This window comes from Gobio gobio, assembly GCF_949357685.1.
Source record: "Gobio gobio genome assembly, chromosome: 4".
Classification (NCBI taxonomy): domain Eukaryota; kingdom Metazoa; phylum Chordata; class Actinopteri; order Cypriniformes; family Gobionidae; genus Gobio; species Gobio gobio.
Genome location: NC_137100.1, coordinates 49,925,732 through 49,986,679, shown reverse-complemented (window position 1 = coordinate 49,986,679; position 60,948 = coordinate 49,925,732). Strand labels below are relative to the sequence as shown.

At 39.7% G+C, this 60,948-nt stretch overlaps 2 protein-coding genes across 13 annotated transcripts; both read left to right on the top strand.

Moving 5' to 3' along the window:
- Positions 1-14,404: 14,404 nt before the first annotated feature.
- LOC307124918 (uncharacterized protein) lies at positions 14,405-20,252 on the top strand. 5 transcript variants are annotated; one of them, XM_079814415.1, is made up of 8 exons: positions 14,405-14,506; positions 14,604-14,652; positions 15,401-15,428; positions 15,521-15,853; positions 16,109-16,188; positions 17,475-17,535; positions 18,879-19,295; positions 19,424-20,252. In XM_079814415.1, exons 3-8 carry the CDS (start codon positions 15,410-15,412, stop codon positions 19,759-19,761), a joined length of 1,248 nt encoding a protein of 415 aa, XP_079670541.1. In that variant the 5' UTR covers positions 14,405-14,506; positions 14,604-14,652; positions 15,401-15,409; the 3' UTR covers positions 19,762-20,252. The 5 variants fall into 5 exon arrangements, with proteins under 5 accessions (XP_079670541.1, XP_079670540.1, XP_079670542.1 ...); XM_079814414.1 differs by having other exon boundaries at positions 14,406-14,506; positions 14,598-14,652; XM_079814416.1 differs by having other exon boundaries at positions 14,406-14,506; positions 14,598-14,652; positions 15,381-15,428.
- A 107-nt stretch (positions 20,253-20,359) lies between these two features.
- LOC307124520 (uncharacterized protein) lies at positions 20,360-51,188 on the top strand. 8 transcript variants are annotated; one of them, XR_013816272.1, is made up of 12 exons: positions 20,360-20,491; positions 35,493-35,509; positions 35,767-35,990; positions 37,226-37,278; positions 37,871-37,931; positions 38,132-38,233; positions 38,526-38,729; positions 38,860-39,050; positions 39,150-39,180; positions 43,547-43,609; positions 44,113-44,242; positions 50,970-51,188. XR_013816272.1 is itself a non-coding variant. In XM_079813761.1 (11 exons), exons 2-11 carry the CDS (start codon positions 35,503-35,505, stop codon positions 44,154-44,156), a joined length of 1,104 nt encoding a protein of 367 aa, XP_079669887.1. In that variant the 5' UTR covers positions 20,360-20,491; positions 35,493-35,502; the 3' UTR covers positions 44,157-44,557. The 8 variants fall into 8 exon arrangements, 6 of the variants coding, with proteins under 6 accessions (XP_079669887.1, XP_079669889.1, XP_079669888.1 ...); XR_013816273.1 differs by having other exon boundaries at positions 35,493-35,521; positions 35,655-35,990; XM_079813761.1 differs by lacking the exon at positions 50,970-51,188 and having other exon boundaries at positions 35,493-35,521; positions 35,655-35,990; positions 44,113-44,557.
- Positions 51,189-60,948: the final 9,760 nt, after the last annotated feature.

Below are 60,948 nucleotides of genomic sequence, written 5' to 3'. Positions count from 1 at the left end.
ATACCAAATGAAGGTTTGATAGGTGTAGTCTGTTCAAGATGTACAACAACATTCTTGTCTATCCAGGTCCATTCTTTCTTGTAACTGAATTCTACCAATGGCAACATGTGAATAACAATATTAGTGAATAGTAAGTTGGTGCTGAATACACTCTGTCAGCCCTTAACACAAAGAACCTATCTGGAAAATATTTAAAGTACCTCAGTACTTCAATTTACAGTCGTTATCTGAATGGATAAGCTGTCAATCTATTCATCAAGGGCATTTAAGGACATCTTACATTGTGAGTATCTGTCATGGAAAGGAAGAATGCAAACACATATCATATCATAACACATCGGGAGACCTCCTGGGCCGTATTGAGCCACCAGTACCCGTTGGTGATTAGCGAGAGGATCTGCTGCTGCCTGGGTGTCCAGAGCCCGGAGATGTGTGGACTGAGTCCATGAGGGACAGACGAAGGCGGGTAGGAATATAAGTCTGTCCCTTAGGACCTCCCAGCAGAGCAGGTTCCAACCACTTGGCTTTAGTGTTCTGTTTGTCGAGGGCACATTGGATGGGACTGACAATGATGTCTGGAGGGAGAATGGGTTCACGCGGTGAGGTGACGACTTCGGGATTTTGAAGACGTGACATCAGCTCTGTGATTCTTGTTGCCAGGACGATAGGTGACTTTAAACTGGAATCTCGTGAAGAAGAGGGCCCATCGAGCTTGACAGGTGTTGAGTCTTTTAGTGTCATGAAGAAACTCAAGGTTCCTGTATTCCGTATTGACTGTGAATGGGTGTTTGGCTCCCTCCAGGCAGTGTCGCTATTCCTCTAAAGCCAGTTTGATAGCCAGCAGCTCGCGGTTACCTATGTCGTAGTTTCGCTCTGCCAGGGACCGTTTCTTTGAGTAGAAGGCGCATGGATGGAGGCTCACCCCGCAGCTGGGAAAGTACAGCTCCTACCCCAGTGATGGAGGCATCAACCTCAACGATGAACAGGAGTTCAGGATCCCGATCCGGGTGGGCTAGGATATGAGCTGTACAGAAGGTGTTCTTCAGATGGTTTAAGGCTAAAGTGGCTTCGGAAGTCCAGGACAGAGACTTGGGCCCATTGCGCAGCAAGGAGGTAACTACAGCACTGATCTTACTAAAGTTCTGGATAAACCTCCTGTAAAAGTTTGCAAAGCCCAGGAAGCGCTGGAGTTCCTTTATGGATGATGGTTGTGGCCAGTTCTTGACAGCTGTTACCTTCCTCTGGTCCATCTGGATGCATACTTTACCCTTGGGTGGAGTAGCCCCAGGCAGCAGGTCAATCGCACAGTCCCATGGCCGATGAGGTGGAAGTGTGGTTGCCAGCTGCTTGCGGAATACATCCTGGAATTCCCTGTACTCATGAGGAATCTCCTGCTTTGTAGAGGTGGCATGACTCTCAATGGTGGTTGAACCAACTGGAACAGTCTTAGATGAGGAAGAAGGTTTCTGTTCTGAAGATCTGTGAGAGGGTTTCTTTATGGATTGTAGACAATGATTACAACAATGTTAATTTCCACTGTTTCACCTCACCGGTCCTCCAGCGGATGAAAGGTGAATGTTGAAGTATCCATGGGAGTCTCAGGATGATGTCAGCTGTATCCAGCACCATGAATGGAATCTCCTCTTGGTGGAGACATCCAACGCGGAGCGTCACAGACAAGAACAGTGGTTTCATTCCACCCGCTAACAGCAGCCAGCTGCAGGGTGCGGAACTGAAGAGCATAGTCATTTACTAAAGATCGACTTTGACAGAGATGATATAGTCAATTGGGAATGGATATGGAACTGGCAGTTTGGCCGAAGACTTCCTTGAAGTGTATTGCGAATGCCGTTAGCGAGTTAATGATAGCAGTGTTGGAATCCCAGATAGAGCGTACCCATTGCAACACTAGACCATTGAGCAGAGATATTATATAAGTGATCTTAGCAGGTCATTAGGGAACAAGTACGGCTGCATTTCAAAAAACAATGTGCACTGAAGCATAAACCTGCTGCATTCCTCCGCCTCACAGGAATATGTTGCTGGTCGGATCACGGGACTGGCAGAGGCAGAAACAGATGTTGAAGGATTGGTGATGGGTGGTTGAAAGGCATGATGGGAAGCGTGGACTAGCTTGCCAAATGGATCCAGTGGTGAATGCCAGTATCACAAGGATCTGTTTCGTGTTGCATGTTGGTCTGGTCTTCTGTCATGGAACAGAAAAATGCTAACACAGGTAATCGTTTGAATGGTATTTATTGAACAACACTCAGACAGAGAGCAGGTGAGTTTCTGGTTAGCAGATCATAATGGTGATACTGGTTTGAATGACAGTCTTATCTGTATTGCAGGTTTCAGAGAGAGGTGGCTGAATAGACAGGCTGATAAAGAGAACGGATCTCGTAAGAGGAAGAGGATGTGACAGTTTGATGCAAAGGTAAGTAATCCACAGGTAGTCAGGTAAGCATTCAGGGTAGAACAAACAAAACCAGACGAAGGTGAACCGGATAGTGTGAGCTTTATGGTGCTAGTGAAGGTGACCATGATTGGGTGCAGGTGGTGTTGATCAGTAATCAGGTGATTGGGATGTGTAGGAATCTGGTGCTGAGGGCGTGGCTGATGGTGAGGCTGATCCTGTGACAGTATCTTAGGCCCCGTCCACACGGAGACGCATTTAGCTGTAGGCCTATATGTACAAATTTTGTATCGGATCAGCGTTTCGTCCAGTGTTGGGGTAGTTACTCAAAAAAAGTAATTAGTTACTAGTTACTAGTTACATCTGTAAATTGTAATGAGATTACTTTACTAGTTACTGTATTTGAAAAGTAACTACACTACTTATTACTTTACTTTCCCATTTCTTAATTTACCGTGTAGATATATGGACAAACATCATGGTTCTATGGCAGTTTCCCCAAACAAACAAAAAGGACTACTGTCAAATAAAGATAAAGAAAATAATAAGAACAAATAATTTAAATACAAGCAGCAGCACAAATAAATACTATTGAGCAAAGACACTAATAAAATAAACAATGCTTTTCAGGTTTTTCAGGTACGTCTAACATTAGTTTTCAGGTACAGAAATCAAATGTAAAATAACATTGCATATTTGACTGTATAAATTAAACATTAATCCTATTAAATTTACAAAATCTATTCAATCAAGAGCAGTGAGTAATGCCCTTGTCTTTTGTTGTTTGACATTAAACAGACAGCAGTAAAGGCTACTGCCCCTTTAAGACCTAATAAAACTGCCCCTTTTAGACCTAATAATACTGCCCCTTTAAGACCTAATCTTGGACCTAATGCTCGGATATGCGTCGTTTTTAAGGCATATACAGACTATGTCTGCTAGGATACTCATCAAGATGGGCATGTTGACATAGTTTTTGTGTGAGTTTGTCCGTTCAAGAGCAAAACTTGAAAGAGAACTCAATATTTGCGCACTGTGAGACGTGTGCGCGCTTTCGGATGAGTGCACATAGACAAAATATTCTCACAGCGTGCGCAACTTCTCATTTGTGATGACGGCGAAAATGACTGGTATTCGAACATACTGCAGCACTATATGCATTGAACAAAGTTTACAAAGAGAGAATTTGAAGGACTTTTACACGGCACTCCTGCTCTTGTCAGACGGCACCTCGGTTGGGAAACACTGCTCTATGGCAACGGTGCACGCAGCACTTAAACATATCAGATCTTTACACACAGGCAAACACGGCTTGAGTAACGCAGGAAAGCGCGTTCCTATAGTCTAGTAAAGTAGTGTAGTTACCAATATTTTTAGTGTAATGCGTTACTTTACTTCGTTACCCAAAAAAGTAATATCGTTACTGTAATCCGTTATTTAGTAACTCGTTACCCCCAACACTGGTTTCGTCCACATGGATCCGCCATTTTGGGAGCCTGAAACCGATATTTTTTTAAACCCAGAGTGGATAAATCTGAAATCTGACACAGCCAATCCGTATATTTTGTGAAACGGTGATGTCATCACACCATGTCCCACACGGTAAAGACTAGAAGGGATACAGCTAAGGCCACTGGGCATCCGCACATCAATATTGCGTCATTTAATTACTGTATTTGCATTATTTGCATTTAGGGTTGGGGTAGGTGTAGGCGTTAATAAAACACAATCTGGTAAGTAGCAAATTTATTTATTGTTATTTTATCGTGAGATTTTGCCTCACTTCCTACCATTGCTGTACCCCTTTTAGCCACAACTCTTCTTTTCCGTTTTTAGTGTATTTCTGTGGCAGAATTACAGCGCCACATACTGGTCTGGCATGTATACAACATCTTTTTGAGTCAGTTTCAGTGGTTTCGTGTGTACGCGGATATTTCATGAGACGAGGGAAAAAAAGATTGGATAGGGAAAGCTTTGGCTTCGTGTGGATGTGGCCTTAGATTTCATCAAATAGATCTTCATTTGTGTTCCGAAGATGAAAAAAAGTCTAAAGGGTTTGGGTAATTAATGAAAGAATTTTCAACCCATAGACTTTTTTGGGTGTAAACTAACCCTTGAAGACTATTTATGAATCTTTTGGAAATATTTAATAAATAAGTGTATGATGGAGTTTGTTTCCCAAGTCATAGATTCACTCTCTCCAGGTTGTTGGCACAGTGTGATGGTTGTGTGCTTTCTGTGAAAGGGATGTATTTGAACTTTTATTCTTGATATTATTTGATGGTAATACTACAATTCTTTAAAGGGTTTTTAGTTGTTGGCAATGCATTGCCTATTTTAAGGTCAAGTGCTGATGTTTACTAGCCTGGTCTTACCAGACTCTCATACATTCATTTCATTTGTACAAGTCTAGAAATGCATCCAAATTACAGCGCACGCAACCACACGGTGCTCTGCAGTGGTCAAAAAGGTTATATTCTGGTCAAAGATATAGATAAGATATAAGATATATTCTTGAAAACTCAGAGATGTGGATTCGGAGAGCAATTCAATTACCACACGACCTTGGTGTTTGTCTAAAACAGTAGGTAATTCGGCCGGGGGCTTTAACGTGGGTGGTGGGAGACGGATGGCTTCAGCCAACTCCTTCACCACTAACGGAGCGAACTGGAAAATCAAACTTTTCCCGGGCCACAACATCATGGCCCCCAATAAAAATCAGCAAAGATTGTTCTTGCTCTGGCTTTAACTTCTGGATATTCGGCAGCGGTGCCAGGAATGAATGGCTTCACTCGCTTCTTTTCTGCGCCGCCATTACTGAACTACAACTCAAACTAGCGCACAACATCAACGTCATCGTTCTCAGCCACTCCCTCTGTTTGCTGATTGGACCAGTAAAAAATTGTTCGGAGAAAACCAAAGCATATACAGCAGTCCCAGACGGAGTACTGAAGGAAAATTAAAATTGAGCGGAAGTACGTAGGAGGGTGGAGCCAGGCTAGATGTTTACTGCATGTTGAGACACCCATGTGTTACATTTACTGCTTTTGAACCCCTTAAGCTGTATGAGGACGTACCCGGGTTGAAGCGCTATTTTTAGCACAAGTGTAATGTTTGTTAATAGATTTAACGTAAAAAAACATCATTAATCTTGACAAACTATATATCATTCTAAAGGTATAAACCTCAAGCATCGAGGACAGACCACTGTTTTTCAATGAAAAGCTTATAACGGCTGTATTTTTGCATTAATGTAAGCAATACACATCAAAGCAAGTATAAAGAAAAACAGAGCACATACCAGTAGTGTCCTAATTACGAGCCACACACGCATCCACTGCTAAAAGTTCCAGAATGAATGGAAAGGTGAGGGTCCACTGAATAACATCCCATAGAGCATTTTTAATCCAACGAAACAATAACGGTGTAATATTGATGGTTAATCCTTTGTTTACATCGCATTTCTGCGGAGCGAAGTATCATACTAGACTGTTATGCAATAAAATAATGCACAAAAAACAGTCTCCCGGTAGCATAAAGTGGCATGGGTTTATAGCTTAGAATGTTACGAACATAATAAAACCACCCACACACAAAAACATGCAAAGATAGCCGGGATCTAGTCCAAAATGTCCAACCATAGCACTCGGTTTAGCTGATGTCATGATGTGCTCATCCAATGATAATGTCTGTTTATCTGGAGCCAATAAAAGCATTGAATCGTCATGACTGACAGAAAATGTAGCCAATGAACACACGATTCCAACGATACCTGGCATGTTTATATTCGTCACATGGGCGTGATTATTCATTTGAATCTGGCGCTCTCTACCACGAGAAGCTGCGACTGTCTGTGACACACCTCCCCTGTCATTTGACAGCTAACAGCTAACGGGCTAGTAAAGAGACGGTCTCTTTGTAGCAACTGTTTGCTAATCTTACTAACTGGACGGAATTTATTATCCAATGGATCGTCAAAAGAAGTTTTTATTGTGCTGAGGATGTTTTATTTGAGCTCACTCGAAGCAGCGATGTGGAAAACATTGAGGAGAGTGAAGACAGCGATGACGGTGATATGCTTGTTAACGGAGCTGATCCAATAATATACCGGTGAGTTGCTATGTGTAGTTGTTTATGTATATTGAGAATGTATTTATTTAATTTTTTCTGTGTGCTAGAAAAAATGCAATATACCAGTATGCATTATACATATGCTGATAATTTGCATTTTTCCTAGCACACATGGGGAAAAATTATATATATTTTTTCCCCGTGTGTAAATATATATATATATATATATATATATATATATATATATATATATATATATATATATATATATATATATATATATATATATATATATATATATACATATTGAGACTGTATTTATTTTATGCTTTTCTGTGTGCTAGAAAAATTGCAATATACCAGTATAGATTATACATATACTGATATTTAGCATTTTTTCTAGCACACACAGGAAAAAATTATATATATATATATATAAAATGCATTTTTTCCCCCTGTGCTACAAAAAACAAATTGACGAAAAAAGAAAAGTTCTGGACGGCCGACCATCTGTGTGATTGTTGATTTTATGTCTGGCCATCAATATGAATGCTCACTGTATAGCCGGCCGTTAGATTGATGCTTGGGCTGTGTGAGAATGTATAGGTGGCCGTCAATATAAATGCTGTCTAACCGACTGCCCATCAGTTTCATTGTTCATGGGATGGCCTGTAATTAGAGTGAATGATGACAGTGTGATTGTTGATTTAATGGGCAAACTATACAGAAATATTACATGCAGTGCTAATTCTCTTTCCTTTCCTTGCCATTTTACAGGCATCAGGTTGAGTCTTCAGATGAGCTATGGCATCCAAGCACCAGACAACCAGCAGAAAAGAGAAGAAAGCTTTCAGATTCTTCAAGATCTGCACTTGCTGTTGTAGACCTGAATCGGCCAGTAAAAGGCCAGTAAATGTTTTTTTTTACATTTGCAAATTGTGTGTGTTTTTATAGCTATATATTTATATTATATTGTTATTCATATTTATATTACTAGTTCTATTTATAGTTATTATACTTATATTACTTGTTGTTTTTCAGTTGCAAAGAAGTTTAGCTCTTTTTTTATTAATATTTCATTTTTTTATTATATTTTTATAAGTTCTGTTGTACAAATAAATCACTTATACAAAGTCTTATGGTTCTGCCTATTATTTTATAGTTGAAAAAGCATTCAAGCATCATATATGATGGCTAAAACAGCTTGCAGTACACTTCATAACATTAGGTTATCAAGTCTCCTGTAGGTTTCTTGGCACCTGGACATATTCTTATAGAAAAAAGCATGCAGGAACCCCATTTTTCATGATATCTTCGTCAAAATTTAAATATAAACTGATGAGACTTGTGCCTTTCAATTCATTAACTAACTGGATTCCTCCAGGCTTATTTTCATATATTTTTACATCAAATAATAAAGTGTTCATTGTAGCACAAATCATCTTCAAGACACTTCAACTTCTATAACTGTTTGTCTTTCTAAGTTTTTTTCTACTTTAATGTTTGGGTAATAAACTCTAAAGTGTCTTCTTTTTAAAGATGTCTAAATTGTGCATGTAGTGCAAATTGTTCAGCAACTGCAATTGTTTTAGTTGGGAGATGTCATTTCTGGGGATGTGCCTCAAGCAGGGGGGGGGGGGTGGAACAGACATAGGCTGTTTCCGAAATCGCCCCCTATACCCTCATTCACTATTCCCTACATTAGTCCACTGATATAGTCCACTTCGAAAACGAGTGAGTGATTTCGGACACTAAGTCGCCGGAAAGGCTGCCGATTTTGCAGTTTGTGCTTGCTGTTTGGCAGCTCCAGTAATAATGAAAAGATTTATCCTGAACTATGCTACGGAAACTAGCATGTAACCTTAATCAAACAATATAATAATCATCTTAAAAAGGATAATTTATACCTGTATGCATGATATTGGGCTGGACCAGTGCGGTTTCGGAAGATGGATGGATGATTGATTCAGCTGTGGGCACTATTTGAGGGAACAGCCATTTAGTGGTGTCCGAAACCATAGTGGACGTTATTAAGTGCACTCATACAATCCCACAATGCACCACAATAACGAGTTTGCAACCGATGTATGCTCGACGGCTAGAGAATACCCATAATGCACGGTGAAAGTCGCGCCGTGCATTGAATGAATTCCCGCGTTTCGCCAGGAGATGGCATCGACTCACACACTTTTTAAGACCAATGATATTGGGCCCACTCACTTGTATCATCTCCAATTGAGCACGTCTGTTTACATACCCTGATAAACACTGATTAAATCGGTTAGTAGCTTTATTTTCACTTCTCTAATATTTTCTTCATATTCATAGAAAATAAATTCCTTTCCGATCTGATATATGATGGAAAAAAGGATCAGTGCGAGTTTGGTAAAAGGCGGATTCGAACCTCTGATCAATTTGCGTCAAATCTTATCGTCAAGCGTCTTACCCCTACACTATTGCTGCTGATGAAGATTGTGTTTTCCGTAGGTGTGTCTTCCTCAACCAGACGTTTAAACAAGCCGATATATTTAAATATATTTTTTGTAAATTGCATCTACTCCAGTAAAATGTTTCTGTTAAAGGACCCACCGACATTTTTTTTGCTTCTGACGCCCATAATATTAATAGTAGCCTACTATAAAGTATGAAATATATAGGCCTACTACAAATATTATTATTATTTTTTTTAATTAAATGCTTATTAGTTACTTTATTATTCCCCTTTCCAAGTAAGTTCAGTGCCACACAAGTAAAGAGTTATGGTTAACTTTAAGCTTGTTGGCTCGTTTTTGGAGTAGTGGAGTAATGGAGAATGAGGGTACATAGGGCGAATCGGACAGCGGTAAGTTCATTCATTCAGTGCGCGACTCTCAGTGCGTTGAGAGTACACCGTCTGGTTGAGTGAGAGAACGTTTCAAACGCATAAGGAGTTGTTTCTCGTTTGCTCTCGAAATGCTCTCGCGGGACTTTGCTGTCATACGCCGATCGGGCATCGAACAAGCATATTCTCCAGCGCGTATCTAATGTACACTCGTTATTGCGGTGCATGGTGGGATTGAATAAGTGCACTCAAAGACGTCCACTATTGTTTCGGACACCATTAAAAATGGATGTTCACTCAAATAGTGCCCTATTTAAGGGTATAGGGGGCGATTTCGAACACTCTTGGAAAAAAGCTTGCAGGAACCACATTTTTCAAACTTCCTCAAACTTAAACTATTAACTGATAAGTCGTGTGGCTTTCAATCCATAACTGAACTGGATTCCTCCAGGTCTATTTTCATATATTTTTACATGAAATAATAAAGCATTCTATGTAGTGCAAATAATTTGAGGCATTTCAACTATTATAATTTTTTATCTGTTTGAGAATTATCAACTCTGATTGCTTTTTAGTAGAGTCCCAAGTGTCTTCTTTCCAAAGATACCTTAATTGTGCCTGTAGCACACTGTTCTCAGGAGCTATAATTGTTTTAATTGAGGTAGGTCGTTTTCAGCTGTGAGCCCCAAAGTGGGGGTGCAGCTTAACAGGAAAAACGCATCTCTCTTTGTGTCCTGTTAAATTGCTGCTTTATGTACAGTATGTAGATGTTGCCATCTCAAGTATAGTTTTAGCCTTGACCGATGTGCTTTGCTTTTAACTGTTGTAACTAAAACCTTACTTAATAAACATATACTTTGCGTAACCATGGAAACGGTACTTAAATTCCTTTTAGCGGGTGGTGTAATGTTTAAAATACAAAATTTACTGCATTATTTTATAATCAAAACTTTTTTAATCTAGACAAAACATATCGTTGGAAAGTTTATTAATTTATTGCCTTGTGACAGGAGAAAGCATAAAAAAAGTCTCAAGCAAAGAGGGGCATGCTGAACATGTAAGTTGTAAGCGTCATCACATTTAGTTTGTGTTTGTGATTGAAGTATGTTGCAATTGTCCCCAGTCTCCTCTGCTTAGGACCCTCAACACATAATTTAGTTAAATTTTATTCTCATACAACATGCTCTTAGGGTTTAGAGACCTTAGTGTTATCTTTTAACCTTTTTTTCTCAACAAGAATGAAAAGCTAGAATGAGTAAAAAGCATTCGCAGAAGAGAAGGAACTTTTCTTAGTAGGTTACCCAGTTTTTCATGTTGAAAAGTGTGGGAATATGCATGTACCAACATTGTGGCAGTTGAATCTCACAATTTAGAAGTGCAATAAAGCAACATCATGAACCTACCAAGCACCAAAACACTTATCATATTCACAAAACCTGTAAGCACTCGGAATACGTTAATTTGACATCTGCACCGGTTGTAGTTCACATTTAGTCCCACACACATATAACAAGGGGCTATGAATTATACAAGTGTTCAAAATGGTTCTATTTGTGGTGTCAGCAAGAGTAACAATACACTGGTTATACTTTAAAACATACACTGTGTAAATAATGTATAAAGTAATGTAGATTATGTGGGTTTCCAGTGGAGTGTCAGTAATGTAAAACAATGACAGTAGGCTCAATGTGCAATAGTGGAAAACAAGCAGATAGCAGGCACTTGAGTATGCTGAGTTCATTATATGACTGCATGTAAGTGTGCACTGAGAGATAGTTGTGCATGCTATTTGTTCTTTCTGCATTCTGTGCAAAGAAATAAATATAATAAATATTTTTATGTCATTCAAAACATATTTGTTGTTGATACTTGATACTAACTGACTGCAAAAAATGGGACAGTTCAGCTTACCAACATTGAAAACAAACTAGGCGTTCTCAAGTTTTAAAATACATTTTGTGTCTCAAAACAATTCATTTTAGAGAGCAATAACAGATTTATTTATTAGTCTGTGAGTTAAAGAAATATATATTACATTTTGCCAAGATGCATGTTTTTCTATTCAGGACCATCTGGACACTGTTGGCAACATAATATGATGACTTTGTATGCACTACAGTGAATAGTGCAAACTAGTTAATTAGGCATTATTGTAATTATAAATGGGCATGACTGAAGAAGAAATGCAGTTCATTCAAAATCTTGGACTGAGCACTGGGATTCATTTATTGATAGCTAGATAAATAAATGCATCTGCATAAGGCTAATATTCATATTGATAACACTGCTGTCAGTGTTAAATGTGATGGCTCACAAAATTATCTGGTGTTTTTAAATTCATCACTTTGAAATGCATGACCCAGGCCTTCTCGTCCAACATCAGTGCCTGACCTCACAAATGCGCTTCTAGAAGAATGGTCAAAAATTCCCATAAACACACTAATAAACCTTGTGGAAAGCCTTCCCAGAAGAGTTGAAGTTTTTATAGCAGCAAAGGGTGGGCCAATTCCATATCAAACCCTACGGATTAAGAATGGGATGTCATTAAAGTTCATGTGCATGTAAAGGCAGGCTTCCCAAAACTTTTGGCAATATAGTGTAAGTTGCCCAGTACAGAATGGGAAACTCTCAAAACATAAATTGCACCTGTTGTGGGAGATAATGACTCGAAGGCTCTTTGTAAATTATATTTGTAACTCTGAAATCAGAATACAATTAAATGATTTAATCAAAATAAAAACTGAATATTGGACTATACTGCTCCTGTTCAGCACATGACATCTTTTAAACTGTCCAGGTGTGCGTTTCCCGAAGACAGCTATGGTTGCAAATTCCATCATTACCAACACAATTCAATGGAACCTGCAACCAGTTGTCTAGCGATGCTTTTGGGAAACTCACTCCAGACTAGTCGGCTACTTGAAAGCTGGCGGATTTTTGATTTTGCAAAGGTCTGTATTGTGTTCTAGGTACTTCACGAAAGACGTAGACCTAATGTAGTTCTGTCCAAAGTTAAAGTGCAACACAAAGGTAAGCGCATTATTGTTGTTGTTCTTTTTTTTTTGTCGAATTATCATACATGTGTAACGCGTGTGTCCGGGTGAAAAATACGGATAGCTCACTTAACGTAACTGGAGTTGAAGCAAACACGGAGGCGATTGACATCAAACAGCTCGCACTTTATTCCCTGCGGAACTCTCTTAAGAGTCCGTCACAAACTCCATTTCCATCCACAGCATTACTTAATAAAACAAAAATAACTGAATGTTAGCAACAGAAGACAGAAAATAATACGCACACATGGGAGTTCGACGCAGTGCGCACACACAGAGAATGCAGGTGATCCAACAGGGAGCGAGCGCTCTTAAAGGGGCCACACTATTTTCCTACTCGTTATATGTATCAAAATAAAAGTCTATAACATTATTTTGGCAGTTAATGTTTTAGGCTGTTTTTATTTTTTGAGTGGGCTGGTTTTGGTGAGCTTTTGGCCTGGAAATCTGTGACCCAATCTGGAAACACTGGCCTCTCCGAAATTGCCTATCCAACCTTTAACTGATTATTTTACTTAGAAAGTTTTTTTTTTCCTTTTAATAGGTAGCTGTTTGGTAGCTTCTATAGAAGCACTTCAGACATAGTCCTGATTATTGAGACGAAAAGGTCAGATTGCCTGTTGCCTTTTTTGTGCAGTGAGTGTTTTTCTATATTCTGTAAGTCCTGCAGAAATGAGATAAGGCAGGTTTGAAACAGCACCTCTGGGGGTTCAGCATGTGTAGCAGTGCTGTCAGGTGTTTTCCGTGGGATGTTAATGGACATGAGTCATGACTGCTCAGGCTGTTTTCTCCCAGTTAGCAGGAAATGACTACCATGATCATTAAGTCCATCTTACATTTTCTAACAGCCACGTAGCCTATAAGCTGAGCGAAAAGAATAATTCATGCCTTAAGTGTTTCTGCAAGAATTTTTTTTTTTCTATTACTAATGACCTGCCATTATTAATTTGGTTTTGACTGTGATTGCAGTTACACTTTATTTTAAGGTGACGTAGTTACATTGTAGGCTAGAAGTATTTATATGTTGATTTCTGGTTATTTGTAATGGCATATTTAATTTCTGCATGCTCTTTAAATGTATAATCAGACTCATACCTGGTCTCTATGTGAACATGACTGGTCTGTACTGCCATCTAGTGGTATGGGAAAGCATAAAGTAAAGCAAATTCTTTGTGAATGATCACCTCTATGGATTGGTATTGCAAAACCACCAGTATGTAATTTTATTTGGTTTATCCACAGCGCCCATCTTTTTGTTTACAGAAATTATTATTATATGCTTAAAACAAAAACTGAACTCTATGTTGGACTGTTTGAGATTGATTAACTAATAAAACTACAATCTAGATAAAGCCTCCAGCATCCACTACGGCTTATCAGGATCATGTTACTGTCATAATAATCAACCTGTATTTTTGTCCATCCACTGTATTTACAACTGAAATTATATTTATATATTATATATATATATATATATATATATATTATATATATTTTATATTAGGAAAATAAATCTTGTTTTTATAATTCATACTTAAGACTATTAATAATATTTTTTAAAAAGTAATTCTTGGTTTCATTATTCACTTAATCTGAATAGGTTAACAAACACAAGATTACCTTTGTCCCTGGTTGTTCAAAAGCAATGACAAGAATGTGCTTTGCTGCATTTTTGGCAATGTTCACATTTTTAGGTTATGACGAATCTCATGGGCTTATTCAGTTGACAGACACTTTATTTTGGGGTTGGGCAGGGTGGAGAGACAGAAAATGGATGTTATATACAGAATTAGGTAAACGTTGAAGTTTTTCAAGTTCAATCCACAAAATCCACAGTTTCTTACACGTAAAACTATCCAACAAGGCAAGCATACAAAAAATGAACCATGTGATATGGCAAACAGGCATCCAAATTAATTTTGAGTTAGCTAACAAAACCCCTTTCATTCTGATGAAGGACATCCAAATAACCTGATAAACATGTAGTAGTGAATCTTATATAATGAATGTGAGGATATAAACAGCAGAAGCTAAGTGATGAGTTATATTCTGAGAGTGCAAGTGAAAGTATGTGTTCGTGCAGTAAAAGTGAAAGAGATTTGAATGCTTATAGTGTGACAGCGTTCACAGACAACAGCAGGAAAGGTGAAAATTACTCTGAACGATTACAACAAATTCACCTACAGATTTGTATATAAACATAACTCCATTTTTCTTGACACAAAACTTGTGACAGCTTCAGGTCCTCTGCACGTTCTTCAACTGAGACTGGAGATTTTTCGACAGAAAAGGTAAAGCAACAAGCCATGGGTCTGTTCACACACACACACACACACACACACACACACACCGTATTCTGTGTTTAAAATGTGAACAAATAGAAAAGTCTTTAAAAGTAGAACTTCTTTTAACATTATGCAACATCTTAAAATGGGGTGTTAAGACACTAAAAAAACAATTCTGTCCAGATGAAACAAACATTCTGTTGTAAAACAATAAAAAATACTTGTTGTGTTATACTGTGACAATGGAGTACATTTCACAATACTTAAAGACATTAATAATAAAGTACAAAACAGGTCATAAACAGACAATCGACAGATTTTCTTACTCTAGTTGTATGATTAATTAAACAAATGTTGGTAACACTTTACAATAAGGTTTCATTAACATAATGCATTAGTTAACATGAACTAACCATGAACAACAGCTCATGGCTGTTCAGCATTAGTTAATAGTTGTTAACGTTAGTTAATAAAAATCCAGCTGTTCATGGTTTGTTCATGTTAGTTCACAGTGCATTAACTAATGTTAACAATATTTTACTAATGCATTAGTAAATGTTGAAATTAACATTAACAAAGATAAATAAATGCTTTATAAGTGCAGTTCATTATTAGTTAATGTTAACTAATGAACCTTATGTAAGGTGTTACCCAAATGTTAAGTATTGTGAAATATTATGAAGTAATTTTGTGATGTTGAGTGGTTAGAAGGAAATTATGTATTTCTTTAACAGTTTTTTGTCCCTGTATTTAGAGGAGATTAATGGCATCTACAAGCAGCAGTAAGGCTTAAAATTCTGTCACATGATATTATTTAATTAACACAAAAATATAGCATGTACAAAAGTCCATGTGTATCTCTCTTCCTTCACAGACGAGTTTAATCTTATTATCCCTATTGAATCTCAGAGTGCTGAGATCAAACTGGGGTCTGATGTCACCATACCGTGTCATCTGTCACCTGAAATCAGTGCTAATGACATGGAGATCAGATGGTTTAAGGAGACAGACTGTGCTTGTCTCTATAAGAACAGAGAGGTGATAGAAGGGAGGAGTTATGAGGGCAGAACAGGTCTCTCCACTCAAGAGCTGAACAGAGGAAATGTGTCTCTGAACTTCAGAGAGTTCAGAGAATCAGACATAGGATTTTACCTGTGTCAGGTCATCAGTGAAGACAGAACAGAGGAAATAACAGTAGGAGTAGAAGGTGAGCATCCCATAATTTCACTCCTCAGACAGCAACATAGAGTCGGCCCAGATTCGACCCCCACCCCAGATCTGGTCTGGTCTTGAATCCACATGTACCGGATCTGGGCCGACACTATGTTGCTGTCTGGGTCTAGCCTACACCAGCTCAATGTCCTCAACCGTCTCCTATCAGAAAGAAATTAATCTAGAGGTGATCAGTCAACAGCTACACCAAACACATGCTCATGCTTTAAATTGTGTCTTGTTCCCCCAGCAAGGGAAGATTCTGATGGCAAACCTGTAAACCAGCCATCAAAGATTCAAGGTAGACAAGTTAATCTGACACTACATGCGGTAAGACAATTTAAAAACTACTCTACATGAACCATTAAAGGATTAGTTCACTTTAAAATGAAAATTACCCCATGATTTACTCACCCTCCTCAAGCCATCCTAGGTGTATATGACTTTCTTCTTTCTGATGCTTTCTGAACACAATCAGAGTTATATTAATAAATATTCTGGCTTGTCCAAGCTTTATAATGGCAGTGAACGGGGCCCACGAGTTTGAAGCTCAGAAAAGTGCATCCATAAATCATAAACATGCTCCACACGGCACACTGCTCCAGGGGGTTAATAAAAGCTTTGTAAAGCAAATTGATGGGTTTTTGTAAGAAAAATATCCATATTTAAAACTTTATAAAGTAAAATTTCTAGCTTCTGCCAGCCTGCCGTCCGTAACTCACGCAGAAAGTGTAACGCCTTTCGCAGTTCAAAACGCTTACGTCCGACATCACCGTCGTGTCAGTTTCACTTTTTCGTAACTTGAATACGGAATATGGAATTTTTTATTGTAAGAAAGTGTAAACCGGGTCGTAAACGTGATCTAATTGTAATATGGATGCAAACGGATGATTGAAGACATGATTTTTATTCAGATGGGCGCATTATAACACTAAGGCCGTGTGTCCACCAAAGCATTTTTTTACGTGGCTGGCTGGCGTATTCAATTATTTTCAATGGGAGCGCCGTGTTTTTAGCAAAACGCAGCACTCATCACTGTCACACTTCACCCAGCTGTCCAATCAGAGTGGAGGAGGGGCGGGACAAATACAACACCGACCAACCACTACATTCTGCATACTGCATTTCGTTGCCTTGTACTTGTACTTGTGTAATGACAATAAAGTTGAATCTAATCTAATTTAATACAACGTCAACAGATGAAAACAAGCAGTATAATAACGGAACAAAATAATTTAAAACAAGAGCCAGAGCAAATACTTTACATTGTATCTGCATTCTTATACAGAATCAATACAGAAACAAACTATCTGTGAAATGAGATACTAGTAACACTTCCGTGGATATCCCGTATCATAACAAGCAGAGTCTCAACTAAAAAAAACAAACAAAAACAAAAACGCTGCTCTGCCAAAACGCATTTTCAGCTAAAAATGCTTTGGTGGACACATGGCCTAACGTACTAAAAAAGCAACACAGAATCAGCTCTAATCAGAAATGTCTTTAAAATCAGTAACATCAGCTCTATATGGTCACTGTTTCATAAGATGAATTTTGTTTATAGTTTCCATCTGTAAATAAACACATAATGGACTCTTAAGGCTATTTTTCCACAGTCAAACAGAACATGGGGGGAGAATCAGAGAATGAAAATGGAGGAATCTGCTTTAATGACAGGTGAGTGTTGCTAAAGTTCACTATGTTTGTGTATTATTACCTGTAACATTATATCATTCCTTAATAAACATATTGTTAAGGTCAATATAGACTAAAAACCTTAATACGCTATTCTATTAATTTCCTGAATCCTCAGCTTCTGGGGCTGTCCCCACCAATTTCAAAATCAAACCTACGCTCTTGGTTAACTGTAACATTATATAGGCCTAATTAATTAATAAACATTGTTAAGGTCAATATACACTCTCCTAAAGGATTATTAGGAACACCTGTTCAATTCCTCATTAATGCAATTATCTAATCAACCAATCACATGGCAGTTGCTTCAATGCATTTAGGAGTGTGGTCCTGGTCAAGACAATCTCCTGAACTCCAAACTGAATGTCAGAATGGGAAAGAAAGGTGATTTAAGCAATTTTGAGGCACACTTTAGGCCCCTTAGTGCCAATTGGGCATCGTTTAAATGCCACGGCGTACCTGAGCATTGTTTCTGACCATGTCCATCCCTTTATGACCACCATGTACCCATCCTCTGATGGCTACTTCCAGCAGGATAATGCACCATGTCACAAAGCTCGAATCATTTCAAATTGCTTTCTTGAACATGACAATGAGTTCACTGTACTAAAATGGCCCCCACAGTCATCAGATCTCAACCCAATAAAGCATCTTTGGGATGTGGTGGAACGGGAACTTCGTGCCCTGGATGTGCATCCCAAAAATCTCAACTGCAAGATGCTATCCTATCAATATGGGCCAACATTTCTAAAGAATGCTTTCAGCACCTTGTTGAATCAATGCCACGTAGAATTAAGGCAGTTCTGAAGGCGAAAGGGGGTCAAACACAGTATTAGTATGGTGTTCCTAATAATCCTATAGGTGAGTGTAAACTAAAAACCTGAATACACTATCCAATTAATTTCCTAAATCCTCAGCATCTGGGGCTGTCCACACCAATTTCAAAATCAAACCTACGCCCTTGGTGTTGTAAATCAGGACGTTAGGGAGTGTTATAAGGTCTGATAGTGCTGCTCCACCATAGCTCCCTGAAAGACCAGCACAAGGAATTAAAAAGAAATGTGGGTTTAGAACACCTCAACCCCACAGACTAGACAGAGGTATACCCAGAGTCTCATTTCCCACTCCGAAATTTGTATACACAAACCCTCAGGCAAGGAGAACAATTAAAGGATAAGTTTATTTAAACATAATGTATAGGAGACCAAACGGAAAGCTTTGGAACAAAAAACAAAAGTAGCCAGCTAATTATGGTTACACACGGGAAATAAAAGATAAAGATTAAAGATAAAAGTAGACATCATTATGCGATTTTTTTTTTTCAGAGCTGGAAGTGAATTATGTGAAGGTACTTCACCAAACAATATTCAAAGTTTTCAAAAATCAAGGGAAAAAACTGGAACAAACTGAACTACAGTTAAAGGCATCCAAGACTGACTTAGAAAGAGTCTTGCAACAATTAGAAACAATCAGAGAAAAATGTGGTCTAGAAAATCGAAAAGATCTTGATATGAAAGAATCACAGATGCAAATAACCAAATACATTGAAGAGAAACAGAATCAGCTTGAGGAGAAAGACACACAACTGAAGAAAATGAGCAAACAGATGAGCGAGAAAGAGAAACTGCTGAAGAGCACAATTAAAGAGATGGAAACTAGTAAACAACAACTGGAGACACTGAGACAGGAGCAAATGAGACAGGAGGAAATGTTGGAGAAGAAAGAACAGTTGAGGATTTCAGGTAAGAAATTTGATCAATAATAATACACTTTTTTACATTTTAAAATGTTATCAAGCACACTTGGTTGTTTGTTAAGGGCATAACTTGCTTGATCTCACATCTTTGTTTTATATTTATGCTTCTCTCAGAGTTTAATGAAAAATCTAAATGTCTTGAAGAAACCAAATCTCTTTTAGAAGAAAGAGATGGAAAGATTAAAGATCTGGAGAAAGAGAAAGAGAGACTTGATGAAGAACTTCAAGACAAGGACAGACGTCTCAAGGACATTAATGCTAAACTGATGCAAACAGTCAGAGAGGTTGAAGAGAAACAGAATCAGCTTCAGGGGAAACACACACAGCTGGAGAACATACACAAAATGATGAGTGAGAAAATGAGACGCCCAGAGAACAAAGCGAGAGAGCTGGAAGCCAGTAAATGTCCACCAGAGGAAAAGGAAACAAAAGACACACATCTGGAGAAATAACAGAGATAGATTTTTAATAGCCTGTACGGTGGCAGTTCCATTTTAAGGACATGCATTTGGGGTAGTATTTTTTAAACATATGTGTCTATAAAAACGCCTCAAATTATTAAAAACATTTATAGACCAAATTTAAATGAATAACTTGACAATGAGCATTTTTTACTGTATATTACACTGATATATATTTATCTAAACCCAGTGTTTTATCAGGGTGATCCTGATGAAAATGAATAAGCATTTTTAAATGGTAGCAGTCACTGTGCATGAATCATTGTGCATCTTGTCCATTTTAAAATATATTGTTTATCATCTTTATTTTCAAATCATGAGTGATAATATGTCTAGATGTTATTGGTAGAGTGTAGCTGTCAAAAGTATGTATAGCCTATATGTTATTAAATGCATGAGTCTGCATTTATCCTCCTCCCATATTCCTCTGTCTATGCCCAGTTTATATTTAGTCTTAATAATACATTAAAATTATTTAAAAAATGCAAATGTGGTGTGCTGGAGACAATCTAAGAAACACCCAGGATAAAAAGCAAAAAGCTACGCGTCGGTTTGGCATTGAAATAGGGCGTGGGAGGTGTTTATCTGCAGTCACGAGAAAGTTAAAGTGAAAGTGAAAGGTTTTTTTCCCTTCTGAGATCAGACCAGTGTGACGGGTTGTTTCGTTTAGGTTCAGTTCTGCGCTGCACTTCAACTGAGGCAGAAAATTTGAAGAAGAAAGGTAGGTAAAGCTGTTACCATAGGTCTACTTGCTAACCATACACACACAATGGCAGTTAACCGAAATATACAAGGTAACGTTTACTGTCATTTATTTTCATTGTCGTTTCATCATCTGGTGTGACAGTTCTAAAATAGGCCATGTAACGTTAGCTGGCACTGTCAGACTGATAGTTTCAATCATTAACTGGCACGAACTCACGGCAATTCGTACGAATTTTACGAGGTGGTTAATTCGTACGAATTTGTTCGACCTCACTCGCATGCACGGCGCCAGATGTTTTTCTCTACCGGTGTTAAGGGCTAGACCAGTGGTTTTCAAACTTTTTTTCGCGACCCTCTTTTTTCCCCCTTTCTCCCTTTTTTTTCGCGACCCATATACTATAGGCCTACAACCATTTACGTTCAAAAAAGTCAAGCCAAGCATAATAGATTACTTATATACAATTGGTCATTTGACTGTATTCTCCATTAAACCACTAGATGGCACAAAAATTCAATTTCCACACAATCGCTTTTGATGATTGATGTATATTCGCAACGCAAAGTTGATTCTGCACTATATATATATATATATATATATATATATATATATATATATATATATATATATATATATATATATATATATATATATATATATATATATATATATATATATAGGCCTATATATATATATATATATATATATATATATATATATATATATATATATATATATATATATATATATATATATATATATATATAGGCCTATATATATATATATATATATATATATATATATATATATATATATATGGGAGGCTAATTAACTGGTTAACCGTTAACCAACAAGAATTTTAACCAATTAATCGTTTGGTTGAAAAAAAATACAGGTAAGTCACATTTTATTGCATTCAGAAATAATACCGGTAAATAAAGCAAAATGTTATAAATGTACTACAAGCATTATAAACACTACAAACTAGGGATGCCACAATTCTCAATATAATATTGAACCGTTCGGTACGGCATTTACGGTTCAATACGCCCTTGTGAATTGCGTTTTTTCCGGTTTTGCATTGAATTAATTATTTTTCTACAAATTATCTAATTTGCCTCCATCCCAATACTGAATAACGCGACATACATTCACATCACACGTTAAAGGTGAACTATGTAGGATTTTTGCAGTAAAATATCCTGAAACCACTAGGCCAGTGTTATATATTTTGTTCAGTTGAGTACTTAGAATATCCCAAATGTTTTCAACTATTTGTAAATCGTGAGAAAATTGTTATTTTAACCAAGGAACCGGGACGTGTGAGCTATGCGTGTGAGGGAGTCGCCTGTCGATTGCGTCATATCTGCGTCACCCTCGGTTTGCGGTTTTATTCAGTGAAACACTTTACTCTCACTGCATTGTGAACAAGTGTCATAGCAGCCGCCGAGCGAACGTCATAACTTCCTTTTCAACACACTCAGATATATCTAATACGATAAACAGAGTTGCGTTACCTCATATATTACCTCATATACTCATGACTGGAAAAGAGGAAGTGGCGCCGGCAACCGTGTCATAATAAAAGTCCCGTCAGCGACTATGCCATAATAACAGTCCCGCTCTTCAATCGCTCCTGCGGCCTTGCTCAGCTCCACTACACTCGGTCCTGCTCTGCTTCAGACTACAGTAATGTTAATAATCGCATCCATGAACATGATTTCTGCCCGAGTCCTATCCTGACTGTTTTCCACCGGCTGTGAGGTGAAGACCACATGTCCCGAGATTCTGCGCTCAAACGTGCCTTCATCAAACTACGCCTTTGTTTTGAACAGGCGACCTCTAGTGGACGGAAAAGTTACATAGTGTAGCTTTAAAGGCCCGGGTATACTTCGGCCGTCCGCGTTCGTGCACCGCCCGCATGACGAAATTTTCGTCATTCGGAGGGCTCGCGGCCGGCCGCACACCCCGTCCGCACGCAGCCCAAATTTCTAGACAGCGCATGTGCCAGCAGTACAGAAGAGTCCACTAGGTGGCAATACGCACAGTATTGAGCACAGTGTTCAGCCGTTGAAGAAGAGTGTGCAAAGACCGGTTTAAAAACAACACGCTTGAAAAAAAACCTGAGAATTTTTTATTCTTCAGTGTTTCTTCCAAACTATGTTGCAATGGTGGAAGCACTACAGTTCTTCTCCGACCATGCCCAGCGAATGTCCCACTGATGACAGGACTCAGTGCTGCCATCCGATGTCTGGTAGAGCATAGACACTTTTTTACTGCGCATGTGTCGAACGCGATCATCCGCGCGCATCCGCGCGCATCCGTTGTGTAGTATACTTTGAAAGACGCGCGGACAGGGCTGCGCGCGTGACGCGTCCGGGCGCGGTAAGTGAAGTATACCCGGGCCTTTAGTGGTAGAGTTATACTCACGGAACACTATAGATATTCACAATCAAGAAAGTTCATTATTTGCATGCGTTTTAAAGCCTTGCTGGCTCATTCGCCTGCGCGGTTTTAACATGCGCTTTTCCGAGCATGCGCACTAAACGCCGGTCAAACACGGGATTACTGAACTAAGTATACGTCTTACTGCGCTAATACTGTCAAATACACCCACGGTTAACATAAACACTGTCGGTTATGTCTAAAGTGAAAGTAAAATCGTGTGTGTCTGTTTATTAGATGCACAGAGGTCTTAAATTGACAGCAGCAGCCTAGTGAACACGCTGTCCTGAAAGAGACAGTTCATCTCTAAAATGATGTCATTATTTACTCACTCTAATATTGTTCCAAACCTGTATTCATTTCTCGATGACAGAATTTTCATTTTTGAATGAACTATCCCTTTAATGTTAATACAACAACAAAAGACAAAGAGAAAATCACTCACTGCTCTTGGCTGAAAAACTAATACAGTAGCTTTAAGAATCATCAGAGATAAGAATCAATGTATATTTTATAGTGAAGTCTATGTAGTGTTTTATTTTTACATTTATTCATTCAATTTCATACTTAAATGCTGCTGTACAGCTGTGAGCTGCCAGTGTAAATCTTTATATATATTTATTTTATATTTTACAATACACTATGTGTACAAGGTTTTTTTTTTTAAAGTAAAGTTTTAAGTTTAAGTAAGGGTTTTCAATTATTTTCAGTAAAATAAAGAAAGAGTATTGCAATAAAAAAAGTATTTTTTTCTCCTTAACCTCTTGTTGTTCCTGTCGCCTAAGAATAGAATAACAAAAAACTGATGTGACAAGCCATCAGAACCGAACCGAACCAAACCGAAAACCGTGGTTAAAAACCGAGGTATGTATTGAACCGTGGACTAACTGTATTGTTGCATCCCTACTACAAACGTAGTAGGGGAAAAAATACTATGGTAGTCAATGGTTGCTCTATCGGCTTGGTTCCCAACATTCTTCAAAATATCTTCTTTTGTGTTCAGCAGAACAAAGAAACTCATACAGGTTTGGAACAACTTGAGGGCGAGTAAATGATGACATAATTCTCATTTTTGGGTGAACTATCCCTTTAAGTCTACGAGGTAGACTTATGAGTTTGTCTAATAACAAACACAAACGGTGTTAAATAATTTGAAGTAAAATGCATATGTTTTCTACTTTACCACAGTAAATGATGGGAATATCTCCTAATTAAAAGCAAACAAAAGGAAGAAATCCCCTGAGAGACGTAAATGAAGATTTGGGAAAATAAATAAGAGATTCCATGTCCAGTAGAATAAAATGGAGTAAGCCTATTGTTAAATTTGTGAAAAATCGGATGACCAGATCTCAAAACGCAGGCAAAGCTTTAAATTTAGCTCACTTTACAAAGCCTACCTCTCTCGTTCGGCATGAATATAATATGTTTCCATGGCTGCAATGTAACATTTAATTGCGAACCTATCATTTATTTTGTAAAAAAAATTTTGTGCTTCACTCGTGTCATAATTTTCACGTAAAACAGCATTCACATACCGACCAGCCAACCAGCACCGGTGATACTCAGCCACCGTGGTGGTGCGGTTCTCACGCACAGCTATCCCTGGGTAACAAACTATTGTAATATGCAGACAATATTTTGAAAATAACATCTAATTATCTATAATTAGTAATCTATAAATATATATCTATAAATAATCTATAATTTTTTTAAATCTAATGATTTTATATTGTAATTTTCCATCTCTCCCTGGTTTTCTGCAACCTAGCTGCGCGCACATTCTGTATGTTTACAAACAGACAATTGGTCTATATGTGAGGGTGCTAAGAAAATAATTGATATTCATGACGTCAGAGTTACTTCATAAAGAAATTGTCGGGGGTTTTTAATTTTTATTAAAGCAGCTATGATACACACATTCATCAGAAGTGTAGTTTTAAATTATATTTGGCCAAAGAATAGGCATATTCAACAAAATAGATTGTTCTTTAGCTTAATACAAGTGACCAAAAGACAACGACAAAAACCTTTTAAATGCAAAGGTGAAGATTCAAGATTCAAGAGATTTATTTGTCACATACACAATTATATAGAGCATATATAACCAGCAGTGAAATGAAAGTCAGGTCCGCTCCATGGACAGTGCAATATTAAAGACAAAATAAAAATACAACACAGATGAAAATATACATAGAAATACAATATACACAGATACAAATATTCATAAATATATCTATGAGAAAATTAATTAAGGTTAAGGATGTACAAGAGGCAATGTGCATATGTGCATTATACCGTAGTCTTAAATATTAAGATATACACATGAATGTATAAGAGGTAAAAGTGCAAACGGGTCAACACTGACAGTATGTCACATTGAGGTAGTGAATGATGAAGATCTTACTGATAAAGTGAATATTAAGTAGAGACGTCAAGATGTTAAGAGGCTGGTTTTGAATTTAAGAGCCTGATGGCCTGGGGGAAGAAACGCCTCCTGAGTCTCTCAGTTTTTGCCATCAGACTACGGAAGTGCTTACCAGATGGCAGCAAAGTAAAAAGATGGTTACTGGGGTGGATGGAGTCTTTGATAATTTTAACAGATCTGCTTTGGCAGCGTTTGAGGTAGATGTCCTGTAGAGAGGGGAGAGCAGACCCTGAGATGCGCTCAGCTAAGCGCACAATTCTCTGAAGGGCTTTGCACATATGTCACCTATGCATAATCAGAACTGTGCATACTTTACAATTAAATTAAACAAACACCACATCACAATCTTTATGTAATATATTAAATAGCCTTTTAATGGATTTAAGCGTTTTTTTCACACGGCTGGCATATCCAATTGTTTTCAATGGGAGCAGCATTTTTAGAATGCCATGAGCGCAACGAGGCGGTGAGCGCCTATTTGCTCGTCGTTTTTTTATTGGTCACCAAGAGTTAAAGAATGTTCAACTTTGAGTAAAATGCAATGCTAATAACTGTCGGTTTTTACCCAGCCATCCAATCACAGTGGAGGAGGGTGGCGGGACAAATACAACACCAACAAACCGGCACATTCGGCTTGTACAACGTCAACAGATGACAACAAAAATAATACAAAATAATTTAAAACAAGAGCCAGAGCAGATACTTTACATTGTATCGACCAGGGCCCTTATGGGGCCCTAAGCAGAATTTTATTTGGGGGCCCCTCGGTGCCACCAATACGATTGACTATTGTCAATTCTTGATCATTCGCACACCCAGTATCAATGTTAGTAGTTATAGCTGTATTGCTTATATCATGTCTGGCTGTCATGTTTTTACCCTTATGCGGTTTTTAATTATAACAGTAGCAAACCCACAAGAGTGGTCAGGTGTTAATATTCAAAGCCCTACAGTACTGCAGTTCAGACTGGGATATGTAATTTTTTTTAAAGTAGTCTCTTATGTTGAATATGCTCACTTTTCCCCAGGATTCTTTGATGAATAGAAGGTTCAAAAGAACAGCATTTCTCTGAAATAGAAAGCTTTCAAAAATCCTAAAAATATTGTAAACAACTGTTTTCAACACTGATAATCATAAATGTTTGTTGGGCACCAAATCGTCATATTAGAATGATTTCTGACGGATCATGTGACACTGAAGACTGGAGTAATGATGAATTCAGCTTTGATCACAGGAATAAATTACACTTTAGCTACTATTTTTCACATAGAAAACAGCTGTTTTACATTATAATAATATTTCACAATATTACTGTTTTTACTGTATTTTTGATCAAATAAATGCAATCTTGCTGAGCAGAAGAGACTTCTTTTAAAAGCAAGAAATGTTGAATTCTTTCAAACATTAAACAGAGCTTTTATTTTGGCAGAAATAAAATTTTATTTTTTTGTATTCCATTTGACTGTGTAGAAAGAACCTTTTTATTTTCTAAATAAAAACTTCCAAAATGTAGAACGTCTCGGTTACTTATGTAACCCTCGTTCCCTGAAGGAGGGAACGGAGACGCCACGTCGGAGTACCGACGAATAGGAATCTCGCTCGCGAGAGCCAATCTACTTCGAGTGTAACAAAACGAGCCAATGCACATTGGCATGCAATGATTGCACCAGGTGCTCATGCCACGCCGTGCGGGTATAAATGAGACACAGGTGATTGCATCAAATCAGCCTTTTGCTGAGGAGCCGGGTAGGTAGACAGGCACCCCAGCAGGGTACAGAGGACATGGCGACGGGACGTGACGCCACGAGAGGAATCCCTACCAAAGAGCCATGGCTTCTGCCCCCATCCAGTGCCCTGTGTGAGCCACCTGAGCTCTCTTACCTGATGAGACGGGGCTCACACCGGGAAGTCCATCACTGCTGTTCCGCATGACCCGCTCAGTGATTATTGGATAACACTGGGAAAGCGTGCCCTAGAGAAGGGAACGCTGCGGAGCCCACATCGTACCCCGAAGGAGTTATGTGGAGTACAATGCTGAGCCGTAGCCCGCAAGGAGAAGGGGGCTCAGTCCCACTGCAGGGAAGGCTCTCCCAAGGGAAAGACACGGGCTTCCCGTAGGAGCGACCGTGGAAGAAAATATGGGATCCCCGCAGGGTCACTCATATGGCCCAAGCCCAATACCGGTTCTCAAGGATTCAGCGGCAAGGAGCCTGATGCCAGACGTTCCGCCACGTCCGGCACCGAGGGCGGTGGAGGACTCACAGAGTTTGCTTCTGGAGAATATAAGCGCCGTAGCGCAGCAAGCCGACAAGAGCCGGGGCCTCTCAGTGCTTCTACCCGTTTGAGGTGAGAACACAGGAGGAGACCGGCTCTACACGTAGGCTATAGAATCTAGCAAACGTGTTGGGTGTCGCCCAGCCCGCAGCTCTACAGATGTCTGACAGCGAGGCGCCACGTGCCAGCGCCCAGGAGGATGCAACACTTCTAGTAGAGTGTGCTCGCACCCTGAGCGGACAGGGCACACCTTGTGCTTGGTAAGCCAAGGTGATGGCATCCACTATCCAGTGGGCCATCCTCTCCTTGGAGACAGCCTTTCCCTTCTGCTGGCCTCCGTGACAGACAAAGAGCTGATCTGAGGTTCTGAAGCTTTGAGTTCTATCCACGTAAACCCGCAGAGCGCGGACGGGACAGAGCAAAGCTAGGGCTGGGTCTGCCTCCTCCGGGGGCAGCGCTTGCAGGTTCACCACCTGGTCCCTGAAGGGAGTGGTAGGAACCTTGGGCACATAGCCAGGCCGGGGTCTCAACACCACGTGGGTATCACCCGGCCCGAACTCTAGGCACGATTCGTCGACCGAAAATGCCTGCAGGTCCCCTACCCTCTTGATGGAGGCCAATGCAGCCAACAGCAAAGTCTTCATTGACAGAATCTTTAGCTCTGCTGACTGCAAAGGCTCAAATGGGGCATTCTGAAGTGCTCGGAGCACCAGAGCAAGATCCCAAGAGGGTATGGAGGGGGGGCAAGGAGGATTTAACCGTCTCGCCCCCCTAAGGAACCTGACGACCAGGTCGTGCTTCCCAACCGTCTTACCTTCTACATGGTCGTGATAGGCGGATATTGCAGCAACATAAACCTTGAGGGTGGAGGGCGACAGCCTACGCTCCAACCCCTGTTGCAGGAAGGAAAGCACAGACGCGATCGAACATCTTCGGGGGTCTTCTCGGCGAGAAGAACACCACTCGACGAACAGGTTCCACTTCAAGGCGTAAGCCTGTCTTGTAGACGGTGCTCGTGCCGAAGTGATGGTGTTAACTACCTCTTGGGGTAAGTCACCTAGAACCTCCGCGTCCCGTCCAGGGGCCAGACATGAAGCTTCCACAGGTCTGGACGCGGGTGCCAAAGGGTGCCCCGTCTCTGAGTCAGAAGGTCCTTCCTCAGAGGAATCGGCCAAGGAGGGGCTGTCGCGAGGAGCATAAGTTCTGGAAACCAGGTCCGGTTGGGCCAGTACGGCGCCACCAGCAGGACCTGCTCCTCGTCCTCCCTGACCTTGCACAGAGTCTGTGCAAGTAGGCTCACTGGGGGAAACGCATATTTGCGCAGCCCCTGGGGCCAGCTGTGCGCCAGGGCATCCGTGCCGAGTGTACCCTCGGTCAGCGAATAGAACCACTGGCAGTGGGACGTTTCTGGGGAGGCAAACAGGTCGACCTGTGCCACCCCGAACTGTCTCCAAATCAGCTGAACCACCTGGGGGTGGAGTCGCCACTCACCTGGGAGCGCAGCTCGTGAAAGCTCGTTGGCCACACGGTTGTGCACACCAGGGACATGAATGGCCCGAAGCGACCTCAGACACTTCTGACTCCAGAGGAGGAGATGGCGGGCGAGTTGCGACATGCGACGGGAGCGCAGACCACCTTGTCGGTTGATATACGCAACGGTCGCAGTGTTGTCCGTGCGGACCAGTACATATTTGCCCCGTAACCGCGCTTTGAGGCGGCTCAGAGCAAGATGCACTGCTAGCAACTCGAGGCAATTGATATGCCAATGCAGGTGCAGGCCCGTCCAAACCCCTGACACTGCATGCCCGTTGTACGTGGCTCCCCAGCCCATGGCAGAGGCATCCGTGAAAACCACAGCGTGCCTGGACACCTGTTCCAGGGGCACTCCGGCCCGAAGGAACGTGGGGTCTGACCATGGACTGAAGGACTGGCGGCAGGCCGGTGTGATGCTCACCCGGTGAGTGCCGCGTTGCCACGCCCATCTCGGGACTCGGCCGTGTAGCCAATGCTGAAGCGGTCTCATATGAAGCAGGCCGAGCGGTGTTACTGCCGCAGCGGCCGCCATATGCCCCAGGAGCCTCTGAAACTGTTTCAGTGGAACCGCCATCCTGCCTTGAAACGTGTTCAGGCAGCTCAGCATCGACTGGACACGCTCCTCCGTGAGGCGCGCTGTCTGTTCGACCGAATCCAACTCCATACCGAGAAAAGAGATCCTCTGCACGGGGGCGAGTTTGCTCTTTTCCCAGTTGACCCGAAGACCCAACTGGCTGAGGTGTCTGAGCACCAGGTCCCTGTGTTCGCACAACTGATCCTTGGACTGTGCTAGAATGAGCCAGTCGTCGAGATAGTTGAGGATGCGAACGCCCTGTTCTCTCATGGGCACAAGGGCCCCCTCCGTGACTTTCGTGAAGACACGGGGGGACAGGGACAGCCCGAAGGGCAGGACTCTGTACTGATATGCTCGACCCTCGAACGCAAAGCGCAGAAACGGCCTGTGTCGAGGAAGAATCGAGACATGAAAGTACGCGTCCTTCAGGTCGATCGCTGCAAACCAATCTTGGGGACGGATTCATTCGAAAATGCGTTTCTGCATGAGCATCTTGAACGGTAGCTTGTGGAGGCTCCGATTCAGGACTCGCAGGTCCAAGATTGGCCGTAACCCACCGGTTTTCTTGGGTACAATGAAGTACGGGCTGTAGAAGCCGGTCTTCATATCGGCTGGAGGGACCGGCTCTATCGCGTCCTTCGCCAGTAGGACAGCAATTTCCGCCATAGGACATGGGCATCTGCAGCATTCACCGAGGTGAAGCGGACGCCCTTGAACCTGGGGGGGCGCCGGGCGAACTGAATCGCATAGCCGAGCCTGATGGTCCGAATGAGCCAGCGAGACGGACTGGGGAGCTCTAGCCAGGCTCGCAGAGACCGTGCAAGCGGGACCATAGGGACCACCGGCGTACCCACGGTGGGGCAGCGAGGTGGAATGCAGGTACCGGGCTGGGGCTGCTGTCTCGTGGAGGCGGCCCGCAGCGAGGTGAGAGTGTGCTGTGCAACACTTACCTGATTCCACAGGTGGGCAGGAGGAACGTGAGGAGGTCGTCCACTGCTGCCCGCTGGCGAAGGGGGAGGATGAGTGTGGTCCGGCGTTTGACCGGCCACAACTCTCCGAGCCCCCTGAGGACCCAGAGATGGAGGAAACTGCTCTTTTATTGAAAATTTGGGTTTCGGGAACAGAAACAAAACGGAACACAAAATTCTCCTCCCGGCCCTCCTCCGGGGGATGGAGCGGTGCGGTCACCGTCTCCAGAAGAGCAGTCCTCCCCATCTCCGGGTCGCCCGTCTCAGGGCCGCTTGCCCTTGCCCCTGCCTTTGCCACCTCTCTTGGCAGGAGCCTGGACGGGCTGGGCGGCCTGCTTGCGCCCGGCTCCACGATGTCGCTTGGGTGGAGGCTGCTGCTGCGACGCGGGAGTGGAGGCAGACGCAGGCGGCCGCCCTCGGCGACGAGCAGACTGAGGTGCTGCCGGCGGCGGGGTGGAGACAGCAGCTGACCGCCGTGGCAGGATGTGACTGATGGCCTCAGTCTGCTTCTGTGCGGCCGAGAACTGCTGGGCGAAGTTCTGGACCGCGTCGCCGAAGAGGCCGGTCTGGGAGACGGGGGAGTTAAGGAACCTGATCTTGTCGGTCTCCCTCATGTCTGCCAGACACAGCCAGAGATGGCGTTCCTGGACCACCATAGTGGACATCGCACGACCCACGGCCCGCGCCGTAACCTTCGTCGCACGAAGCGCGAGGTCCGTTGCGGTTCTCAGTTCTTGGAGAACTGCGGGATCGTGACCACCCTCGTGCAGGTTCTTCAGTGCCTGGGCCTGATGAACCTGCAACAACGCCATAGCGTGTAAGGCGGAGCCTGCCTCTCCACAAGCCTGGTAGGCCTTTCCGATCAGATCGGACGAGTACCTACAGGCTCGGGAGGGGAGACACGGGTTCCCCCTGGATGTGGAGTTAGGGCACAGTTGCATAGCAACGGCCCGTTCCACGGGAGGAACCTGCGTGTAACCCTTTGCAGGTCCGCCATCGAGGGTGGTGAGGGAGGAGGATCCACTGGGCCGGTTTCGGGCAGTAAAAGGTGCCGTCCACGACCTAGTGAGCTCCTCGTGCACCTCCGGGAAGAAAGGAACCGGGGTGGGGCGCTGAGAACCAGCACGGGCCACCCCGAGAAACCAATCATCCAACCTCGAAGGTTCGGGACACGGTGGAGGGTTCCACACGAGCCCGATCTTCTCGGCAGCCCGGGAAAGCATGGCCATCATCTCCGGATCCGTATCGGGCACAGCGGATCTTCCCGAAGGAGCCCCCTGCGCCGACACGTCATCTCCAGAGAAGTCTGACCCTCCCTCCGATGCAGCGATGGACATCTGAGCATCAGGGGGAGCCCCGAAGGATACGGATGGTGCACATCTCGAGGACGGCCCACCACGTTCCGACGGCAGCTCTACTGGCTGCGGAGTGCGTGAGGGATGAGGGTTCCCCGGGGGTTGGTTCCCTGGGGGAAGCGCGCTCACCGTAACCCTCAAATCACCCGTGCTACTGCCTGAAGTAACCCTCTGTGGAGGGTTAGATCGAGGCAGAGGCACGGGCACTCCACCCCTTGCGAGATGGAGTCTAGACCGCAACTCCGAGATGGTCATGTTCCCGCAGTGAGAACATGAGTCATCCACCAACGCTGCCTCAGCGTGCTGAACGCCCAAACACGAGATACAGCGCTGGTGACCATCCCTTGGTGACAGGTAACTACCGCATCCAGAAACACACAGATAGAATGTCATCTTGAAAAAGACGCAAGCTCTATCTGTGTTAGCTCTTTCAGAAGGACGCTCTCCTTGGTGCTGAAGCACGCAGGGGGCGGGGTCGCGGCGACACAGTCAGTGCGCGCTCTCTCACACGAAGGCGCTCTCTTACCAGCCGTAAGAACGGCTTTTCAGCGCTCTCCACCTAGCGCACCGAACCAGCTGTGAGAACAGCCTTTGTGATTGCTCTAAACAAACAACACAGAGAGATGATCCGAAAACCACGCGACCGCTGCTGTGCCGTCACACCAACACCGACTGAAGAGATCGCTTCCGAAAGGCGGCTTCCGTCTTCAGTCAGGACTGCGAAGTAGTGAGTGATATCTGGCGTTACCATCTACCACCCGGCTCCGAAGCAAAAGGTTGATTTGATGCAATCACCTGTGTCTCATTTATACCCGCACGGCGTGGCATGAGCACCTGGTGCAATCATTGCATGCCAATTGTGCATTGGCTCGTTTAGTTACACTCGAAGTAGATTGGCTCTCGCGAGCGAGATTCCTATTCGTCGGTACTCCGACGTGGCGTCGAGAGTGACCGACTGAATGGGAACTTATAATTCCAAGGGGACGATAGCACTTGCAGAAAAACATTTACTGAGAAACTGGAAGCTATGCTATACTCCGGCTCAGCTTTACCACTGATTGACCTGCAGAGCAGATAGGAACGGGTTAGTCAACTATAGAGAAGATAAGGACTTTCTGTCTGCTCCACAATTCTAAGATAAAAGTTCAGGGTACAAAATTCCTCCACTCACTGAACAATATAACCTAACCAAGGTTCATAATTACATAATTTATGCATCATTTCACAACAACCCTTTCTATTCATTCATTTTTACACTATGCATCTCTTTCTCTGTGCATTCCTCCATGCATTGATTTAGCTCCATCTCTCATTTTCATTCAGTCATGTTCAACAGCTCAGTAGTTTTCATACTATAATAATTAAAATACTCACTGAGAACATTTTTAATAAAATGCTTATTTAACTCTTTCCCCACCAGTGTTTTTGACAATTTTCACAAATTTTTCATGGCCCCCAGAATATGTTGTGTGAATGTCAAATATATCACATGCAATATCCTATATCAAAGGAAAGAACCGAGCCTCTGGTAAAAAAAAAAATAAAAATTGTTTTATTCTAGCTTCATGCTTTCTTTTTTTAAATCAACACTTGAATGTGGGTAAATTGAATTCAAAAAAGCAACATTTAGAGCAAAAAGCTGTTTTTGTCAAAGACTACATCCAGATCGGATTCAGAACGATGATTAAAACATAGATGGAGTAGAGCGAGTCCATCAACACTTCAAATGCTGCACAGTCCTATAGCTTGTCACGGGTCGTCATTTCATTCAGTAACATAGGCAGTTTTGATTTATATGCTGTTTAATGTTGATGGTCGCCTTATTTTGATTAAATATGATATTGTTTTGATTAAATATGATCTTGTTTCTGCATCTTCTTCGCATGTGTTTTGATCTGGATATTCAGGACTCTTTTAGAAGATGTGTAATAGCGCCCCCAGACAAGATATTCACACTAAACCATAGCGCATTCTCCAATACATCCATTCATAAAAAGGTTACCGGGCAACTGACGAGTACATTTTAGCGCCCTTTGAACTTTGAACCCTGGCTAACAAGCGAATAGCGCTGTCAGAATCAATCCGTGCATATATTCGAAAATGCAACATTTTGCAGTTTATTTAGTAATTGTTTAAGGCCATTTTGCGATTTCAATCAAAATATAACACGCAGCAAAAAGTCATTTCATGTGCTCTTGGGGGCCCCCTGGTGGCCAAGGGGGGCCCTAAGCAGCCGCTTAGTTCGCTTATGCCTTGGGCCAGCTCTGGTATCGACATTTTATATAGAATCAATACAGAAACAAACTATCTGTGAAATGTGATACTAGTAACACTTCCACGGATATTATCATAGCAAGTAGAGCATCTCAACTGCCAAAGTGCTCTCAAGCACCCACAGCTAGGTGTTTTCAGCTGGCTAAAAATGCTTTGGTGGACATGCGCCTAATAATGCAGGAAAGGTTACTGGCAGTGTGACTGATATATTTATGTCAGGAGTTTCTCTCTCAAACCTTTCTCTCAGACTCTCGTTTCCTACCTGAACTCTGTCTTCATCAAAAGAGGCTGGCTAAACCGGGGCTATTCAAAATTCTGACTGCCCCCTCGTACGAATTTTCACTTTTTGCTAAATCGTTCGTATTTGACGAGCCCTCTAACCCCGCCCCTAAACCTACCCGTCACTTCTGTTTAGACAAATTGTACGAATTTATCATAGACTGTAAAAAAAAATTAGAGATTGTACGAATTTGTACGAATCAGCCACCTCGCTCATACAAATACATACAAATTGGTCATGAGATAGCGTTGGGCTGGCAGGACCGGGCACTGGCAGGTCACCTTATGCTAGGGAGTTAGGGACCACCGTCCTCTTTATGGACCTAATTAGTCCTGCATAGCTCAATCTATCAACAGTGATATCTATCTACATAGCTGCAATGAATATGGCTACATATTCAACCATAGCCTATATGGTAATATGGGCTGCAAAACCAAGAGACTTTCGATTTTCGATTAGCAATGTCAAATCATTTAGATGAATCGTTCAAGAATCAGACTGAATATGAGCGCGTTGCCACACAACAGTCAACATCAAGCCGCGATGAATTTGGAACTACATACTAGCATACTACTCTTATTTCTGTAATAATTCAGATTAAACTTTTTGACCAACCTGAAGATCACTTATTAGAGGTAGCCTACTCCACTAAAATAACTTAGGCCTACTCTTATTTTTCAAAGGCACAATGTTTTTTGGCAGAATTGTATGTTTGGAAATTGTTTTGTACTTAACAAACCGTAACCTCAGTTGCATTTTAGAATTATGCGCATGTTAGAAATCAAGGCCTCGCAGTTCGCACCCCTAACATCAGGGCTTATCATCCCCAACACAGCACTTAAACCTTAAAACTCATTCTCTGTCACTTTGTGTTTTATGTTCCTGTTTAGGAGAAACAAAATGGAAGGTAATAGCGACGGTAAGTTTTGTTTAAATTAGATTTTCCTTCATAATCAAAAATAGCCTATACCATTATTATGATATCATTAATATGATGTGAAAAATAATAATCACTTGTGTAAGACCACCTTTGTCTCTTTTTTACAACACAGATGATTTTCAGATCATCTGCCCTGAAGCACCTCAATTAGATTTTCAGATCGTTTCCCCTGAAGTACCTCAATCAAATGACACCATTCCCTGTCACCTGTCTCCTAAAATCAGTGCTGTTGACATGGAGATTAGATGGTTTAAGGAGACAGACTGTGTTTATTTCTATAAGAACAGACGGTTGATAGAGGGGATTGGCTATGAGGGCAGAGTGATTCTGTGCAATGAGGAGCTGAAGAGAGGAAATGTGTCTTTACAATGGAAGGACGGAAAATCTGATGTTGGTAATTACCTGTGTCAGGTCACCAGTGGAACAATAACAAAGGAGATAACAAGAGGTAACAATCTGAGTGTTTCATATAACCAGTGTTGGGAAGGTCACTTTGGAAATGTAATAGGTTACAGATTACAAGTTACCCTATTTAAAATGTAATAAGTAGTGTCGCCTAGCTATTTCAACTACTTTATTAAAGTAATGTAACTGATTTGATTGACGGCAATGTTAATTGATGTAAGTGTCAGACGTGGTGCTGCAAATTCAAACGAGAACCAATCAAAAGCATCAGAATAGCATCGTTTTATGGAGGTATATTTTTGTGCACATCAAAAACAGGCAAAACAACAAATTAATATTATTCAACATATCCTAGCTTTTTACAAGAAAAAAATATTCAGATGTAACCCCCTATGTAATCATTAACATTTTCATAAGTTTCACAGGTTGAGGAGATCCCTTCCTTCTACATGTAAAGCACTTTGAGTACCTAGAAAAGCACTATATAAATGTAAACAATGAATTATTAAATAATTAAGTAACTGTAATTTAAGGACCGTACACATGTTTTTCTCAGTAACTGTAACGGATTACACTTACATTTATTTTGTAATTAAATTACGTAATCTATACATGCCCAACACTGCATAACCTCATTCTACATCAGTTCTAATCTCCTGTCAGAATGAACTGAAATCTAGAGGGTTGCAAAGTATTTGTTTGTCACTGACCTCTCATACACTGTTAAAATTAGAAATGAGACCTATTGATCAGATCTATTTTAAGACTGTCCTATCAATGCACTGAAAATATTATATACTGAAATTAACAAACCATCCAATGGCATTAGCCTAATAAAATAAGGCTATTTGTATTAAAGAGTGTTCAATTTAAATCCCTACATTTCCTGGTTATCAGTATCTACCCTGTCTCTGAATTTAACTGGATAAACCTTTCCACAGTTTTTCTGATTAAAAAAACTGTTAAATTTTTTTTAGAAAATTAAAAATTTAATTAAAAAATTATGTTCATAATCTGTAAATGTTTAGTCTGACTAAACGTAACTGTGACCTTATATTTTTTATACTATTTTTCATATTTTATTCTTAGAATTTGTATTACTATGTTCTTGTTGTGTTTGTTTTGTATATGTGCACTGGAAGCTTCAGCACCAAGAAAAATTCCTTGTGTGTGCCAAGCACACTTGGCAATAAAGCTCTTTCTGATTCTGATTCTGATTACTCTATTACTTTAAATGTTTCACTGTAATTTCACTGTGACTCATATTTTTTTCAACAGCATTACCGCATCATGATCCATATCCACTAACAAGTTCACCTCAGCCCGAAAAGGTATATAATATAATATACGGTTTACTTTAAATACAGTGTTTTTATTTATTACAGCATTTTATACAGTAAATACAGAACCCCCCCCCCCCCCATTTGTTATTAAACAAATGTAAATAATTGAAAGTATATTTTGTAGTTCACTTAGCTCCATAAGATTGATTTAAATCATTTTCTTTCCATTTTTTATCGTAAAAACAAATATCTGCATTTCTTAATGTAAAACCATTTAAAGGACCACACAATTCATTCATTGAAGATCCCTCTAATCTGGTTTTATTGATTGTAATCATCTAGATCACATTAAGTAGAACATTGTTGTTGTCCAATTTTGTCTTGGTTTACTTTTAAAACAATGTGTACACCTACATAAGGTACAAAGATGTACCTTTAAGGGAATTGCCCCAGTGACACGCTATTGTACCCCTGAAGGTAACATCTTTGCACATTGTTTCTAAGAGTGTTGGTTTATCAAACCAAGTGGAATTTGACTACTAAACAATACTTGTATCATCAAGCTGAACGGTCAAATGAGTATTTCACAAAAGTTTATTTTTCATAAAAGGTTTTTGGACAATGTTCTTCTCTTCAACAGATCGACAAAAAATGGACTGATGAGGAGAAAATTGAAATGGAAAAATCTGCTTTATTAGCAGGTGAGATCTGTTATGACTTATTTTGTGTCAATGATCAGAACAGACACAAGGAACTCATTGGACAAACAAAGCTTAAAGTAAATGAAGTTACAGAACATTTGATGTATTCAATATAGAATAAATCAAAAGTGGTTATCTTGTATATGAATGTTTATTAAGGATATAATATGCTTGATTTTTATGGGGAATTGTGTGTATAGTTTTCTGTTATCTAGAAAAAATAGATGCGTGGAAAAAAGGAACAAACCAACACACACCGACTGAGGAGGATGACATGCAACAGCCGGATTTGAGAAAACAGAGTGGGTATCTAGAAACATACTGTTATTTAAAGAGCAATCATTAGAGTAAATGATAGAAAGACCAGGGTGGCCGCGGGTCCTTAAAAAGGTCTTAAAAAGTCTTAAATTTAACTTGTTCATATCTGTAGACACCCTGAAGACAATGTTTCAAATGTATTCATAGAATAACTCTTCTTGGATACCATTCCAGAGAATGGAATTGATTCTGTTCTTATAATCTTGCATCCATTTTTTATGATCTTATTTTTTATATTCCCTTGTTTTACTTAATCCATCCCAATTCATTTTCCAGACGGGGTCAAAGTGTTCTCCATTTCGGCTGGAAAGACAAATAACTGTGACAAGAAATTTATTGCCAATCTGGGAATCCGAATTGAGAATCTGAGGGAAGTTAATAAAGTGGATAAGAGTAACATTATTTTGGTTTTCTGTCCTATTGTTTCTCGAGCTGGAACTGACATTGAAGCAGCACTGAACAAATTCAGTTACTCTACAGGTTATTTCATCATAACATTATTTTATTTATTTTTGTTTTAAGTTTCAGAGTATTTTGACTCAAGGTGATGCAATTTATAAGTATTTCAGATAAATTAATTTTCAATAAATTTGTCTGTTTCCTTCAACAGACAAGCTGACTGTTCTAGTGGTGCTTCATCACACGTTTGACCCAGAGAAAACAATATCAGACAGCAGCAGATGTGTCACCAGGACAGACATACTGACAGTGGACTGTCTGTTCTATGAGGATACAGGATTACTGGAGTGTCAGAAGAATTCAGATGCAATTGACAAAGTTGTGAACTGGTTAATAGAGAAGGTATTTAATAAGATGCTCCATAAAATAATAAAGCTGCTCTAAAATGTATTGAACACATTACTGTTTACTAATTAAACTTGTTACAAATTTTCTCTGCAGAAAATAAGCATCACAATCTCTCCACGTCAAGGTACGTCATGCTTTTTTCTTTTTTTGTCCCTGATTTGAAACACAGTATTTCCTGGAAAAAATATCTTTCATATTTGCCATCTAGGCTTAGATTATTATTTTCAGACACTATTAACAGATTGTGATCATGATGAAACAAAGACAAACATTATTAGCTGTGATTAATCCAGTTAAAGAACAAAAATCTGCTGTGTATCTGTTATATAGAGGTAGTTGAGTCTGGATTCTAGCCATGATCATGTTTAGAGATATACTACACAATCCAAAGTAATGATCCAAGATCTAAAAAAAAAAAAGTCAATATAGTCCAGGGTGAGTGCCTATAACTTTAAGAAAAAAAATAGCCTATATCCAACTTAAGTGTCATCTTTTGTAGCAATTTGTAGCTGCTGCTTGAATGAAATCTTGGTAAATTTGTTTGTGATCAAATACTCAATACCCATAATCTCCATAAATAAGGTAGTTGCTAGTTAGTTGATATTAGGTGTTGATGATCAGCGAGATCAGTTCAAACTAATATCACATAATTTATGCCTCTGCAATGATTGGTTGATATAACAAGGCTTTTTACTGCTGTTTTCCTAATACCTTTTCAAAGCTCCGCTTCGTCTGTTTCTACAACTTCTTTCATATTGTATTTTACAATGGAGTACCATATGTTTTCCTAAAGAGCATCATTAAATAAAACCTAATTGTATTGTAACAGGAGTTCTCAGGTCCTGGAGGTGCTTAAAGCTAATAAATGTTTGCCAGTATATCTAGGAGTTTGTCTCTCCAACTCTAGTAGTGTGAAAATACTGGCACACTTAGTTACAGTAATTATACTCTCAAAAAAAGGTACAAAATTGTAAGTTACAAGGGGCCATCACTGGTGTGATACCCTTAAAGGAACATTTTTGTACCTCTAAGTAGAGGAAAACAATGAATTGTTCCATAAGGACCAATTGTGTACCTTTAGTACCTTTAGTTATATGTTTTTTTCCCCAATGAACAAAATTGTACCTCCACTGTACTTTTTTTCCTGAGAGTGTAGGTTACCTTAAGGGTACCACCCCAGTGACGGCCATTCATGAGGTGCTGAGTATTATTTAAAAATTATACTCAGAAATAATATATATATACTGCATGCAGAATTATTAGGCACGTTGAGTTTCTGATCTTTTTTTTTTTTTCCAGGCACATTTTACCAATTCCAAACCACATTCATCTTAATAACTACTATTTATTTTATATTTAATCATTTATAAGTTATATATAATTGTTCATGAAGGCTGAAAATGAAAAACACCTTATATTAGTCACTATATAACACTATAATATGTCAAATCTTTGCAGAGTACAGCTTCAGAATCAGATGTGATGCCATCAAATTTGTTGATGCATTATTTGAAAACAGTTTGGTCAATCAAACATCTTTTAATACATTTCTGCTGGTATGGTGTAAAGATGATCTGAGACGATTCTCTGACCATCTAGGACGAGTTGGAAAAAGTAGTTTTTTCTGAAAATTCAAAATGGTGCAAAAAATCTATTGTGAGTGTAATCGAATAACTCATGGATTTTATAATAGAGGAGGTACACACATTCTTAATAACTACTTTAAAATGTCTGTTACTTTTAGATATAAAATGTAACAAAAAAAACAAGAAAATGACATACAGCAAACAAAAATATAATTCAGTCAGGTCCACTTAAGTCAAAAATACCATAGACAAACGTTTAGTCAACTTTTTATTGGCATATTTTAACAATCCATCCTTCTGTCCTTTTAAATGTCTGTGTTAAAATAGCATGTTCAGCTTTTTAGTGAAGGTGACTGATGTAAAGTAGTCTATATCCAACTTAGGCGTGGGGTCTTCCTTCATTTTTAATTTGAACCTGCTGCTTGAATGGTATTTTGTTAAATTTGTTGGCGATCAAATACTCAATATTGGTTGATATACAAAGGAAGGCTAACCTCCTCTGAGATGCATTTAGCACAGTTGAATTTGTTTAGCACAACCATCCGATGGACTGGTTTTTCTGTGATGGTGGATGGTGGACCCAAGGGCGCCGTTAAGGGGTGGAAGGTTAGGACGATTCTAAGGGCCCAGGCTGATTTAGGGCCCAGAAGAGCAGACCCCCTTTTTCTTTTCTTATTTCTTTTCTCTTTTTTATACATACATTAAATGTGCTAGGGCCCCTCATGCACTAAATGTGTATTTTGTCCGTTTTGACCATAGATTTTATATTTAAAAAACAAATTTCAAAATGTCAGTCACACCCCCCGCCCACAATGGTTCATTCCACCTGCGCGGTCCGAGCTAGATCGCTAGCGTCTCTTGGCACTTGCTATGATGAAGCGCAGACAGTGACACACGCAGGTCACATCAAAAGTTGGGGCATCAAAAACGGAAAGAAAAGAAGGAAAGAGAAGACAAGACAGAGAACGCCGAAGTGGACAGTATATCACACAGTTTTTCAAAAAGAAAGTAGCTTTCCCTATTCCTGTAACGTTATTCCAAAACTTTCAGAGTTACTTATTTTTGTTGCTACATGACCTGCTTTTATCTAGCTAGCTTAGTAAAATAATTACTGAATTATGATTTACATCCAACAATACATCTCTGTCTGCTATGCTGTCTCCGGGTTATCATGTCTCGTAGACACAGATTCAGTGGCTGCTGCACACCCTTTCCCCCACGTCCCCCGTCTCAGACGAACTAGGTGAGCCTGAGCGCGAAACTTCACGAAGATTGAAGCCTCTAAACACGTCTTATCTACTGTGTTCGCCACATGATGATAAACAAAAAGTAATCTACACGCTTCAAAAATTACAAAATCAGTTTGCCGTGTGTGTCGTATGTTCTGTGAAGCAGGGCCGTGCAGAGAGTTCGTCAGGGGCAGGGGCTCAAATGTAAAAAAGGGGCAATATGTAAATATATATATATATATATGTATATGTGTATATACAGAAAAAAACAGTAGCCTAATATTGTGAAATATTATTATATTGTGTTCTTTTTAACTTTTTATTAATCAAAGAATCTTTAAAAGAGTATCACAGTTTCCATCATTGACATTAAATCCTCATATTAGAATGATTTCTGAATGATCATGTGACACTGAAGAGTGGAGTAATGATGCTGAAAATACAGCTGTGATCACAGGAATAAATTATATTTTAAATTATTTTGAAATAGAAAACCATTATTTACTATATTTCGCAATATTGCTGTTTTTTATCAAATAAATGCAGGCTTGATGAACATAAGAGACTTATTTCATAATGCTGCATAATATTCAAAAATGGTTATATAATAAAGTCCTTTCACGTAACCATTTCGCCACACTTCACTTAATAGGCCTGTAGGTGCCGGTGGCACTTGGGTTTTGTTAACTTTGATAGTTTCATGAAATAGTAAACGGTGTATCAATATACATAAATACAAGTGAATTTAACACTACTTACCATTAATGCGACTTTTGCTGCTGTGGTTTTGTGCAGTGATTTGTTTGTTGTCAGTTAAAATCCATTTTGTCAGTGATGCAATTTATAAAATGAGCCAAACCGCAGGAAATTGTTCCACAAACGTTAGTTCGTCTGTCCATGTAATTTTCAGCCGATTTATGAATAAGATTCCAGAACAGAAAATTACCGCTTCACATCGCCCAATGGAATTTGAACTTGCATTGCCAGATCACGATTGGTTGGTGTATATACATGACAAACGGGCATTGGTGAATTGTGTAATACTTTAAAATAAATAGCTCATATATAGCTTTGTAATTAAATCAACACATTAGCTCTGATTATGGATGAAAAAAAAAATATTGGTTTACTTTTTTCCCGTGAGGCCACACACTCTCTGAAAGGACCATATTTGGCTCGAGAGCCGCTTCCGAACAGTGGAAAATCAGCTGTCAATCAAAACGCACGCAACCCATAGCAACGCGTTAAGGCAACGTCTCAACAGAAATTTTCCGACTTTTGAGCCGTTCGTTACTATTGTATGCATTGTCATGTTATAATAATCACATTTATTTAGTTTTATTGACCACAATATTATCATTGATATTTGTCTGAGAGGGGCACTTTTGATTCATTTTGAAAAAGGGCAGGGGCTCGAGCACCCAAAGCCCCCCCCCCTCTGCACGTGCCTGCTGTGAAGTGACAGTGCTGCTGCTACGATCGATGCTGTCTTACTTGATGTTCTTAATATGAACAAAATGCCCCAGAAAAAATAATATAAAATTGAATAAAACATTTGTCTGTAGTAACAATTGGCTATAAGGAGTTTACAAAATAGATATTTTAATATTTTATATTAAGAAAATTAAAGGCCAATAAAAATAATATGTTTATTACGTGTGTGTGCGTTTGACAGATGCAGAGTCAGCTTTATTGTCTGTACCTCGTCCTCCTACTAATAATGACCCAGTCCTCTCAGGTAAGGTGAACATGGTCAAAAACGAGGTAGTAAAAAACGAATTAGGTTTTGGATTGTCTCATTTTTTTTCTTGTATTGTATAGTTATATGTTTCATATAATATTATTCTCCCTTTAATGTAAACAAGTACATCTTTCTATATTTTTTTCTTGTTTTTGTAGGCTTTGTACTCATCTTTAGACATTTTAACTATGCAATGTGCTAAGTATCTTTTTTAAAGTATACAGGGCATGTTTATTTGGTTAAATTTTATCTGTAAAAATTGTAAGGGGCCCAGAAATTTTGTTTTCCATAGGGCCCAGAATTTCTTACGGCACCCCTGGATGGACCACTTGACTGCCAAATAAACAAATATGAATTATCTCGTTTCTCACACTTGATAAACACAAAAGTGACTGATTCTTAATAGAATTAATTATTACTGCAGATTTTATACAGAGATTAATTCAAAGGTAATGAAGGAATGTACTCCACACTAACAATAAATTGTGTGCTTTGTGTAGATTGGATTCCTAAAATATTTCAAAAATCAAGGATCGGGAAGTAACAGATCAGATCCTTCGAGGACTGGGAAGTAGACTGACAGGATCGATAAACACCTGCCGCTCCACCCACCATTCATTCAGAAAGCTTGTGTGTATTAGTTTCTTACCAAATATAGATGTTTTTCATCATGTGTGAAAAAGTGCTTTAAGGAGATATTTGCAATCATCTTGTCAGATTGTGTGGTTATTAGAATCTATTGTGTGGATATTAGAGATCTTTGTTTCATTGACTTACTGCATGTGCTTAAAGTTGTATGTAACAAAGTCATATTGAAATTAGGTCTGTCAATTTTAACACATGCAATTAACGCAGCATCGGTTTTTCTATCCTCCTTTGCATAGCGTTACATTATACGATCACGCTCTTATTCATGTAAATGCTTTTATACCATTTAAGTGCGACAAGACAAAAGAGAATGCACAGTATGGCAAGCCGTTTTAAAGGGTTAGTTCACCCAAAAATGAAAATTCTGTCACTAATTACTCACCCTCATGTCGTTCGACACCCGTCAGACCTCCGTTCATATTCAGAACACAAATGAAGATATTTTAGTTGAAAGCTGATGGCTGAGAAAGGCTTCAGATAGGCCTCCATTGGCATTCAGTACATTCATGCTTCCAAGACCCATAAAAGGCACTTAAAACGTCGTTACAAAGTCCATCTCACCACAGTGGCTCTACAATAATTTTACGATGCGACGACAACAAGTTTTTGTGCGCAAAAAAAATCAAAATAACACCTTTATCCAACTTGTTCTTGTCTTCCGTGTTTGCCTCCACGACGCATGCGCGAGAATATGACGCAGATCCGGCGTTCGGACATATGACCCAGAAGCGATTTGTTTACAAGCAGAGGAAGACGCGCGTGTCTAAGCTGTTGGATTCTACATTGGTCGTGCTTTAGGTCTCGGCGTAGTGCTCAAAATGGGGCTTAAGTGTGCATTTCATGGATTCCCGAATGCCGGCGCTACGTCATATTCTCGCGCATGCGTCGTGGAAGCACACACGAAAGACAATAACAAGTTGGATAAAGGTGTTATTTAGATTTTTTTTTGCGCACAAAAACTATTGTCGTCGCATCGTAAAATTATTATAGAGCCACTGTGGTGAGATGGACTTTGTAACGACGTTTTAAGTGCCTTTCATGGATCTTGGAAATGTGAATGTACTGAATGCCAATGGAGGCCTATCTGAAGCCTTTCTCAGCCATCAGCTTTCAACTAAAATATCTTCATTTGTGTTCCGAATATGAACGGAGGTCTGACGGGTGTCGAACGACATGAGGGTGAGTAATTAATGACAGAATTTTCATTTTTGGGTGAACTAACCCTTTAACATTTAATCCTTAAAACGTACTAGTATACTCTAAAAAAAAGTGCTATATGGCACCAAAAGTGGTTCTTTGGCTCGTAATCATAGGGGAACCACTATTTTCTATTTCTATTTCAATCTATTTTCATGCTACAAGTACTTATTTTTTAGATACTAGTATCTATTCCATTAAGTACTAGTACGTATTCATTAGCAACTAGTGCTTATTCTTTAGGTACTAGTGCATAATCTTTAGATACTAGTACCTTTTTAAAAGATAAATGTAGGTATTCATTAGATACTAGTTCTTATTTTTTTAGATACTGGTACTCATTTATTAGACAGTACCTATTAAATAGACACTAGTAATTATTCATTAGTTACTAGTACTTATTTTTTAGATTCTAATACTTATTTATTAGGTACTATTACCTTTTAAATAGATACTAGTATTTATTAATTAGATACTAGTACTTATTTCAAACATTGACTACTATGGGGATCGGTCATTCAGATATCAACTATTCAGTTCTTACGAGTATGTATTCCAATTGTGACTAGTACATATTTATTAGACACTAGTAGTTATTCATTAGATATTAGTACTTGTTTTTTTAGATACTAGTACTTATTCATTAGCTACTAGTACACTCTAAAAAAAAAAAGGTTCTATATTGCACCAAAAATGGTTCTTGGCTCGTAATCATAGGGGAACCTTTTTTAGTGCTATATAGCACCAATTTTGGTGCTTCAGTGGTTCTTCAGCGGTTCTTCAGAGGTTCTTCAGCGGTTCTTCAGAGGTTCTTCACCGGTTCTTTGACTAAGGTGCTATATAGCACCTCTGAAGAACCGCTGAAGAACCACTGAAGCACCAAAATTGGTGCTATATAGCACTAAAAAAGGTTCCCCTATGATTACGAGCCTTTTTTTTTAGAGTGTACTTATTCAAAAGATACTCGGGCAATAGACCCCCAGGGCCTCGCACATCATGTTCGCACAGGGCCTCGCACCCCCCTTGCGTCGGGCCTGTCTGTTAATCAAAGAAAAAAAGGTAACAGATAAAATGTCGCTTTAATGATGATTCATCTATATTTAATTTATTATGTATGCAGTTAAGAAAGGTGTTTGATAACTTTATTATATTTCTGTATATGTCTAACAGGAAAGCCACAGGTAAATATGACAATGGGTTTATGTAAAGATTGTTTTTTAGTTCACTTAAATTAAAAGTTGCTATTTTTTAAAGCCTAATAAATATTGAAATTTGTAGCTTTCAGTTATACTGTAATGCTGAATGTTTATGTTTAAAAAAATCAATTTCAAGAGACATCAGTATCCATTATTTGTTTGATTCCTAAAAAAAAAAATTACAACAACTATTTAAAATGTCTTTAAAAAAGTTTAAATAAATGATCTATTAATGCATTCAAAAGCAGTAAAAATCTCTACATTTTCACCTGAGATTTGGAGCCAAATTACAAGGGGGTAAAAATGACACACAGAGATTGGTGTTAAACGTAGGGCCTACATCTTGTTTTGCCCTCGTGTTCATCATGTTATGCTGCATTCACATGCTATCGGAATTATCGTAAATACGAGTTTCTATAGTTAAAAATTGCACATGAACGGCCTTTGAAGTCACTCACTTCAATGCAATGAGCTCTAATGCTGCCTTCACATGCTCTCGGAATTATTGTTAATATGAATTTTCTAGGTGAAAATGGCACATGAACGTCCTCCCACTTGAATGCGATGAGATCGTAATCACGACTTCAGAATTGGGAATTATCAAATTTCCGGTAGCACGTGAAGGGAGCATTACCACAACTTCAGAAGTGGAAATTATGAATTTCTGATAGCACATGAAATCACACAAAATCTCCCCCTATACCCTCATTCACTATTCCATGCATTACTCCACGGATATAGATCACTTGAAGGAGTGTAGGAAAACGAGTGAGTGAATTCAGTGCCGGAAGGGCTGCCGCTTTTACATAGGCTAGTTTCTGCTTGCTGATCAGGCCCGGATTAACACAGTGTAGTGCCCTAGGGTGACCACATTTGAAGTTGAACGTTATGTACATTGTGTTTTACATTTTGAGGTAAAGATGATGACATTCTAAGAAGATCAAGTTAAGCAGCCCAGGTGTCTGATACATTCATCTATTGTCTATTGTAAACTCAAGGCAGCTGTGCCTTTGTCTCTATGATAATGTGAAGGTATGGGCGATACTGTCAGACTGATTGGATTAGCACCTATGCATTTGAATGACACTGTTATGCTGATTAGATCAAGGCTGGGGAAGTGCTGGGAATGGGCTAATTCCTGCACTGCATTTGCATGCTCTTTTTAGATTGTCTCCACCTCTACTGTATTTATCCCTCTCCCTTGAATGTATATAAACTACAAAGTATTACTGCTTTAGTCAGACTTGGATGACTACAGCGACGCACAGTGCGTGTCTCAATAAAGAGTAACTTCTGCTTGAGATACCCCAACGTCTCCTGGTCTCTGCTTCGATGAGGAAAAAGGTTCCTGTAGCAACCAGCTGAAAGAGCAGCAAATCAGCAACAGTCACATATTTTCCCAGAAATAATAGTAAATGCCTTACCTTTAGCAGAACATCTCTTTTTCTAGACGTTGTGCATGCAAAATCGTTTGGAGGTACTTCAGTGCTGGTAAGATGAATGTGTATTTAAACTGTGTCATTTATGTAGAAATGTGAAATTATTTTTGAATTTGGTGCCTTCTAGACTGAGAAAAGACAGAAAATGTCTCCTACCAGAATGCACTTGCTTCGCTGCTCAGTGAGGCCACTCCCAAAGCCACGGCTACTGGTTATTACTTGCCCACCATGACACCGCCCCCACCATTGTTTTGATTTTCATAGTAATAAAATAATTTGGTTCAGTTAGAGAATAGACACTGCAATTAAAAACTGAACGTGTCTTTTCAATAAAGTGTAAGTGAGCCGAACGAAAGTCACGGCACAGACGCCACAGGATTCAGATTTCATTAATCACAAGAGCGAAGACCTGAGCAGAGCTGAGGTAAGTGCGGCAGTCATTCACGGTGCGCGTCCAGTCTAGCGCGTTTTCAGATGCCTATGGAAGCTTGAAAAGTTGGTTTGCTTCGCACCGCTCCGTCATGAATGCCCTAGCTGAGCGGCCGTGCGCATTTACATTCTGTGAGTGAGATCCCTCCCCTATGGGCGGTTTGAAAACATGCGGAACAGCTCCTTCTACTGGCTCTAGTCTCTAGCCTCTGGCCAAAAAATCCTCTGATGCAAAATGACGATATTTGCGTCATCTGAGGATTTTTTCCAGAAATAAAATGCATAATTCTCTCGTCTCAGGGGAACATGAGGGGGGAAAGTATGATCATTTGAATATACTACCGGCTGATACAAAGCTTAATGCTAAATCACTGAAGTAACCCTTTAATTAAATCCTCAAAGTCCATTTTCCTTGACTAGTTCGAATTCAATAGCCAGCATAGAGAGTGTGTAGACAGCCGATTCTGTCTCATGGCTGTCCTGAGTTCATTCTTCACTCTTTTAAGTTGAGAGAAGGATCTCTCGCAGTTGGTTTTGTGAAAGTAGTCTGTAACCCATTTTTTGTAGAATATGTAGCATATCCTCTGGTGAACGATTTTTCTCTTCCCGTACGAAATTCTTGAACTGAAGAAGTTCGTCTCTAAAGTCTTTGTCCAGGTCCTCTGGATATGTGGATGAGAGCGCAGCAGCACGTTTATGCACACCATCACAGTCTGTATAGGTATCAAACAAAACCCCAAATAGTCCATTCAAGTCCCTGTATGCATCAATGCGTTTAGCGAGACAGGACAGCAACCTGTCAATGATCACATTATATGTTTCCACCTTAAAGGATTAGTTCAATTTTAAATAAACGTTTGCTGATAATTTACTCACCCCCATGTCATCCAAGATGTCCATGTCTTTCTTTCTTCAGTCGAAAAGAAATGAAAGATTTTGATGAAAACATTACAGGATTTTCTCCATATAATGGACTTCAATGGGCTCCAAACGGTTTAAGGTTCAAATGACAGTTTCAGTACAACTTCAAAGGGCTTTAAACTATATTTTTTACACTTATTTTTTATTCAACTCACATCATCTCAGATGCGCTGTACTTTTTATGACATGGTAGCCATCGACTGATTCAGCCCAGCAAACCAGTGGACATATGCACTCATCCCAGATGATGTCCCGCTGGCAGAGGCCTTACCAGGGTCTCTATTGTGCAGCCCATCCCGGTCCAGCAGCATCTGCAGAGTCTCCCGCTTATGCAAAATCAGATTCGTAAATTCAAAGCACAAAACATAAATGCACAAATAAAAGCATAAATATTTCCCCAAATGCTCACACATATGCTAGCCTGGCTCCGCCCTCCAACGTACTTCCGCTCAATTTTCATTTTCCTTCAGTACTCCGTCTGGGACTGCTGTATAGTCTTAGGTTTTCTCCGAACAATTTTTTACGGGTCCAATCAGCGAACAGAGGGAGTGGCTGAGAGCGATGACGTTGATGTTGTGCGCTAGTTTGAGTTGTAGTTCCATTCCCCTATGGAAGCACCCGGAAAGCGTACCTTCTATAGGAGCAGCCATTTCTAACCGGGCCATCACCTGCTGTTAGCATCCCATTGACTCCCATTCATTTTGGTGTCACTTTGACAGCGAATAACTTTGCATCTGAGGCGTTTAAAGACTCCATTTGTCCATTGTTTATTTCTAAAGAAACACGACAATGTATAAAAGGCTCCATTACCTTGTATCTTACACTATCGACCCGTAGAAGCCGTTTTTGTAAAAAATAGGAAATTACCATATAGACCCAAGGAGAAGCTTGCAGGCAATCTTTTACTGTCTATGAGGCAATCGGGGGGACGTGGAGGCATAAAGTCCGATAAAGTTAAGGGAGAAGCATGTGGAGAAGCCCATAGAGAGCCAAAAGCAACGGGACAAAATATTTAAACAACGTGATTCAGATTTCACTTTGCACAACTACTAGAAGACTTGCCACTGTCAGACAGGCTGCTCATGTCACATCTACGTCGTCAAGCTCAGTCTGAGGCAGTGCAGTACACTCAGCCATCAGGAAGTGATTGCTTCTAATTTACTTCACTTTTTCTCCTTGAAGTCTATGGGGTCGCTGTGTCCATTTCTTTTACTGTCTATGCCAGACTCTCTGTACATTACAAATGAAATGTACGAGAGTCTGGTAGGACCAGTCTACACATATGCATCTGATGGGGATAAAATATTTGTTTGTGCATTATTGCTAACAATTGCTTGTAGAAATCTTGTAGAAATAAATCACTAACATAAGTTCAATGAAGATAATGGGAATTGAAAGCTTATGAGATGATTCATGCATTAAGACTATAATGGAATCCGTATAAGGAGTAGTTTTGTTACATTGTACTTTTTATGACATGGTAGTCATCAACTGCCAACTTTCTAATAAAGAAGTTTCTCTGTGCAGAGTAAATAACACGAAGTGAAAATGGAGTGAGATGTTCCAACGAGGCGGAGGACAGATGTCATGTGATTTCTGAGAAGAGACTGCCTATAGTTTTCATTTTCTGTATAAATAGTCTGGGTCTCGATCTGTTAGCTGTTGCGGACTGCCCTAACAGTTGCGGACCCAGAGCTCTGTATGCTTCATTCATCTGACTTAATTAATGATTAAAACAGTTCATCTAAACTTCGTCTCTGCTCTCCTCATTCAACGAACATGCGGGCTTGAGGAATTGATGCCAAGCCCAACACATCTTACCTAAATCATGTGTGATGGGTACCTCTTACCCATCACACATTTATGAATGATGTTAGATGTATTTATGGATCATTGAATCTGCATTTGCAAATTGTCACACGTGAATCTGATTTTGTAAATGTGAATTGCGTTGTGCATTTATGAATTTTGTTTTGTTTTGTAAATGTACTTTTATTGAGGCTGATCCGGCTCCATACCCGCTCAGCTCAAGGAAAGTGTATACAAATATTTTCTTCTGTCTTAGCTGTTGATTTAAATTTCTGTTGTTTCTGATGTTAAACTTATACAAGTTATATTGTTGTAAAAAGTACTTTAAGTAATGTATAGACCAATTTATTTTCATTTACATTTTTTCATTTACATGACAAGAAAATAAATGTATAGAAGAATTTGTTTAATGTACAAATTATAACTTGCATTACAAAAAAAAAACTGTACAGAACAATCACTTCTCTTTTATTTAGCCTACATATTTCAAGTTACAAAATTAAAATAAACAATGTATAGTATTACTTTGGTTAATTTACAAATAACTTGCATTACAAAAAGGCCTACGTTTAAAAAAAAGAATATATAGAATCCCGGCATCCCAGCCACGAGTTTAGAGAGAACATTCAGCCTTTGTGGTCAGGTTTTGGAGGAGACTTTCGGTAATGGACCGTCGTCAGTGAGCTACATTCATTAATTAATTCATTCATTAATTCATATAAAAGACTTCATTTTGCAGTACAGCTAGTAAGCCAACAGTTTATTTGTATTTTGGCTTATAATTTTGAGTGGCAGATGGCGGAAATATGCAATCGGCGTGGTAATCTTCTTCCTCACCGGTCAGAGCAACAGGTAAACAAATGGCACAAGCAACGAGCAAGAGTTATTGTAGCGTACCGGGCTGTTCTTTTTATTCCCAAAAGCAGCCATATCTGTCATTTCATTCCTTCCCTGTTGATGGTTAAGTTCGACAGAAATGGATTCAGGCTATATTAATAATAATATTATCTATAATAATATTATTATTATAGATCGTCTTTTAAAATAAAAATATATCAAACAAGATATCATCTTGGTCAAGGAAGACATGTAACGCTGATTCTTTAGCTACGTAATCTGAGACTTATATATATAGGCCTAATTGTTCATTTCCATCAAATGTAATATTTGGCAAATCCATTAACGGAGTTGTGTAGACGCTCTGATCCATTTTCTCTTGCCTGGGTATGTTTTTCTTATGTGATGCCATAGACCGTAAAAAAAATATGGACGACGCAACTTCATTCTCTTCCGCTGAAGAAAAGTGAAGCCTCCGGAGGTCCGAATATGGCGCTGAAATCTTGCGCAGATTTGGGATCGAGTCTGTGCAGTAGTGACCCCGGGTAGTAGAGAGCAGGAAGTAGAGCTGTGATATCAAAAGCCCGCCCACACTCTCGCAGATGCAGAACAACTCATTATGTCGGTGTGAAATAATGGAAATGTAAGAAAAAAGAAAAAGAAAGAAAGAGCAGGGACAGTATGGACAGACTGATTCCTCTTCTTGAAAGAATAGTTGTGAAATAACATTTATGCAAGTTAAAATTGGGAAAATAAACTTTATCTTGCCATGTTGCTCAGGGCAGGGAACTGGGTGTATGCCACCATACAGAACGTTTCGTTTACTTCAAGTTCAAGCGCGGTTGTGCTGTTGTGTAGGGAGCGGCCTGGCTATTTTCAGACTGCCCACTCCCGTCCAAAGTAGGCCTACACCAGAGTTACCGACCGCTACCATCTTTCACTGGGAAATTTAATCCCGCACCGCAAAAAAATCTGATCGAGTGCCACGGGAATGCAGACCAATCTTTACAAATCCTGTTGTCACCGGTGTGCAATGAATTCTGGGATAGGGTAGGCTGCGAAGGGTCCATCTGTTGTATCCTTCCTTTTCTTGATAAACGCAGAAAATTGCTGTGACGCAATCGCACTTCAAATGCGGCCTTCACATTGGGACACAGCCATTGACCGACAGGGATCACATGCTATAGGATCGTTCGGAAGGATTGAATGAACATTTTATGGTCCTACGCCTTCCACAGACAATATGTATTTATAAAAATACATTTAGACCGCTTAACAGAGTGATTGCTATTAGGATATGTGGAGACTTTCAACCAGCATAACAAAAAAAAAATTCTGCAGAGAATCACCTACAGCACCTTTAATATATATTAGATTATTTCAACAAGTATGGTGTATAACTATGAAATGGGTGTTTTATTGCAACGATAAAACACCCATACTACAGTGGTCAAAGCTTATGCTTATTCCACCAGTTAAAAATACATTACATTTCTTGACAGGAGACCATTGTGACTCCGGACGTAACTGCAACTGTGCCATTAACAATACTTTTCATTTGTCTTTTGTTACTTTATGCTATTTTACTTTTAATTTCGTCTATTTCATCTAAAGCTGAATGCTGTCCAACTAGCTTTTGTAGATGAATGCTAATTTGAATAAGGAAAATGCTGACAATAGTCCAGTCAGAAAGTGAAATCATTTGAGAAGTTTTACTGTGGCTAGTTGTTCGCTTTAAATTGTGACTTGGAGTCTCTTAAAATCTGTTGGCCATACCTCACAGTCATGTCAAAGATGTTTCTTTTGACATTACCTGTAACGTTTTCTTTGTACAATTATTATTATTATTTAAATATAAATGTACTTTAAAAGTGGCCTGTAAAGTAATCATTAGTGAAGGGATAAACAGTTTTAAACAGTGCAATTTTTATAAATGAACAATTATAATTTAAACAGACCGGCAAATAAAAAACAGTCACCAAAATCAAAACGCCACAGCACACTGATATATACAACCTGTATTTATGAAGTAGTGCAGATATCAGTACATAAATGATTTAATGTCTCATTTCAGCTATACAAGTGATCTGCTCATTCCACTCATTTCTCCATCCCCATCATCATTATCATCATCATCCAAACCCAGTGCTTTGCTGAAGATTGAAACCCTTTTGATAAACATGCACAGCTGTTGCATAGAAATCACCTCTATATTCTCATTCATGCAACGTAATAGTGTTTTTTTTTTCTTTAATTTAATGTGTGAAACAACTGACTTTGAATAAAGAAGGGCAACCCACACTCTCTGTCTATTCTAGGGCTTGTTTTGTTTTTTTCCATTCTTTCAGAAATTAATTAAAACATAAAGACTTGCTGGTGAGGTCAAGCTGGGGAAATAAGTGGGTGACACTCCTAAAGAAACAAAGAAAGGATAGGCAAGCCAAAAACTGACCACATGGTCTAAAAATTACAGAGTAATAATATGCACTGTAGTGACCCGGTCTGTCAACCTTTGTGGGTTTTTTTTTTTTTTTTAAGAGAAGTATGTTAGCAATGCAATGACTTTGCAACACTGACCCCATGTGGCAGCTTTAGGAAATGCAGGGGCTATGGTGTAGGACAGCATCCGGTGTCTTTTTCAATACTCCAGATTGTTGTTTAGGGAGAAATTGTGCTTTTTGCAGGTAGACCATAGTCAAGGTAACTCTGAAACAAATGTTGGATATGTAGGAGAGTCCGAAAGTGAAGTCCGATGAGGTCAAATCGTTTTTTTTTTTTTGTGGCTATGCTTTGGGAGGGGAGAGTTGATTGACTGGTTGTCAGTAGTGAGTATGCTTCAGCAAAGATAATACAGAGACATACAGAGCAACATTTTGGTAACAGACATTCATTCAATCAATCACATTTACCAGACACAGATACATAGTGCAAAACGAGTTTTGTCCCCATTTATGCAGTTTTCTATGACATTATAATCAAAGACACATCCAATCAGAACCAGATTTGACCATCACACTAAAAGTCTTAAGCCAGTCCGGAGGGCGTGTGACTGTTTTCTGCTGTCATAAGGGGCTGTTTTGTGTCATGTGACAGCAGGAACTGAAAGCAAATGCACACAATCAGCTCAACAGCCAACATGCAGGTCAATATTGCATGTTTAACTGGAGCTGTTCAGGGATCAAGTGTCTGCAAGCAATGCTTTCTGTGATCAAAACGAATTTAATTCATAAATGCATGTTTTATCAGAAACATACAGAATATAATACTGGAGGAAGTGCCTGCATCTGCTTATTACATGCATTCATAAGGCACCCACAGTGAGAAAAATCTGTCACAAAAATCCATCGTATGAGTCTTAATGTTATTTATTTTATTCCAAGTAGCGGTTTGTTGACAGTGTTGTATTATGAATGTGATTATTCACAGATTTAGATTGACGGGACTAGTTTCAGACATTGGTCTTAGTTTGAGTATGATGCTGTTGCATAGACAATGAGGCCAGTCACAGATGATCAGATTTGTGTGGTGAAAACAGAGCCAGAGAGGAAAAGCTTGACCTCACCAAAATGATTTACAACGTAGGACCATCAGCACAAATAAGTGGGAAAAGACACCTTAAAAACAGACAAACTGTACTGTTTATTAATGATTTTTGTTTAGTCTGAAATTTTTGTGTGTATCATATCTGCATAAATATAATTTGCACATATGTAATTTAACTATTTTAGGGGGAATATCATTGTCTTTGTCAATATTATTTGCAACTGCTGTCAAGAGCCAGTTCTCTTAACATCTAAATTAAACACAAAACAGTCTCGGATGAGTATTTTTAATGGTGATTTCTTTTTACAAGGATCCTGATCTTTCGCCCTGGCCAAGAAACAAACTGTAAACAGTAAAAGTTGCGTTTCCATATGCAAGAGATCTCGGAAAAGGCGGCTAACGCGCATGTTTACCGTCTAAATTCAGCCAGGGGCACTTTAAAACAACTTTTAACTTGTTACATTTTCATAAGTTCGTAAAAATTATATATATATATTTTGTTTTTTGTAATTAGACGCTGCAGTTCATAGAAGTAAATCTTGTTTACTAGTATATATACAAATATATATATATACAATCTTTTTCTTTATAGCATGACAAAATCACAGACACTCTATTTTATGTGTACTAATTTGACAATCAAAGAGTGATGTAAGGGGGCAGAGATGATAAAAAGCAGCATATTTGTACACGTACAGGGGGTGTTTGATCGTACTTCCTCTTAGTTCAGGGAAGAATAACCTTGCACTTTAAATTCGTATCATGATAACCTAATAAATACGATCAATGAGATTATACATAGTACATTTGAGCTCCTTCTGGATAGAGCTGTATTCACACACACACACACACACACACACAGCCACATTATATTCACATATTGTGATTGAGACTTCGTCAAGTGTAGTTTGGACTGAATCACGCTCACCTCAGCGCTGTGAAGCGTCTCACATGATTAAAACCATTACTAAGAGCAGCAGGTGGAAGACGTGTGTGGCCTCAGGTGAGAGAATGGTGTTCCAAACCGAACATTTTCCCATGATGCACTGTGCGTATGCATGTGTGGGGCTGTGTAAGGATGTCGATCATGAGGAACACTGTCCCTAAGAGGCTACCGCACCAGATTTCTCTCTTGGGAAGTCCTCTCTGTCACTTTCTGTCTCTCGCACTCGCTTGGAAGAGCAGAGCAGCTAAATCAAGCGGCATCGGTTACTACATACAGTATATTGCTTCAAGAAAACGCTTCTAAAATATTAAGGGCTATAGTCATCCTCAATAATCTAAAGTGCCTTTTCTGTGAGAGTCGAGCAGGGCGGCTGAACGAGCCCTCTGATGCTGGGATACGTTCTTATACTGATTCTTTCGCAGATGTTCTCTTCAACACATTGGCACACGCACACAGACACACATCGACACATTCAAGGGACATAATCAATTACATCTGTCCTGAAATCAGGCTGTCAGGACAAACAGAGCGACAGAGACAGAGAAACGCAAGTCCTGTCTTCTCTCTAGAAAGATGGAGGGATGGATGAGTAAATAAACGTGTCGAGAGATGAGTCATTTGCTTTTTCCCGAAGTGCTGGAACCCCTGGAACACCTGGAACCCCTGGAACCCCGGTCTCCTCCATCGCCCCTCTCTCTCTCCTCCCTTTCATCTCTGTCGCATCTCTCTTTCTCAGATGCGTCCCTCTTTTCTGAGCTTTTGTCCGATGCCTCTATTTTATCTGATTGGTCTGAACGCTCAGACTTCTCTGACCTCTCGGATCTCTCCGCCCCCTCCAATGGCTCCGCCCCTTCTGAACGCTCCTTTCGCTCTGATTTGTCAGGGTCAGTTGAGGAGTTTGTGGCTTTCTCCCACTTGGCAATGTCCTCGATCTCTTTCAGGCTTGCGTTGATGCTGTTGACCCAACCTTTCAGATCCTCCTGCGAGACAGAACATACACACACTTGTAATAGGCAATAGGCAGGATATTTACCAAAAACTTTTGACCAACTCTGATCTTTTTCACTCAGATGGGGCTTTGTCTTTACCTCATCCTTAGCCAGGAAAATGTAGTCCCCTTCAGCAGTGGTCCTGAAAATAATCATTACAAACACATAAATATATATAGAAAAAGTGTTAAAATGGAAAGATCATGTGATGTTAAGAGTTTGTGACATACGGTACTGTAAAAAAGGCTATGGTTTGCTGTCACTAACCTCTCTCTCTTAAATCTCCCTCTGTATTCTGAGGCACACACGCATACACAACACCTTGCCTGAGCCAATCAGCAACCGGACACATGACCCTGTGATCTCCCCCACCCTCACAGAGACGCTAGTTCAGTGTAGCGGGACACGGGAGACATCTCGCGGAAGTTATGCTGAAGTTTAGAAACCGTTATTATGTCGCCTTTTGGGTCAAAGTGTGGTGCGTGTATGCAGAAGTAAGTGTGCAATATTTAATTATACAGACGATGAGAACTGTATTCGTTCCTGTAAACAACTTTATATGCACATGAGGTAATGATGTATATGTATACGTATATTCATGTCTGTAACTCGCTAGATCGTATGTTAGTGTACATATCACTATTATATCCGTGCTAGAGTTAGCCTTGTTGTTATTAATACATGTTATATGCCGGCTTGATGCAAGGTTCAGTGTTTTTCTATTTATATAACGGGAAATAGATGTAAACAATTGGCTTTGCGCCGGCGCCCTCATAGACCTGATGTTGTGCCGCGCTTACAGAGCTTTGCAGCACTAACAAGGTGTCAGGTTACAGCTGTGCACTTGCCATAATTTAAGAATTACAGCTTACTTTGTTTGCTTCCTGTTTTTGGGGATAATGTTTATGTTTAGTTATTAATCTTAATTTATTGTCCTGTATTGTTGTCAATCTGTTTAATTATTGTATTTCATCAGTATTATCCGTATTATTATGTATATTCATGTTTATGTTACTGTTTTTATTTTATAGAAAAGCACATTAACACATTAATACGATCCAACCAGCCAGTCTGTTGAGTGGTGTCAATAAATGGGTTATTCCCAGGAAACACGTGAATCTTCGTGTGGTCTCTAATCGGTTCCTCTTTGGTGGGTCAGCTCCCTGAGCCGGCAACTTGGTGACGAGCCACTTAAACCCACAAACATTTTTTCAGGTACAGTACACTACCGTCCAAAAGTTTGAAGTCGGTTCGATTTTTAAGTTTCTTATCCATTTTATTATATTTTAAAATGTAATTTATTCCTGTGATGCAAAGCTGAATTTTCAGCATCGTTCCTCCAGTCTTCAGTTACATGATCCTTCAGAAATCATTCTAATACTCTGTTTTAGTGTTCAAGTAACATTTCTTATTATTATCAATGTGGAGAAGAGTTGTGCTGCTTAATATTTTTGTGGAAAACGTGTTACATTTTAAAGAACAGCATTTATTTGAAATAGAAATCTTTGTAAAGATATAAATGTCTTTACTGTCACTTTAAATAAATTGAATGCATTCTTGCTGAATTAAAAAAAAGTCAAGTCAATCCTTCAGTCTGTATGTCCTGCCCAATATCTTTCCATTTCAATAGAAAATAAATCAACACAAAAACTGCAAAAAGCATGGGGTCTAAAAAGAATTCCCTGCATGGTTGTTTGTCATTGTTATCTGTAGATTAAGCAGGCAATTCAGCAGTTATTACAGATCACACTGAGTTAGTTTTACCTGAGAATGAAGACATTCTTCTTCTTTTTGTATCCGTTGGTAGTGTCAAATTCGCAGATGGCCAGGTTGAGAAGTGGCTCATCGTTGTAGGGTGTGGTCCTGTGTCGTGCATCCTTGTAGAAACCAATCTCCCCTTGTTTGAGTACGCAGAACAGATTAACCCACGACTTGCTGCAGGAGGTGCAAAAGGTTAGAAATAACTTTGAGTTATAAGGCCTTACCAAGGCATTTAGTATTGCTATCATCAGACAAGCACAGTCAGAACAGCATTACTAATATACTATTCACAGGGCCATGACTACTATTGACCCTAAGTCCCCAATATTCAGAACAGTGGTTGATCAATATGGGTTTTAAATATCTGATTCTTCTTCAAAAAAATATTTTGTCACACAATCTTGAATATTACATCTTTGACTATTCATATACATTACATTTGAAATTAACCTCAGTATGCTGTATATAAACTTAATCCTATATTGCATGTAGTATATTGTAAAAAGGGTTAAAATCACACTGAATTCATCATTTTCAGTGAGAGCTCACTCAATGAACATAATTTACCAGAATGTAATATAGCCAACCTCTAGCTCTTAAAGTGACAGGTTGTAGGTCATGCGGCAACAATTTAAATGTACAACAATTAATGTAATTTATGCTTGCATACTGTGTTTTTTTTACTATCTAACAATATGCATGCTATTCTGAACACAGTGTTATTTGTGGATCAAATTAGCATAATTAGCTAATAGCTTGGTAACATGATTTCTAGTGTACTAGCAATAGCGATGAAAAGCATTTAGATTATTCATAATAAGAAATTCATAAAAAATTGAATGAATAAAGCTAGAGATCATATCAGGACATTGCACTGCATTGTTACTAGTAAGAAACGCACCTGTTTGGGCTTCTCTCTTTCCCCTCCTCTTCGTGTTTCCTGTACAAGAAGCCCTCGTGATGGACAGTGTGGGTAGGGGGCTGAGGTGTGGATGGGACACTCTGAGCGGGCGCAGAACGGGACCTCCGTGGCTCTTCGGGTTCTTTTGGACGAGGTCTTCGTCGTGGTTTGGGGCGGTCACGAGCTCGAGGGCGATCCAGACGGCTCCCTGGAGCAGAGAGGCTACTGGATGGTCTGTACGATTCTCCCTTCGCCTGAAAGAGAAGATATTCTTTGTGCATGTACAAATCGTTTCTTGATACTGAATGTGTGTATATGAAAATTAGGTGTGTTTTGCATGACATTCTCACTTTATGACATTCAAGTGCTTTCCTTGCTTATAAAAATATACTGTAGTGTACCACACTTATCTGCATACAGCAAAGTCAAAGTCTGCATAAGATCAATCTTACCTAACCAATAAAATGTATAAAATACTAAAGACAATTCTGCTCTATCACCACTGTGCCCTTGAGCAAGACACCGAACCAAGACACTCCAGCGGCACTGTGCCTGCAGTAAGACTACTCTTATTTCTACTTTGAATGATACAAATGGCACAAAAGTCCCAAACCTTTAAATCAGTGGTGTGTGAACTGATTTAAAGGTAAAGAGAATCACCTGAACATACACTACCAATCAGTTTGGGGTCAGTAAGTTTTGTATAAAGCAATTAATACT

Excerpts from the sequence above, each read along its gene's own strand:
- LOC307124918 (XM_079814415.1), top strand. Across the intron at positions 16,189-17,474 it reads TTAATCTGACACTACATGCG|TCAAACAGAACATGGGGGGA; the intron begins GTAAGACAATTT and ends ATTTTTCCACAG. Across the intron at positions 19,296-19,423 it reads AGAACAGTTGAGGATTTCAG|AGTTTAATGAAAAATCTAAA; the intron begins GTAAGAAATTTG and ends TGCTTCTCTCAG.
- LOC307124520 (XM_079813760.1), top strand. Across the intron at positions 38,234-38,525 it reads GCCGGATTTGAGAAAACAGA|ACGGGGTCAAAGTGTTCTCC; the intron begins GTGGGTATCTAG and ends TTCATTTTCCAG. Across the intron at positions 39,181-43,546 it reads CACAATCTCTCCACGTCAAG|ATGCAGAGTCAGCTTTATTG; the intron begins GTACGTCATGCT and ends TGCGTTTGACAG.